This window comes from Callorhinchus milii, unplaced genomic scaffold (assembly GCF_018977255.1).
Source record: "Callorhinchus milii isolate IMCB2004 unplaced genomic scaffold, IMCB_Cmil_1.0 Scaffold6, whole genome shotgun sequence".
Classification (NCBI taxonomy): domain Eukaryota; kingdom Metazoa; phylum Chordata; class Chondrichthyes; order Chimaeriformes; family Callorhinchidae; genus Callorhinchus; species Callorhinchus milii.
In genome coordinates, this window is record NW_024704747.1 from 10,022,433 (window position 1) to 10,094,521 (window position 72,089).

A 72,089-nucleotide genomic window follows, 5' to 3' on the forward strand; every position below is an offset into this window, starting at 1 on the left:
AGGTAGTATATTACCTTTACCTGGTGATCCTGTGCCATTCTAGTTCCTAATTATATCTGTACTTTTGCAGCAGTGTCCCGATGAAACCAGTGTGTCTTTCTCCTCACACATGTTAGGGATGCAAATCGGAGTTTCCAGATAATCATTTTGGGTGAATTGTAAATGATAGCTATACCAACATATAGCTGGGAATGATAGGATGCTTGCTGTTTTTAAGCTGAAATGCATTTTATCGCACTTGTACATTGTTATAAGAATTTGAAGCAAAATGTACTTCAAATGTGATATGGGTTGCATTTTCTCCTTATCAGATGATTTATGGACTTCTTATAATGTGTTTTTCCTATTATAAGTTTATAAAACTGAATTTAGTGAATTTTCCAATGGGGAACTTCATACATAATATTTTATTTATGAGTATTAATACTTTTATCATAATTAAATACAATATGATTAAATATGTAGTTTTGCAATTTTTCTATGAACATCTTTTGAGCTTTAAAATGCCAGTCGTCCAGAAAACCTCCAGGATCCCTGGTTTGGCCATTTTAAAAAAAAGGTTCAGGTTCGCAGTGTATTGCTGACCCTGTAATCTGTAACTACTGTAATCAAACCCTCATTTTATATCAATAAACCCAGCCAATGTCATAAATGCATTATTATATTATTTGAGACGTCTCAATGATGTGATAAGGCGCTATATCAAATGGAAGGATTATTATAATACTGTCAATGGTATTACTACTATAATTTAAGAATAATATACAGAGTTAGTGCTTTGGCAGTAAATTGGTGGTAGCATTATTGATTTACTGCCTAACTGCATCTAACACATGGCAAGTGGATAATCTGGTCCATTTCTACTATGGTAAGGACTCAGAAAGATGTTCATCCCACTACACCAACAGCAGTCCATGTAAAACGAAACAATCCACAGTCTTAAGTAGAAGTTTGGTACTGTATATTGCATATTAATCCATTTTAATAAGCATAACAATTTTTTTTAACATAAACATCACATTTTTTTCTAATTATTACTATGAGCCGTACAGAACTATTGGGAGTGCGCTATAATAATTATGGTGTTTTCATACAGTTTAAAATATCTTTTCCTTTTTCATATCACAGTACATCTAAAAAGAGATTTTAATTTGGTAAGGAGGTTTGCACTGTTTTCCAATGTAAAATACATACACTTTTCTCCCCTTAAATCTCTGTTAGTTTAAAGTAGCAATGTGATGCAACAAATTCCCTAACTCAGAACAACCAACAACCAGAGACAGATGGTTGTTTTCAATAATGGCACCCAAATGGGAAAGCTTCCATTGAAGATGCAGGGAAGCAGCCAGCAAGTTCTCCAGCCAGCATGGAGGAAGCAATGCTGTACATTGTCACAAACTTGGCAGGGGTTCATAGAAACAACTGTTCCAACAACAACAACAAAATTATATTTATATAGGGCCTTTCACATCGGAAGGACTTCCAAAAAATTTTAAAATTTAATTTTAATTTTATTTATTTAATATAAAATAAATATATGAAACAAAAGTTCCCCTTAAATACAAGCTGGCCAAGAATAGAAACTGATTCAAATGACCCACCTGCTCATTGCTAACTTCTCTTCAATTTGAGTTACAACCGGGATCACAGTTCAACGACTTGAAAAATTCTTGGACATTACTATGACTCTGGTGGAAAGGTTGCGTGACCTTAAAAGATCACCACTCGGTTGTTTGTGAGGAGAAATAAGCTTTATCGCTGAAAAACCAATCTTGTGTTCAAAACCATTCACTCCCTGGCACCTCCCTACCTCCCTGAGCTCCTCACTCCCCAATCCACCACCCGGCATCTCTGCACGACCAGCACCGGCCTCCTGCTCATCCCTCTGCCCCACCATCGGAGGTTGCGCTTTCAGCCATTACTCCCCAAAACTCTGGAACATTCTCCCTCAATCCCTCTGCCTTGCCCTTTTCCCTCTTTCAAGTCCCACCTGAAAATTTTCCTTTTCGATCGTGCTTAAGGCCACCTCCCCCTGGCCCGGAGTCAGGCTCCATCACTGTTAAAGTGCTCTGAGATGCTACCCTGCGTAGAGGGTGCTATATAAGTGCAAGTTGTTTTTGTTAAACTACTTTAGATTAAGAGCACATTATTGTAAGAGACTGATGGTGTCACAAAAATGATTGTCAAAAGGCTACCATTTTTCCTATTTTTTCTCTAAGTGCTTTACAACACTTGAAGTACAGTGACTATATAGTTGGGAGTGGGATTGACATAGTCTGGGACAAGATTACCTCTCTCTGATTGCATAATATGCAAAGATTCTAAAGTGGTGGAAAAAGCATGCAGATATTTTGGGGGCAGAGTTACGGGAAAGAAAGTACATATATTTAAGTAAGAAAAAAGGTTGGCTAAAGCTGTTTTATTATATTGTTCTGAAAAATAATTCATTTTGTATTTGATACACATTAGCCACTATATCATTAATAGATGTTTTTTTTCACCCCAAATTGTTCCCAGATGCTGTTTAAATTTGATATAAGAGTAACAATAAATTGTAATGTCAGTTTTCGATTTGCAATTCCTTCTCTTCTTTTAGATTATCAATTACCACTGAATTTATCAGATCTATTTGATTCCATGGCTGTTGGATAAAGATAATTTTGAGAATAAAGTAAAATTAATAATCAATAAAGTAAAAGGAAAATCTGCAATAAATTTTCACTTGTTGGTTAATTTTCCAAGAAATGTTGCAGAAGGCATTTGAAAATGAGCATTTAATGTATTGAATAAGTAGAATATCAGACTGTTGACGATGCATTACGAGACTTTTTAATGTGTGGTGTAGACCATCATAACTCACAAATTGCTGCAGCATTTGTGAGTTATGGGCCTTTCACACTCATGAAGAACTCCCATAACACACCGTCACCATATCCTGTATATAATCAAACAAATCTTCCAACGTTCTCGTAATAAAAAAACGCTGACTTTATCCAGCAGCTGGGAGTAAAAACTATTATCCAGTCATCAGCCCAGGTACCGGCCCTGAGCAGAATGGCCAAACACAGTATCACAGTTTCAGAACTCTCAGATTATCCACAGAAATGTTAGTCAGTGGATCAGTGTGAAACCAAAAAAAATTACAGCCCATAGAGAACCAGAAATTGATTCTGGATGAAATTCAGAATGACAGATTTTCTCCAGACTGTAGAATACAGTTAAAGAAATGAAGTGTCTGTATTACAAGAGATAGACAGTCTATTAATAGGAAGGGCTCACATAATGGACTGAATCAGTTCAGATAATAGAGATGACAAAATGCAGAATGACTGCAAAGCGTTACTGGATTCCATTAGAAATCGCTTTTTTATATCAGTTATTTTGGTGTCTAATACCCTGCTATTTCTCCCATGACCTAGTCAGAATGCAATTATTGCAGTGCAATATAAGTACCTCTGATTCAAGTGACATACCAATCCCATTCCATACAAATCCCATTCCACACCAATCCCATTCTGTACCAATCCCATTCCATACAAATCCCATTCCACACCAAACCCATTCCACGCCAATCCCATTCCACGCCAAGTAACATTCCACACCAATCCCATTCCACACCAAGTAACATTCCACACCAATTCCATTCCACACCAAGTAACATTCCACACCAATCCCACTCCATACCAATCCCATTCCACGCCAATCCCATTCCACACCAATCCCATTCCACACCAAGTAACATTCCACACCAATCCCACTCCATACCAATCCCATTCCACGCCAATCCCATTCCACACCAATCCCATTCCAAACCAATCCCATTCCACACCAAGTAACATTCCAAACCAATCCCATTCCACACCAATCCCACTCCAAACCAATCCCATTCCACACCAATCCCATTCCACACCAATCCCATTCGACACCAAGTAACATTCCACACCAATTATATTCCATGCCAAGTAACATTTCTAAAGGATTATAATGGATTCTATTAATGTAGTCAAAATATCAAAATCATCCTTTTATATGGATTGTAAGAGCTAATACATTTTTTTATTGTCATTGAGATGAGGATTATAAAGTAAATATTACATTTTTAAATTTTGTTGTAGTCTGCAGTCTCATCCTGCCTATAACATTGGATGACATGAGGTAGCTAGAATAGAATATTTTTATAACCCACACATTTATGCCAATTTACCAATGCCAACTATGGCAACTGGATACAATGATCCTATTCACATGGTATTGAATGTCTAATAGTGTATTCACTTTATAATCATAAACCAATCAAAATTAGTAACAACCTGCAGAACAGGGTCATCCTTTAACTCAATCTTACCATTTTGTATCAATGGGGGGAGGGTTGGTATCCATTAATCTTAGAATAGTTTCAATACACTAATTCTTCACCACACAAAGTTCCCAATCTCATTTGAGCTGTTGAGGCAGGTGGCCATGGAAGTATGATACTTCCACTGAAGAGAGTGGGAGAGACATCAGAGGGGTGAATCAACTCATCTTCTAGCAGCTGGTTAGAGATGAGAATCACAACACACTGGCAAAGACTGTTGGGCTGCACTTATGGCACATTACAGTGGCAGCGTGGAAAGGGAGTAAAACATGCTGGAGGGTGGAGGAGGGGAAGAGACTGAGCCTTAACTCCACCATAATTTGTTTTGACCGACAATAAAGAAGCTTCAATCATTGACCTTTGCATAAACTAGACAAAAAACAATTTCAAGTTTAATAATCCACTGTTAATTTCTGTGGGTATGATTCTAAAACATTTCCTAATGCTCCACATTTATGTTAATGAAATGACATCTGTTTTTTGTTTGAGCTTATTCCCTCAGACATTATTGTCTTCCTTTATCAGGCTGTCCTCACATCTGTGTCCCTGATTCTCCTTTAGAATCTCCACCTCTTTCTGTCCCAGTGTTCCTTGCTCTGCTTATTCTGCTGCACAGACACAGATTGGGATCTGAGCTCAGTCTCCAGAAGACCTCTGTCACTCAGTTATATCGGCAGCTGGCAAGAACAGGTGTACAATGAATTCACTGCATCATTAATTTAGCCCAACATCAAACACAAAACTGGAAATCTGTTTGAGTTTGTGCTCAATCTGGTAGCTGCATAGCAAGTAAAGGATTTGCAAGCAGCATTTGACTTGAATATTTAGGTAGACATTGCATCTCTCAGATATGGAAATGATTAAGAAACTCACAGGAGATAAATCAAAACTGAATCACTTAGGCTTTGCTCATGAGGGACAAACTGTGGTAAGCCACTCTTATTTATGTGAGGATAAAAACTAATAATATTGAAAAATCAGCCTCCACTGAGAGCAGTAATGACGAAAATTGAATACAAAAATTATGAATGTTCTCATTAATTGTCATTTCTGTAATCTACTTTAAATTAGGGCATTCAGTATATTCTCACATGGAATCAGTGCTTCATGTATGTTCAAATTATATTCACAATTATTTATCGATTACATATACTCTAAAGTGATGTGATTGTGTGTGTTTGTGGGTGAATACGGCAGCCAATTTGTATACATCAATGACCCACAAATAGCCATGGAGTGTGCAACCGATTTTATTTGGGGGACTGTTGGCCAGCACATCGTGAGAAACTCCCTTCAAATAATAACTTCAATAAAATACTGTGCTGTATATGGACAGCGTCACTGATGCTCTTCATATTTCTTGCCACCTTTTCTCTGAACAATTGCTGGATTGGAGATCATGTTACATTTCAAGGTTCCAATTCATAAAGCGACACAGTATTAGTTAAGTGATTTTATTGATTCAAGAGATTTTGATAAAGTAAAAAGGAATGCACAAGTTATAGATTGAAAAAGTGGTTGAAAATGATAGCTAATACCTCATTAATTGCGTAAATTGAACAGTCTACAAAACGAATAAAGTTATATATATTATATATTACTGTTTTAATATTATTTGCTCTCTCCCCTCTTTGAATCTCTCCATGCTAGTATTGAGAGTTCAAGAAAGCAAACTGTACCCAGGGTTCTGCTGCTTAAATCAGCCCAATAGGCATGTTCCTGAGTTGCTTGGCCTCTGATGTCCCCCACCCACAAGGAAAGTCCTAGCTGCTGCTTGCTACATCCCACCATGTTATTGTTGAGATCCAGAACTCACTATAGAGAGGAATCAATGGCACAGACATGTGTCCTATCAACAACAACAACAACAAGATTCCATTTATAAAGCGCCTTTCACGTCAGGAGGACGTCCCAAGGCGCTGCTATCAGTTTGTGTACAACCTTTCTAAGCGCCACTTTATTTTCTTTTTTATAAAAATACTTAACTGAATGAGTTGTACCATTCACGAACTCTCTCAATAATTGAATATTTTGTATTTTAAATCACAATGTATTGATCAATCACACAGATTACACAGATTATACCCCAGACGTTGTCTGAGGTAAGTTGTCTTGTTTTCTCTTTTCGTCCACAAAATATGCAGGTAATTCACTCAATAGTATATTCTGTGAAGCGCTCCGAGATGTCTCAATGACGTGATAAGGCACTATATCAAATGCAAGGATATTTATTATTATTAGTTTGCTCTTTGTTGCTCAAGATTCAATATTCACATTTTTTTTACATTTTAAAAAAAGTACATTCAGAGCATGTGAAAGAAATTGCATTAGTAATGCACACACAAAGAGTTCTAATGTTCAAAAAGATGCCTGCCACTTGAATCTTGATAAATGGAAAAGTAATTTGCCAAGAAGTGTTATGCTTGGATGAGGATTACACTTGGATCAGGATTCACAAAATGGGATTGAATGGGAACAGTACATTGGAATTCTATGCTTAGATCTTGTAGGCATTTTTCAGTTTTTCTGCCCGTCTGAAATTTCATGCATTTCCCATGTGCAAACCTTTAATAAAAAATGAATTGGTGCACAATCAGAACTTCAAGGGTGGTTTAATACTTAGAGGTTTTTAGGATTTTTTTTGTTAAGACACAGATAGAAATGCATTATCCTTCAATAATGCAACTTGTTGAAAAAAAACTGATTTTACATGTTTAGCTCTGAAACACTTTTGTTAGAATGATGAAAGCATGAACTGTAAAGTTCTTATATACAATTCAGTTTATATGTCTCTAGAATGATGGTTTAAAATGAAAATTATTTCCTATTCTCCAAATTGTCATTGTTCAAATGATCTCACAAGCAAAAAAAATGCTCTATGGAGATAACTGTTGTCCATTTGCTTGTACTGCATAGTGCATTCATATGATTTATTTATATGCATACCCACTCTGCTCTCATTCCTCAAACACCCTTTCATGTGAATCAGTTGTGAAAATTCTGGGGCTTAAGCCTTGAACATTGAGCCATAACATTTTAGACATAATTTATGTGCACACATGCCATACAGCAACTGCTACTACACCATCATGTATATTCACATATTGCAGCTACACATTTATGTGGGAATATTTTGAGATTTAAGTCCATTCTTTCTTGGTCAAACATTCTTCGATGAATTTTCTTCCATCTTTTTAGTCCCCACCTCGCCCACAACAGATCAAACAAGAGAGCTAGAAAGTGATCTCCTGGCCTTAGTGTATGTTGCTAAGTAACTCGGTGCAAGAATGAACATTCATTCCAGTCCTTCTCTCTCCATTTGTAGAAGAACTTTGTTTCCATTTATGCTACCCCTCCTGGATGAGATAAGATTTCATATTACAGAGCATAAAAGCCATAAATCTGTGGCCCTGTAGCTCATTGTGCAGTACTTTTGTCTATTGAGGTGCATTTATTTCCAGGTTATGTGATGAAAATATTTGAATAGTATGAATGAACTAGTTGTTGACCCATGAATATCTGAAAAAGTAGTACCTCAACTATTACAATAACAGCCTGTTAATACTGTAGTGCAGCACTTCATACTGCAATATTAGTGCAACTATATATGTAAATATTTTGTGTCAGGGTAACTCAATTGGTACCAGATAGTTGTGGGTTTAAGCCCCATCTTGATGTCATGGTGCAGTTGACACTCAAATGTGGTGCTGGAGAGTGTCCCTGGTGTCCTGATCACAAATTCTTTGATTAAATTTATCATTCTCTTCAACACTGTGTGGAACATTGTTGTGCACAAATTGATGCTGCATTTGCCTACAAATTACTCAGTTGCAATGCTTGGCAGCAATTTCCTGTGAAGATATTTTGATGTTATGGGTGGTATAACAAACACAGGTATTATTATTTTGTAGCAATGTTCACATTTGTTTCATCTTATTGTAATATCTAACATTTGGTGAAACCAAAAGAACCAACAGGAACTACAAATTTGTCTGTTTACTGTTTGACACAGTATTGCCAAAAATATTAATGGAAAATGATCAAAATTACTCTTAGAATAACAACTGGATAAACAGGAACCTGGATTACTACATGTGATTTTTTGTGGATTAGCTATTTGATAAGATCTAAAATTTATGAAAAAATTGTAACAATCATAATCCTTTCCGTTTTTCCTCATATTCGTGATGAAAATGACATATTGGTTGTCATGTGAGGATTCTAAGGTAAATGATGATATAGAGAAATGTGGCAGCTAAGCAATCATGACTACAAATTTAGTTAACTACAGATTTGATGTATCATTAGTTCAGTATTTAAATAATCATGCTATTACTGAATTATAACTTCAAAGCGTAGACATTTAGTCAGTTGCTCGTAATGAAAGAGATAATGCATTAGTGAGTCAGAATTAAGCACACTACAAATTAAGCAGCATTTATAGCAGTGATATGTGGGAAAGGCAAATTGTAAAACCTTCCCCGTACCCTCCCATTTACACATCACAGTGCACTGAGCAGCAGGATCCTTGCATGATAGAGTATCTGTTTCTATATTTTTAGAATGAAGCTCTCTAATCTTACAATGACAGGTGTAAGATTAACTTTGTTAAGCATCTACTCATTCATGCAAGCTAAATTAAATTAATGGAACAAATTTATTCCATAATTAAGATAAAAATTCATGTCAGCTGTAACCTTGCTGTACACTAATTATGTAGAAATGATTTATCATCTGTTCCAATCTGAATATTAAAACTCACCTCATTGATAACTGCATCTCACTTTAAAAAGATGGAACCTGATCAGCAGTGACAGAATATGCTGCCAGCATACTGAGTGCCTGTAAAGGTAATGGAACCTGTAAGGCTTCATTAGGGTTCCATATATCAGTCAGGCAGTTTGACATAGAAGTGTAATAATTTTTTCCCCAATCCATCAGATTTTACAAAACGGCTTTGATTAATCTTTTCAGAATAAAAAAAAGCAATAAAAAATATTGAATTTGCATGACATAATAGAGAAACTTTGCTTTGTATGCTTATGCAAATGAAGCACTGTGTTTCACCTTACAACCGTTGCCAACAGCAAAAATCACACAATACAGTAACATCTCTTGAATAAAATTACCTAACCTACTACAGTATTTATGAATCACATCCTGGATACAGAATATCTATTGATAGAGCCAAAGAAGACATTTGTTATGCTTCTTTTTATTTGTTTTCTCAACAATTTTGCTTCCCTCTCCATCACTCTTGTTTTCCTTCTATTGGGGGTATAATTCCATGGGGGGTAGTTGCCCAAGTGGCCATTATCCATGTGGTAGTCTTGCAATGAGTGCCAAGCTACTTGTAGGCAGCATAGTTGAGCCTGATTCCTATCCTCACCCAGGATCCACACACACCTCCAGGGTTGCTGGCCATCAATCAAGAGGGTAAAACTTTAGTTAGTTTCCCTTTTGTACTCTAACCCATTAAGGTCAATTGTACTATTTTTACTGTCACCTAAGATAAGATCAGCACTAACATATATTAATCTCACAGAGTAAAATAGCAGGATTTCAAAATTGTCCTTATTTAATGCTGAATAGGATAGGTATAGCAATGTTTTGATAAACTATGTGTTGCGGCAAATAGGTGCTTTACTATCTTTACCTAATAAAATGATTATAATTTCTTGTATACTAAAGCATGTTTAAAATTTAATCAAGAAATACAAATCTTATTATTATTCTAAATTATTTCATCATACAACAAAACAACTAGAGAGACCTAGATTTAAATGATGTTTTATAAAACAAAGTGACCAAACAGTTATTCCTTGTAAAGAAATTGAGGTACACAATCTATTTCCTGAATAGAGTTCAGACGGGTCAATGCAAATTGTTAAAGAATCCTATTAAGAAATACCATAAATTTGAGTCAATTGAGTTACTGATCTCAATTGTGTTGCTAGTTGGAGGGCAGATGTGGAGAAAAAGTGTTTCCTTGTAAAGCTGGAGTGATATTCAGTAACAGCCACTCCAAACCACTTTCACTCACATCCTAATGCTTTGACAGCAGGAGGTGTCCAGACTATCTTAGTTTCGGAAGATTCTTGGCATGGTGGCACCATGATGGGAGAAAGGAAGAAAATTACATGACAGTACTTACCAAAAAACATAGTTGATATAGATGAAACATGTGATCTATAATGCTCTTTGGTACCTTAATGCATTGTAGATGAATGCAAACAATCAATTATATTTTTATAAAATATATATGTACTAAATTACACTCCTGGAATACTTAGGTGAACAGTTTCTCTTGAACACAACACAGGGAAAATTCTGACTTGTTACTTCTCACTGTTGAAGGCTGCTCTGAAGAGTTAACAGAAGTGATCAATGGTGTATTACATTGTCAGAAGCCCAAGAATAATAGCTTTACTTCACATTAGAGGTCACTGGAAAAATCAGAGGAAAAACATTCTGGAAATGACATTTTGTTTAAATGTTTTTTCTAAATAAAACCAAATAATTTGCCTTTCAATTTAGCAAAATTCTATTACAAATAATAATTTTGCTCATGCAGTTAGGTGAACTTTTATCAAACTATATCAATCTAAGCAGCTGAATATGTAAGTCTTTCTTTGGTATAAATGGGTTTAGCACAGAACCTAACCAAGCTGAGTACATACCTTGAAGATTCTCTTGGGAGCTGGAGTAAATGAACCTATTACTCACATTTCTCGGTTAATTTCTATTCTGTCTCCTATCCTTTAGTGCCTCAATTCTGGCAGATGCATACCACAAAACAGCAGATGTTCAGCTATGTTACTGAACCTGTCACAGTTGAAGGCAGAACTATTATCTGACCTAGATTCGCAGTAAGAAATAAAAAAAAGTTTATATAAAGAAGTATGATACATTGAGACATATTGCAAGTAGTTGTTGGTAATGGAATAATGAACAATGAATGGATTGTGACAGAATGATTCCCAAAGTTCATAAGGACCACATTCAATAATACAATCTTGTAAAAAAATAAAGACTCTGTAATAAGACTGCTATGAATAAGGCCAATTTTCATCAGATGAAGAATAAGTGGTAAAACATTTTCCTGAAATAATAATGTAAATCAATTGCCTAGCAAAAGAGTGTATGTTACTTTTATTTAGTTTTAGACTGACTGAATTATTCAAGCATAAATATAATACAATACATTAACAAATACAATGGATTTTATACTCTGTTGCATGTTTTTAATAAAAAAGAAACTGAATATCCCACTGAATATGTGTGATTCTGTTTGCTGTACTTTAAATAGGAAGTTGATACAACATATTATTTGGATTTCATTAACTAGATACATTTGATCTGACAAATAAAATCCTTGTAACGGATCCACACACTATAATGCACAATTTGACTCAGTCAGTGACTGCATGTAGCAGGGCAAAAGGTTAATTACAGGCATCCAGAGGTCACGTAGTGATTATTTCAGTTCACAGGCACTAATGGGACAACAACATTGGCTCTACCAGGGCCTTTGACAGAAGATTTATACCGAGGGTAATGACATTGGTACAAATAGTGCTGATAAAAGGACCCTTATATTGGACTAAACAGAATGATGAATGGGTTACATGTCCACTCACACATCTCGTTATTAGCTGTTCGACTCTCTGTGGCACTGAGTTGCAGGTTACAGTCCACTTAAAGTACATCAGACATATCGTTTATATATGTAAACTATTTTCTTTTAGACATACAGAACATGAGCAATACAAACGAGTATTAAGAGATAAACAATAAATAAACAGACAAAAAGTTAGCATAACATCTTTGAAAAGATTGTACGTGTGACCTACCAACCCACTGAATTCAATTCAAGGATTAGGATAAAGGTAGATAACACAAATGTCTCTGATATGTGTTAAAGCGATCCTGGACGCTACCCCAAATGAATGGCTCTATATAAATGCAAGTTGTTGTTGTAAAGAACTCCAATATCACACAGATAATGTATCACAAAATAATTAATGTTGCATACTTTGTGATAGACTGAGAAAATCAAATGTTAAGCAATCAACCTTATTATATTGCATTTCAAATTTCAAATGTTTTCCAAATTCTGATGAGGTCTCTTGACTTCAAAGCTTCGCTACTATAAAATCTATAGTGTTTATTGTAAATAAAGCTATTTACAAGCATACTAAAAATCTGATTAGCATCTCTATCGAGGTTTACAAAGAAATGGGGAACCGTTCATCATTGGTCCAAGATTAGAGTAATAAATTCATAGTTGAAATAATATGGACATACTACACATGCAAAGCTTATGAAGAAAAATCAAATCTGTTAATACACCTATATAATGTCTCGGTTATAATATGAAGAAAATATTTGCTGTTTAACTTATGTTTGAATTAACTGAGGGTCTATCAGAATATAAATATATACAGAATCCCCCCAACAGAATCAGACAAAAATAAAATAAAGCTTGCATTTTATAGTGCCTCATATGTTGATAATCTCAAAGCATTCCACAGTAATTATTCTTAAGTGTAGTAAATAATTCTTTTTTTTTAGAAATTCCTATGAGTGGCTTACAGTTATCTAGTTATTCAAGTTTAATTTTGTGTTATGCAGCAATTCTGCATGTTGACAAGTCTGAATCACAGATTATGCAATAACAAGTACATGTTCTTTAATTTGCATTCAGAACCACAACAACTTAAACAACAAGAACTGACATAGATAGTGTACAAGTATTTTGGTTAAAATTGATTTGGCAGATTTTTGTCACATTGCCCGAGGCGGTTTAGTAGTACAGTTTAGCAGTAGCAAGGGCTTTGCAGTTTATTGTGCAAACGTTATTTAAAGACATAAGTCCTCTGCTGACTGCAGTGAAAAAGACCAACAAGGTACAGGATAACATTAGCAGACCAGTGGAACACAAAATAAAAGAGGTGACATTGTCACAGTATGTTGGTATTCGTTAGATCCTCATATGTTCTACTATTGTACTAGCTAAATTGCTGCCAATTTGCCTCTTTATACAAGGGCAAATTGTCAACTATTTTATTCTTAAGTATATATTTGAAATATTTATGAATACTCTTTTATTTGTTATACTTTTGGATAATCATAAGCAAAGCGGTGGTTTTAGATATTTGCTAGCTGGGTGGTTTTCAACAAAATTTTAATAGATTATCATCAACTCAGTGTTTTGAATATGCTACAGGCACATCATTCAGTAATATTTGTGTAATTACATTGAAATGTGACAGCTAAAAAGGGACCACTAGGTGGCAATATTTTCATGGTAATACACAACCTATAGTTGAAGCCAGATGGAAGGAGGAAACTATATTCCACATATTCTTCTTGGCTACAAACTGTGCTTTGCACCTTTGTAGTGATATCTGAAGGGAGTGCATTTCGGTTGTGGAATACAATCTCACAGAACATAATTGGGTTACAGAGTAAACTATATTTAAGTGCCATGTCAGAAATTAGATATTTTCCAAACTGTGGTGCACATTTCTGACACGCTCATTCCATCCTGGTACCTGATAAGGGTAATTGAAATTTATGTGTAGTATTTTATGGGCTGCTTCAGTAAGAAACTGCACAATATCATTTAAAAAGTTACTAATCGATTACATGTGGCTTTCACTTTTACATTTAAAATATTTGAAGGAAGTAGCATCTGGTGTATATTTTTGTGTAAGTAATTCATCTGCCAGAGGCTGCATACTTGTTCATTTTCGTAGAATATAAACATATATGTCATGTGCAAAATTTTTTCAAAATCTCAGGTGGTACTAGATGGAGCAATAGTTTCCATATGCAAATAAGTGCATATCTAAATACTGAACATATATAGATATGCATATATACATAATTATACATGTATATTTACGTGAGCTACATTGTGCATGGGATGAGAGATGCCTGACAGTAGACGGCCATACAGTCAGTAATCCAATCAAGTAGTTCTGATGCTGAAAACATGAAAGTATAGTTTAAGCAGTTCATAAAATCAGAGCTAACATTTCCCATGGCCTCAAAGTCATGCTCTTAAAATCTAAGATTATGCTGAATTTTGGGAAATTCTTAAATTCAGTCAATTTGGAAGTTCGTTTCCTGCAGTTATTTTTAAACTGAATTAATTTCCCAAACATAACTCCGGACTTTGTTTTACTATTTGTGTAATGTGCAGTTTATTTTAAATGTGTTCATACTACAATTCCAGCGATATGGTGCAAATGAATGGACAACTAAGTTGGTAATAGTACAATAGTTGAAACTGCAGAGCATCATGTGAGCATTGATATAATAATATGGGTCAGTAGAACAAAAGGAACTGTACCACAGTCTATATAGTATATATCTATATACTGTGGAATCCTGTAGCTCAGTGGTTAGAGCACTTGCTTTGCAAGCGAGAAACCTGAGTTCGATTCACGGCAAGGTGAAACCTTCGGCAAGTTTCCTTACTCCACACGCCTGATAATAATCCCTCAAAAAAAACAATAATAAATTGTTCATTTCAATCCACGACTGTTTGTGGGACACTGCTGTGCACAATTGGCTGCCGCGTTTCGCCCACAAATATACAGTCAATTCACTTTATAGTCTATTCTGTGAAGCGCTTTGAGACGTGTAGAAGACGTGAGAAGTGCTATATCAAATGCAAGGATTATTATTTATTATTATTATGAGTAATTTATTGTAACAGCCAAATACAAAAATGACAAAATAAGACCAGAAGTTAATTGATAATATGTTAGTTGTCTATGCAGTATTAGGATAACAGTAATCACTCTTATATACTGAAAGGATGACTTCCCATTTAAGATCTGTCTCATTCATATTCTGGCTGTTTTTATTAATGATGTAATTCATTATTAATGTTTTAGAAATTGTCAAAATATTGGGCAGCTAGTTTAGAAAACTGAAAGCATTAAATATGTCCTGTTAACACAAGTATAATGATCTATTTCACATTGTGTCAAGGTTATTCATTTGATTGTGGAGAGCAGGATATCTGAGAGAAAAAAAAAGGTCTCTTGAGTCTGTACCAGTAGTCTGTGTCAATCTCTTGCTTCTCTCTAAGGAAACTATTTTCACTGTAGTGGATGGGTTTGGAAGCAGGGCAGGCAGTTTTATTACTTTGGTCAGCTGCACACTTTCTGCAGAAAAGATAATTACATCCAGTAATAACAGAGTAATTTGCTGCTAATTAGAGTCAACAGCATAGCAACCCTCAGTAAACAAGTGACTTACGATAATCATGTGATTCACCATGAAAATGCAATGAGATTGAGATTTGATCATGATTAACATGACAAATGAAATGAAATTGCAAGTTTTCATTCATTTGTGCTGGATGTGAGTAAACATGATTGATTTGATATCATTGTTTTAAAAATTAAAACACTGATTAGACCTCAGCTAGAGTACTGTGTTCAGTTCTGGGCACCACACTTTATGAAGAATGTCAAGACATTTGAGATGGAGATTTACCAGGATGGTACCAGGAATGAGGGACTTCAGTTATCAGGAGAGGCTAGAGAGCTAGGATTATTCTCCTTGGAGCAGAGAAGGTTAAGAAGAAACTTAATAGAAGTTTTCAAAATTATAAGAGGATTTGCTGGAGTGAACAAGGAGAAACTATTTCCATTGGCAGGTAACCTGATAACCCGGGGACACCGATTTAAAATAGTTGTTAAAAGAAAAGAGGGGAAGTGCGGAGAAATTTTTCCACATAGTGATTTGTTCGGAATGCATTGCCTGAAAGGTTGGTGGAAGCCGATTCAATAACAACTTTTAAGAGAGAAGTAGATAATTATTTGGGGAGGACATGTTTGCAGGGCTATGGGGAGAGCGCGGGGGACTTGGGATTGATTTGGATAGTTCTTTTCATAGAGCCGGCACAAACACGATGGGCCAAATGGCCTCCTTTTGTGCTGTATAATTCTATGATTCTATGTATTATCAATGCCAGGATTCTGAAAATGCGTTTTTAATAATTCTTCCATAAGTTGTAGGAGAAAAGCAGAATAAAAAAATCATAATATGTAAAAGACCAAATGAAATACAGTATATTTAATGCTGTACACGACATGTTAAATATTAGTGTGAAACACTTCTTTTGTTAAGAGAGCAGTAGTTCAATGTAAAATATATAGCTACGCAACAAGATAGTAACCTTTTAGATAACATACCAACATTTGGTTTTAGCTTGATGAAGCCATTATTTTGAATCAATTCTTTTAAGAATGAATGAATGTTAAGAATTAATTGACATAACAAAGTTATGCCTATATATTATTCTCACTGACTTCATTAAGAAAGACAGTTGAACCCTGAATTCTCACTCCTCTTCTTGAAACTGCTGGCTCACACTGGTATATGGTTCCACATGGTAGATCCATAAAATCCTAAACCGCACCACAATGGCGTGCAATTGTGGAGTCCTGTTGCTCAGTGGTTAGAGCACTCGCCTTGCAAGCGAGAGATCTGGATTCAATTCCAGGCAGGGCGAAACCTTGGGCAAGTTTTTTTACTCCACACACCGAATAATAATCCCTCCCCCAAAAAACAATAATAAATTGGTCATTTTCAATCCATGACTGTTTGTGAGACACTGCTGGGCGCAATTGGCTGCCACATTTCGCCCACAAATATACAGTCAATTCACTTTACAGTCTATTCTGTGAAGCGCTTTGAGACATCTGGAAGACATGAAAAGCGCTATATCAAATGCAAGGATTATTATTATAATAGTAGTTGGATTCAAGTATGGAAACAACTCACATGAAGTTCCTTGGGTGAGATACATTACAACTCCATTAACCTGTGCTTCTTTATAGAATGAAGTTAGTAATAACACGGTTGCAGTGTGAATCCCATTTACTATGCATGTGTGTTACTGGCCTGCCCACTTCCTGAACGCCAGCCAGCTCACATTCTAAAATGGCTGACTTTCAGGTCAATAGATTACAAAGATTTACAATTTTTTATTAATTTACATTAAATTATATTTATTTTTATATTATGTTAAATTATATATAAATAAATTAAATAATATATTAAATAGCTTACCACCATTATCACTTCCTGTACCATGAATACACAGCACACAGGAAATGATGCTGGCAGAGTATTGATGACTCATGTTTAGCCATTTTAGCTTGCTGCTCTAAAAGAAGTGGCCAACTTCTGGCTAATTAGATTGTCACCGATGTTATTTCCTGTTTTTCAAATGTGCAGTACAACATGTAGTGATGCCATGGAAATCAGTCATTTTTTGCACAGGAATAAGCCGTGTGCAAACTCTGGTTGTGAAAGGCAATTTCAGCAGATGCCAGCAACTATTTCTTTGCACAGAGGGTAATCAATGGCTGTATTGGGTTTTGAGGAAACATTGATGAAGCCAGGGTACTGGTCTAGTTTAAGAAACAACTTGATGCTGCAATGGGGAAGCTGGTAGGGTAGGTAGTCTGAAACATACTTTCATTGGTAGGGAAGTATAAATGGAAAGTTTCTTATCCTTGTTTATGATATGGGAGGAGGGAGTTATGTCAGGATTAATTATCTCACCATGGGATAAGAGAGAAAATTAGAAACCAAGGGCAGCTCGTATGCACCCCATAGTAGAGAGATCAATAGCTTTGACGGACACCTATGAACAGGGTACAAGAGCTCTGTAGAATGTATATTAACTTTGCCTCATTATACAAGGCACCTCATCTTTGCTCAGTACCTACTCTGATGACCCATTTGAGATTAGTTGATAAACATATGGGGAAATCAAGAGTGCAGATCTAAGCATATAGGCTGTAACCTAGGCTAAGATTTGAAATAAATTGTAAGACGCAAGCAATCCAAGCCAGGAAGCTGCAATAATAACAATAATTCCTCCATATTCAATATTAGAGACATAGAGTTCCACCCCTACTCTATGTCAATCATTGGCTTAATTGAATGGTTGCTACTTTTAACAATATATAACCATCCATTTAAATGCTTCAACTTACAGTGTTTTTTTTTGCTTTGGGCTCAGGTATGATGACTGATGCCATCAATTAAATGATCTAACAGATGCATAGGGCCATGTGATCCTTTTTGTGCTAACGTTTGTCATGAACTATTATAGAACAGGAATGCAATGCTTTCTTTTTTCCTTCAGTCCTATCTTACCTCATTCTGCAGCCTCAGTTCATTGTTACTGACCTAACTCAGTTTTTGAAAACATTGCTTGAACTTGTGCAGCCCATTGCAAACTTTCACTCACGACCACACAGTAAATGGATGAATTGCCCTCACCTACTGTCTGAAGCTTGTAATGGATTTTGTAGCAGTAAATGAATGTTTCTTAGAATGAAAAAATAGTGAAGAACTGATTAAAAAGCACAGAAAAAAAATACAAGAGATAAAAATGATGTACACTGCCGTATCTGCTTGCTTTGTCAATAAGATACAATAAAGAATGGGAAGAAAGGAGTTAAACCAAGATCAACCACTTTACCACAGGAACATCCCCGAGGGTACAAATTGTGTTTGAAGGCATATCCTTCCTGGGAGTTAGGTTGTATAGGTGATAAATCAAAGGTATCTATTTCTATTTCAACACAGGTTCCATTGAATTATTAAAGTTCTACGACAATTCATTAGCGTGATCAAGTGAGCAAAATAAAGTGGAGAGAAAGAGTATTTATAAAAGAATGTGCAAGAGTAGGTAATGTATGTTAAGTCTATTATCAAAGATAATATGCATTATTCCCCATATCAGACAGGCAACCTATTTTGGACCTTTTTTTTAAGTCACTTTGAGCAGCCTGGTTAGGATATGATTATTTTTTCTCTCTTTGCAATCCCTTTGTGTCTCTGTCTGATCATTTCTATTCTCCCTTGAGCCCTCTCTCTGCTCACTTTATCTCTTCCTTTTTGCTCTTTCATTGTTGAGTATTGTTCTCAGTCTGTACTGCTTTTTCTATCATTCATTTTTCTCTTCTCATTGTTGCTCTCCCTAAACCATATTTCTCTCTCCCTCTATCTCTACTTACTTATTTCTTACTTATTTCCCACATCTGTGCCATGACCCCCTCTGCCTTCCCCCACTCCGCAACATTGCCCGTCTCCGCCACTGTCTCACTGTCTCACACCGCAGGCCGCCAAAACCCTCATACGTGGTTTCATTACATTAAGGCTCGACTATACAAACTCATTTCTTGTCGGCCTCCCCAACTCCTCCCGCTGTAGGCTGCAGATCATCCAGAACTCTCCCGCACTATGCTCCATGACCCTATCACCCCCTATCCTCGCCCGACTCCACTGGTTTCCCATCACACAGAGGATACAGTTCAAGATCCCGATCCTCACCTTCAAAGCCCCCCATGGTCTTGCTCCCCCCTACCTCTGTGACCTCCTAACTCCCTACCATCCTACTCGCTCCCTCCGCTCAGCGGACTCTGGCCTGCTTCACATCCCCTGCCTCGCTTGCCCCACTATTGGTGGGCGGGCCTCCTCCACACTATCCCCACCCTCTGGAACTCCATCCCTCAGGTCCTCCACCTTGTCCCCTCTCTTGCCACCTTCAAGACCCATCTGAAGACCATGCTTTCGATCTCCCTGCTTCACCGCCTGCCTTCACCCTCCCGACCCCGACTCCCAGCTTGGGTCCGTAACTCTGTCTGTCCAGCACCTTGGGACATCCTCCCGATGTGAATTACAAGTGTATTTTTTTTATTGTTCTCTTTTTGTTTAAAATACAAGTAATCATGTACATAGTGTTCACAAGGCAGGTTTAGGTGATAAAAGCTCTCCCTCCAACTCATTTGATTTCATATTGACTAATAACCTGCACTTTGACTTGATCTCAGAGGGTGTGAAAAATATTAAAAATATTATTTTCTGGAAATTTCTATTTGTGGCTACCAACCTTCCTCAGAAGATTAAATGCATTGGATGGAGTTTCATGGAGTCCGCAACTAGGCAAATTCTGCTTGACCTTTGGAAGGAGCAAGTTTGATAGACCAAATGGTTATTTTAGATCCATTAATTTTATTGTCCATCTGGGTCAGTTGGTAGCAATCTCTCCTCTGAGTCAGCAGGTTCAACAACACCAACTTACATTTATATAGCACCCTTCATGTAGGATAGCATCTCTAAGTCAGCCCCATGTCAGACTTTGAACTTATATAGTCTAGGAGGCTGACACTCCAATGCAATGCTGGGTGGGATACGTTTCATTGTTGGAGGTGCCGTCTTTCGGGTGTTAAACCAAAGTTCACATCAACCTGTTAACGTGAAAAATCCAGAGTGCAACAGTATTCAAATAGAGAAGGGAGGTTGTTCTAGGGTACTGGAATGTGGCCTGCTCACATATACCTTTCAAAATACTATTTTCTAGCCAGTCATTTTAGGTGTATGAGAGTTGCTTAAGTGACTCACTCTGTGATTTGCTGCAGATCCTATGGGGAAGAACTTAACTCTTTACATCTCTCTAGTAACATCTCTGCAATCTCTGACCTATGTTTCTATGATACAGTGCATTATTAAACCATCACTTTCCACTGTCAGGTTTTCAAAAGTCAAAAGGGATCACAATCATTGGATAAAATGAAAAACTCCAGAAGTCTACATATGGACCATTAAAAATTCCAACTCATCTGCAAAATTTGTAACAGAAATGACAGAATTTTTAAGTGATCTAATCCTAATTCAGCAAAATGCCAAAATTAACTATATGTATCACCCCAATATTCACTGACATGCACAAGGCACATTAGACCTTATTTCAATCAAAAGTCAGTGCTATACAGTAATCACTTCAGTGCTCAAGACATTAAAAGATTGAATTTGTGGCTCTCTTTATAACAATTTCAATAATTTGAATATTTATTAACTGCAGGCATTAAATACATTCCCTTTTTTCTAGATCAGATTTATATTAAAAAAGGTCCCAAAATATAATTGCCATATGTATAAATTCTTTAGTATATATACACTTTTTGGTTGCTCATAACGTGAGTAATCCACTATTAGATTCCTAACCAAAAAGTGGTAAGATTGTAATACTAGCTCTGACTGATGTTCAGACTCATCTGTCATTGGTGAATTTTGCCAGCTTGGTTTGTAAGATTTCTGCTACTCTGGAAAAGTAAAGTATTTTATCTTGGGGGGAAGGGGATGAAAAGCAGACAGGACCAGTCCTGTCCCTGTGTTACAGAATAACAGTGATAGCAGGCTTCAAGATGTATATTTCCCAGACTGGAGCCGTAGGGAAATCTTTTGGCAATTTTTTAGTACTTTTTTTAAATCCAAATTTGTGTGATAACAGTTTGAACCACACTTTTATAAATACAGTAGTGGTCATAAAAAGGATTTGATTTCAGCACCAAAAAAATATAAATTGTAAAGTGTATTAAATAAATATTTTAAAACCGCAGTCTAAAAAATCCATAGATGCAGGCTTGGTTTTATTATTTATTTTGCATTTTTTAAATATATTTTACTTCTATTTTTTATGTTCCTCTTTTATCCTTTCTCTTCTTGTTTTGATTTCTTTTCAATTGTTATTTTGGATTTTTATCTATTTCATCCTTTCATTGAAGGTATGGATTTTTCTTTCTCTTCTCAGTAGAGGTATGAGAGACATTATTTGGCTTTTAATTGAACAAAATGTTTTCTGCTGGTGACAGACTTTCTCGTCAATTCATTGACCCTCCCCCCACCCCAAAAATGAAATTGCTGCTGAAAAACCGATGAGCTGCTCTTTCCAACCTGTTTACGGGGAAGTAATGAATGTGTCTGCTAAAAAGCTGAGTGATGTTTTGTGAGTCAATATTGCACAAAGTCTGAATCAACTAAAAGCATTGTTGAATGATTTGATTTGTAGTTTAATAGTAGATGAGATTGATAGAGGCACAGTAACAAAAAATAGACTAATAGATTTTTTAGGAACAATGATCTCCTATAGAATGGTGTCTTAAAACAGTTCAATATTTAACTGCCTGTGTTAATTGGGCAGTTAAATAGAATACTGTGTTAAGAGTTATTGAAATAAACTGCAAAAATATTTTAAATGAATGAGGAGAAACTTAGATTTTATAGAAATTATGCATTAAATAAATAAAGATTGGTTTCAAATAATGTATATTAACTCACTGTATTATGATGGACTGAAGATCAGGTAAACTGGTCCAAACATGTTACATAATGATTTTTTAAGACCACAGTTAATGCAGTAGTATCAACTTAGTAAAGCACAAAACTCATGAGATATCAATAAAAAGGCTATGATAAAATAAATAGCATTGAATAATATTGTGATGAGTGCAGACTGAGATGAACAAATGACACACAGGACATAATAGTTTCTGAGCTTGGGTAGGGGGGGAGAGAGTGAGAGAAAAAAATCTTGATTGTGAACATCTATTTTCAATTTGTCCTGGAATTTGCCCCAATAGCGTGGGTGGGATGGAGCCCACAGAGGTACATAATTTGCTTAATCTCTAGAATTGAAATAAATAACAAGTATCAGCCTGGCTCAGTTGGTAGCACTCTTGCCTCTGTGTCAGAAGGGTTTTGGTTGAAGTCACATGTCAGGACTTTGAATTCGCAAGTCTGGGCGACAGTGCTGCATTGTTGGAGATACTGTCCTTCTGATGGATCATTAAACCAAGCACCCAGCTTCCTGTTCGTGTAGACATTAAACGTATCATGGCACTATTCGAAAACAGAAGGGAGTTTATTCTGGTGTCCTGACAAACAATCTACTAAAACAAATGAAGGTTATTCACTTTATGGCTGTTTGTAGGACATAAATGGGTATAAATTGGCTGCCTTGTTTGCCTAAAAGTACAGTTACAACACTTTACAGGATACCATGTGAAGCATTTTAGATGTCCTTCCAACGTGAAAGGCGCAATATCAATGCAAGGATCACAATAACCAAGGGCCATTGGCGTGTGCATTGGTATACTGCTAAATGTTTAACATCTTAGAGATAATAATAATCCTTGCATTTAATATAGCGCCTTATCCATCCCAAACGCCCAGCAGGCAGAGTGAGGGTGGGAGTAGAGAGAGTACCAGCAAAGAGATAATTTTATTAGCGGGCTTTTACCGAGAAGTGGGTGAAGTGGAGGGAATATAGGGAGGAATATAGGAAGGGATTTTGCATTGCAGAAATTAAAATACGTTTGTAGCCCAAAGTTAACCAAATACTAGCCCAAAAGTAGCCCAACATATAGTATGTGTTGCCTCCTGTGCGTACAGAACTTTTGAAACTGTGTGAGAAAAGGTCTTCAATGGGGGGAGGGGACGTTTTGCAGGTTTACATTTTTTAAAAAAAATTAGGCACCCACCCAAAGCCGTTTTAGCAACAGAAACAGTGCTGAACCCGCCCACACGCTGATCACAGGCTGCGTTACAGACAACTTCGCTCCCTGGGCGGCGGGGGCGCGCGCGCAAGGCTCTGGTTGGGCTGGGGCGGCGGGGGCGCGCACGCACGCACGCACGCAGGCTGTGTTGTTGTTGTGCCGGGGCCGGGCCCGACCCGCTTGTTGGTTGTAAACGGCGGCGGCGCTTGAAGGAGGAGCGGCTCGACCCTGACCCCGGCCACGGGCTTCACTGGTGTCCGGGCCCTGCCCTGCCCTGCCCTCTGCCGGCCTCGGCTCCGGTAAGAGTCTGGTTGAAGTTGTTCGGGTCGCGGGGGTTAGAGGGAGGGAGAGCCGAGGCCTACAGTCCAGGTCAATGTTTGGGGGGAAACTAATGGCCCAGGAGCTGGACTGAAGCCGAGCCTTTCCAGGGGGAGTAACTATATTTATATATAATATAATATCAAAATATATTCACACAAATATGTCACACGCGGCATCTTAACACTCAAAATGTTCCTGATACCCAGAGGATGCGAAGTGCCCGGGACTTCCTATCTCTGACCAGAGCCCACAGTGTGGGGGTGGGGTGGGGGGTGGGGGGAAGGCTGTATAACACCCCCCATCACAGGCACAGACATTGTCTGAGGTCCTTCGGATGAATTGCATCTGCATCACTGGGACTCTACCCTGCGAGAGGGGCGATGTATAAATGCAAGTTGTTGTTGCTAGTTTAGATGTGCGTTACAACAACAACAACAACAAGATTCCATTTATAGAGCGCCTTTCACGTCAGGAGGACGTCCCAAGGCGCTGCACAGTTGGGTCATGACATCACATGGGATTATTTGGAAGTAGAAGGGGACTTTCTTTCAGGATATTGGCCAAAAACATAACATTGGTCATTCATATCATGCGTGTGAGGGACATTCCTGTGCACATATTGCCTGCCTGCTGGGTTTGCCTACAAAATACAGTTACTGCACTTCACGTTAAAATCCCATGAAGTGCTTTGAGGTGAAGTAATTTAAAGTGCAATTTCAAATGCAAGGGTTATTATAATCTAATACCCAGCCCACACTTGTAATTATATTCTGAGAGACCGAGGGCTTCCTGCTTGGCTCCCATCAGCGCCTCCATTACCTCGGACGCAGACAGCATCACCCTTCATGGATGCACTCACTCTACACCTCACAAAGCCAACATGGAACTTCAGCATCCTGTTCAGCCGTCCTTCATTCCCCACATCCGTGCCATGCCCACTCTGCCTTACCCCACCTCCGCAATATTGCCCGTCTCTGCCACTGTCTCTCACCGCATGTTACTGAGATCCTCATCCACATATTCATTACATCCAGGCTTGACTGTACAAACTCCCTGCTTATCAGCCACCCCAACTCCTTCCACAGGCTGCAGAGCATCCAGAACTCTGCAGTCCGCGCCCTCTCCTGCAACAGGTTCTTCAACCCTATCACCCCCATCCTCCCCCAGATCCACTGACTAGAGGATATAGTTCAAGAACCTGATCCTTACTTTCAAAGCCCTCCAATGCCTTGCTCCTCCATACCTCTGTGACCTCCTAACCCCCTACCAACCGGTCCATTCCCGCTGCTCTGTGGGCTCTGGCCTGCTTCATTTCCCCCGCCTTGCCCGCCCCACCATTGGGGGGCGCGAGCCTTCAGCCTCTCTGCCCCCACTCTCTGGAACTCCATCCCACAGTCCCTCCGCCTCGCCCCCTCCCTTGCCTCCTTCAAGACCCGTCTTCTCAGGACTCTCCTCTTCGACCATGCCTTCTGCCACCTTCCTCCTTCTACCCTCCCTATCCCCCACCCCTCCCTACCCTCCGCCTCTCCTGATCCCAACCCCCTGCTTGGGTCCAAATCGCTGATCTGTCCAGTGCCTTGGGACATCCTCCCGGCTTGAAAGGTGCATTTCATCTGGCCTACCTTCTGCTCCCACCATAACCTGTAAATGTTATGTTTCTGGAAGAATATTACAAAAATATTGCTAATGCGGCCCGCAGATGTTTCTCAAATAGGGCATCCAGCTCTCAGTAGCCAAAAGGTTGGACCACCCTGAGCAGACCATAGTGATATGAATCTTTTCTTACAGCTTGTTACATATACAACTTTACAACTTTTTAGTGTGAACTTTCTTACCTGAGTTGTGATTTGAATCTTAGGTTACTATTCCACTGTTAATAGTAGCAACAGTTTGAATAGATTTCAGTCAACAAGGTAATTTGTTTTAAAATTATACAATTGCGATTCCACTCTATGGAAATAAGTCATACAGATTTATAACTTATTTCCATACAGTGGAACACAAGCCAATTCAGTGTGACTTGACAGATCAGCCAGCCTGCCCCAACTGCAGTATGAACGTTTTGAAATGGTATCTTGCAAGTATCGACTAGCAGAATCAAGTGGGATCTTTCCCAATTATTGACTTTATCAATATTGAGGTCAGAGGAATTGCGGTGAACAAAAACTTTTGCTTTGACACTGCCCTTCAGGATCAGGCATTCTGGTCGACCTCGTCTCTTTTCAATAATAACAAAGTTAAAGTAGGTTATGCTCTTAGCATACAAGATGTGCGTCCAACAGTTCTCCTTCATGGTACTTAGCTCCTGCAGCAGAGGAGTTTTCTTTGGCCTATTTGCTCAAGCCAGAACCAAACAATGGGGTGGATTTATTGTAAAAAGAGAGAAGAGTCTGCAGAGATGCAGGGCTTTGCTCTACACTGGATTGTTGCTGAGCATCCTGGAGGCAGAGACTGCTTCATGATGGACCCATCCATTGACAGCATATTCTGTGAAGCGCTTTGAGACATCTAGAAGACGTAAAATGCAAATGCAAGGATTATTATTATTATTTGCTAGATAGTGCCTCACACAAGGATCTGGATTAAGCAGCTGGTGGGCAGGAAGCCTGGTATGTAGCATTGGATTTGGACATCAAGAACATCAAGGTGGCTGGTTCATTACAAGCCGTCTTGTATAGGTTCTTCCAGCATCCTGAAAGCAGATGTCTGTCGAATAGCTGATGAGAAACTCAGGCCTAGGACGACAGCTGCTTCCTGAATCTGGAATCCAGATTCAGGAAGACACTTTGGCATCTACAGTGTAGCCCATTTATAACATGGTGTTTGGAATCCATAAAATCCCAATCCACATTATAATGAAACACAATGTCAGATTTGTGAGTTCAGATTGATACGATAGGTGCAACTTTCATTTTGAACTTTTGAGTTTGTCCTGTACTGTATCTGTGCCATTAGAAATTATGGCTAGTTTACATGCTTTCCAGATCCCAGTGGAAAGACACCATTAAGTTAATGTTTTCTAACTTCCCTCCTCTACAATAAAACTCGCATAAGTCTTATCTTTATAAATCTATAGTAGCCTAAATTATACATACACTGTGTTGAATTACTCATGCGCAATGCAGATTATTAATAAATTGGTCATTTTCAATCCACGACTGTTTGTGGGACACTGCTGTGCGTAATTGGCTGCCACGTTCTCCCACAAATATACAGTCAATTCACTTTACAGTATATTCTGTGAAGCGCTTTGAGACGTCTAGAAGACGTGAAAAGCGCTATATCAAATACAAGTATTATTATTGTTTAAATCGCATTTTGTGCAAGTTTGCATGTTACTCAGACTTCATGCAAGTCATATTCATTGTTATGGTCCTGACTGTGAGATTGACTGTATACGCATTCTTTATAGGATGCTTTATAGGAGTTCCATTCAGTTTCCTATCAAAACCACTTAGATTTATTTGTATTAGTCGTATTAATCATCCTCTAACTTTCTCTTTGACCGAGCCTTCAGCTCCCCTCTCGACTCTCTTCCCCCTCCTCGATCCCTCCCTTCCCTCCCCTCACCCTGACCATTTCCCCCCTCCTCGCTCCCTCCCCTCAGAATAATAATCCTTGCATTTGATACAGAGCCTTATCATGTCATTGAGACACCTCAAAGTACTGTAAAGTGTAGTGACGATGTATTTTGTGGGCGAAATGCGGCAACCAATTGCGCACAACAGTGTCCCACAAACAGTCGTAGATTGAGTGACCAAATTATTATTATTTATTTTAAGGGTTATTACCCCCAGAAAGTAATCCGCCAATCGACTAATAAGCAGGTTCCTACTTAATGCTAGGTAAAAGGAGGCGTGTATTTGGAGTAAGGAAACTTGGCTAAAGTTTCGCCCTGCCCGGGAATTGAATCGAACCCGCTACGGGACTCTTAGTGGTTGCTTAGAGACAAAATGGGGGCTATGAGTTTTGGCGAAGGAGCGAACCGTTTCATTAGGGAGCTGATGAGAGAGAGACACCATCTAGGAATTATTTAGCGACTTGTACAAAATCAATATAAAAATCAACATCTAATCTATACGGAGTGAGCAGGACGTGTTTTGGGGGGAAAGAGTGAGAAAAAGGGATGTTATGGGTGGGAGTGAGAGGTTGTGTTTAACCTCCATTTCCCCCTTCCCCCCCCCCCCCACCTACCCAAGGTGGCCATTTTGGATTCAAAATAAATTTGCTCCAGCACACAAATCCACTTTTTTGGGATGCAGGGGAGGGGAGAGAAGGGGAGATGTATATGCTTGCCCCCTCCCCCACCATCGCATCCAGCCGAGAAACAAGACCATTCCGCCTCCATTCCGTCGTTCACCCCCCCCCCCCCCCCGCCATGGATTTAGACTTAAGATGTCAGGCATGTTTGGGGCATCGATCTCTGGGCTAATTCCCCCCCCCCTCCGGCTCTCCCCTACCCTCATGATTACAGTGATAACAGTTCCACAACAAGAAAACTAAACATTTACATTTTGTGGTGGACAGTATAAAATAATAATAATCATAATAATCCTTGTATTTGATACAGTGCCCTATCACGTCGTTAAGATGTCGCAAAGGGCTTCTCAGTATACACCGCAAAGTATAGTGACTGTATGCTCTAATTGATAATGACCCATGTGAGTTTTACTGTATAAGCATTCTTTATAGAATTCTTTTTTGAAAAAAAACTTTCATGCTATAGATGTCTACAGTTGAGCGAATCTTGTTGTTGCTAAGAACACGAAATAAAGCCAATAGCACAAAGGTCTCAGTAGCTTATACCATCATGTGCTCAGTATTATATTAAAACCAGATTTTCAGATGCGGCATGCTGAGATATTATATAATTATTTTACTGCAAACTAAAATGTTTTCAAAGAATTTTTCACAGAAGTCATTTTTTTAAAATGGAAATGATGTTGAGAAATTAAATTTTAATTATAGATTACTATAAAGTGACTACCTGCCAAGAATTCAGTGTATATCATTCCTGTAAACACACTGAATCATCTATAATATGGAGTTTGCATCATTCTTGATCAGCTGTGGCCTGGATTCTAACAATCTGGAATACATAATAATGTTTGAAATATTAATCATTGCATTTAATAATTACACATAATATAATAATCCTTGCATTTGGTATAGCACCTTATCACGTCTTTGAGACGTCTCAAAGTGCTTTACAGAATATAAAGTTAATTGACTGTATTTTGTGGGTGAAACGCGGCAGCAATTGTGCACAGCAGTGTCCCACAAACAGTCATGGATTTAAGTGACCAATTTATAATTTTATTTCTTTGAAGGAATTATTACCCCGGAGAAGCATTCTGCTAATCGACTAGCAACCGGGTTCTACTTACTACTAGGTAAACAGGGGTGTGTAGAGTAAGAAAACTTGTCCAACATTTCGCCCTATCAATCCCAGGTCTCTTGTTTCTGAGGCAAGTGCTCCAACCATATTAACATAACATAACATGTAGGAGCAAGAGTAGGCCATCAGCCCTTCGAGCCTGCCCCGCCATTCAATCATGGCTGATCTTGTAATCTAACTCCAGCTAATAACATAACCCTGCCTTATCCCCATATCCCTTAATCCCTTTTGCAATAAGAAATATATCTATCTTAGTCTTGAATATGTTCAAGGACTGAGCGTCAACAGCCCTTTGGGGTAGTGAGTTCCTTACATTCACCACCCTTTAAGTGAAGAAGTTCTTCCTCAACTCAGTGCGAAAGGGCTGGCCTCTAATGTTAAGGTTGTGACCCCTGTTTTTAGTTTCTCCAACCAGGGGAAACAATCTCCCACTATCTACTCTATCATGCCCTTTGATGATCTTATAGGTTTCTATAAGATCCCCTCTAATTCTTCTATATTCTAAAGAATATAGGCCCAAATTGGTCAGCCTATCCTCGTAACTCATCCCTTTCATCCCTGGCACTAGCCTAGTAAATCTACGCTGCACCCCCTCCAAGGCAAGTACATCCTTCCTTAAATAAGGAGACCAAAACTGCACACAGTATTCCAGGTGGGGTCTCATCAGGGCCCTATAAAGTTGCAGCAAGACTTCCCTACTCTTATACTCTAATCCTTTCATAATGAATGCTAACATACCGTTCGCCTTCCTAATTGTTTGCTGTACCTGCAGACTAACTTTCTGTGATTGGTGTACAAGGACACCCAAGTCCCTCTGGACGCTAACACATTCCAATCTCTCCCCTTCTAAAAAATAACCCGCTCTACTGTTTTTGCTACCCAGGTGGATGACTTTGCACTTCCCTACATCATACTTCATCTGCCACCTACCTGCCCAATCACCTATCTATGTCGCGCTGCATTTTTTTAATGTCGTCCTCTGTGTTGACATTTCCTCCTAATTTTGTGTCATCCGCGAATTTAGATATATTAACCTCGATGTCCTCATCTAGATCGTTGATGTAGATGGTAAATAGCTGAGACCCAAGGACTGGTCCTTGTGGCACTCCACTAGTCACATCCCGCCAATCTGAAAAGGACCCGTTTATCCCTACTCTTTGTTTCCTACCTGTTAACCATTCCTGAATCCATGTTAATATGCTCCCCCCAATTCCATGGGCCCCTATCTTTTGGATTAACATTTTATGCGGCACCTTATCGAATGCCTCCTGGAAGTCCAATAGACCACATCCACTGATTCACCCTTATCTAATTTACTCGAAATATCCTCAAAAAATTCTATGAGATTTGTCAAACATGACTTCCCTTTCGTAAAGCCATGTTGACTTGACCTAATTATATCATGCTCCCCTAAATACCGCACTACCACATCCTTAATCAATTCACTTTACAGTATATTCTGTGAAGCGCTTTGGGACATCTAGAAGACGAGAAAAGCGCTATATCAAATGCAAGGATTATTATTATTAATCATTAATAATAATCTCACTCCCCTCGGTCCCACCCCAACTCTGGTGCCCATCCAGCACTTTTAAGTGCCTTGGGAAGCCCTCCCAACATGAGAGACATTATATAAATGTAAATTTGTATTGTATTGAATTTGTTGTAATGCCTATAATGTCAAACATCTCAAAAGCACAAAAATATGAAAGTGTGAAACAATGAGTTCATGTAATTGCAATGCCGAGCAATGCAATTGCTGAATAAATCCTAACTTTTTGAGGATATTTTTGAGCCAATATGTGCTCAGTAATTAAAGCTGAAAAGACGATGTAGCCTTTCTTCATTTCGACATGATCATTAATGTTTATTAAAAAAAGTGAATAATAAAATTGACGTGCATTATTCCTTGCATTTATTTGGAAAGTATTTTTAACTTGCTGAGAACAGCTGGTTTACAACAAAGCTCTGTCAGAATAATCAAGGCAGACATGATTGGTACTTGGTTAAATGAAACCTAACTGATTCAATAAAATATTACCAATAGAAATGGATGAGGGCCCTGAGCATTTTTGTGATTTTAGAACAGGATGAAAGCTACCATAAGTGACAAACTAGTTCTGATTGCAGGCATATTTCAGCCACATGTAACCCTTTTGAATACCGATGAGGTTGTTTGGTATCAGTGGGCAGTGAGTTACAGAAGCTGGCAGTAAAGGCAAAGGTTGACTTTCCATAATTGTTTAGGGGGAAAAAGGAATAAAGGCCAAGATAAACAAAATGAGCTTGTTTTCAAGGCAATACTAGTTTTTGGAACAACTTCTAATTTAAATCTAGGGTGGAATTAAAATCGACTTTAATTTACTCTAATTTAAATCAACTTATTTCTGAATGATCTTGTTTAAACTTCTAGCAATTCATGTTTTGTTTTAAATTGATTAAGTTGCCTGTGGAAAATACTTCAGTTGTTGGGTAAATTTCTTTAATTGCGGTGCCATAATATAAGAAAATATTTGAACTGCATGGAGTAATGACTAAAGGGGATACAAACACATGGCAAACACATTGCAGATGAATTTCAATGTGGAGAAATGCGAAGTAATGCATTTTGGTAGATAGAATGAGGGGAGGCAATATAGGCTGGTAATACAATAAGGGGGGGTGAAAGAACAGAGAGACCTGGGGGTTCAGGTAGATGAATCTTTGAAGGTGTCAGCTGTAAAGCTGTAAAAAGGGCATATGGGATACTAGGCTTTATAAATAGGGCCATAAGGTTCAAGAGTCAGGAGGTTATGATTAACCTGTATAAAACACTGGTTAGGCCTCAGTTAGACTACTGCGCCCAGTTCTGGGCACCACACTATAGGAAGGATGTTAAGGCATTGGAAAGGGTGCAGAGGAGATTTACGAGGATGGTACCAGGAATGAGGGACATTGATTATGAGGAAAGGCTAGTGAGGCTGGGATTATTCTCATTGGAGCAGAGAAGGTTACGATGAGACCTAATAGAGGTCTTCAAAATCATGAGGGGATTTGATAGGTTAGAAAGGGAAAAACTGTTTCCACTGGTGGGTGTGTTGGTAACTCGAGGTCACAGATTTAAAATAGTATCTAAAAGAAGCAGAGGGGAGGTGAGATTAAATTTTTTCACGAAGCGAGTTGTTCGAATCTGGAACGCATTGCCTGAAAGGGTGGTGGAGGCCGATTCGATAGCTACTTTTAAAAACGTGGTGAACGGGTATTGAGGATGATGGGTTTGCAGGGTTATGGGGAAAGGGCTGGGGAGTGGGATTGACATTACATTGCTCTTTTCAAAGAGTCGGCACAGACTCGATGGGCCGAATGGCCTCTTTTTGTGCTGTATGATTCTATGAAATAAACCAAAAATGCTTTTTATTAAGTGACATTGTTCATTTTAATTCCTGAGGCTAGTTTATTGTTAGCAGTACTAAAACCTGTTAATAGTAGTACTAAGACGTGTTAATTTTCCAATACAACAAATCCATGATTGAGGAATTTGTAGAGATAATGTAAACTGAATGGTTGTTTCTAGGACATGTATATACAATTTTAAATGGGTTATTGTAAACTATAAAGAATATTTCTTGATATATTTATATTATTGTTTCAGTTGTACTGGCTCAAAATAAGTAAATGGCCAAAATGAGAGTGAGAGAAAAAGACTGAGGAACTGAAGATGAGAAGTAATGTATCAACTACCAATGATTTGTGGAAGATCAGCTTAAATTAAATTAAAGATATTTAGTGAGAAGAAATTCCTCAGGTGGCTAATGTTAGCTAGTAGGTTGTGGTACAAAAACATATGCAATTTTAGTAATTGTCCTAATGACAAATTCATTTTTGTACTGATATTCAACCTCTGTAAAAACAACACAAAAAAATTCATGGCAAATTTCCAAAGGCCTGTCCATTTGCCTTGTTAAGGAGGCGATTAAAAAAAGGTGGATCTGAGAAGCCATATGGTTGAGAATTTTACTAAGAATTCATAAAATAGGAAAAGAAGTGTTGAGACAGTTTTGAGTTATCTTTTGCTCCTGTTAAATTAGCTTTTTTGTACATTTTATAAAGAGGATTGCTGAACTATAATTGACCGTTTAGGTAGCGCTATTTTAGGCAATAGATACAGACAAGCTGAATCTGAATTATTGGTTTTGTTTGACAGAGATTTTCTTATTAAATAAAATCTTTGTACCATGGAATCTGCTTTAGACAAATGCCGGGTAAGTTGAACAAATCGCCCGGCCCAGATTCATTTGTATTCTTACTGTTTTAAATACCTGTTTTTAATCACCTCAGCTCTGACACTAATGGACCCTATCCTGTCCCATGGGAATGGCAATGGGAGGGAGGAAGCACCAACACCTCTCCTCTGCTCGGACACCTCTTAAACCAGGCACCCCCAGTATCCGGTTTAACAGGCTTCCACTGTAATAATAATGATCCTTGCATTTGATACAGCGCTTTTCACGTCTTCTAGACATCTCAAAGATCTTCACAGGATATACTGTAAAGTGAATTGACTGTATATGGACGAAACGCAGCAGCCAATTGCGCACAGCAGTGTCCCACAAGCAGTCATGGATGTGGTAATTATTATTTTTTTAGGCATTATTATTATCCCCGGAAAAGCGATCCACCACCACCGACAACAAAATTACATTTATAGAGCGCCTTTCACGTCGGGAGGACGTCCCAAAGTGCTGATCGACTAACAACCGGGTTCCTACTTCCAGGCGTGTGGAGTAAGGAAACTTGCCCAACATTTTGCCCTGCCGGGAATAGAACCCAGGTCTCTCGCTTGCGAGGTGATGCTCTAACCACTGAGCTACAGGACTCCACTACTTCAAAAACCGCCTTTCATTTTGGGAAGACCTTTCAAAATGCTTAACAGGATTTATTGTCAAGTGTAGTGACTGTTTTGTAGGTGAATGTGGTAGCTAATTTACTCAGCCATGAAGTGAATGACCAATTTTATCTGGGGGATTGGTGACTAATACGCTGGGAGAAACTCCCTTTACTATACCAAGAAATACTCCCTTCACCTCACAGCAGGCTACTTAATCAGATTCATGCTATTAATCAGATTCATGCTTTTCAGAAGATGAGGAATTTGTCATCCTTAGACTTAATTTATAGACCAAATGTGAGGATGAATCAATTACCATCATTACCAAAGGGACAGGAATTGGACCAGAGTTTTTTTTGCACTACTGTATTTATCAATTTAATCTCATCAGATTAAGAAGGTTGTGTGTCTTTATTTTGCTATCCTTGTTTTGGAATTAATGCTAAAAGAAAATGATTTACACTGACTACAAAATATTTTAATAGAATATTATGAAGACTGGCAGTTACATTTTCTAATTTCTTTTAATTACATTCAACATAATTTAAAATAATGGAATGCAGGATTTTGATTTTTTTCAGCAAAAATAACAAAAAAGGGAATTTCCAAAGAATGAAAGGGGGTGGACAGCTTTCCTACATAATTTTTTTAAAAAAGAAAGGACTGCCGTTTCCATTCAAATCACACTGATCAGATGGGATTTCCTAAGGATTTTAGTTTCTTCTCAGAAGAGTTCTTTCCATGTGAAGAAAGGCTGACGATGAAAACGTGGTGACACAGTATGTTAGAATTATAACATCCTTCACTGCATAGTGGTAGGATGCTGGACCCCAATGATTCCCTGCATGGTGAGTCTCCAATCTTAACTGTGGGAGAATTGCACAGAATCCACAGGGATCAAGGAAATGTACCCAAGTACAACTCAAGTCTCATGTATCTCACACTGGGTCAGAAGCAGTTTTTGTGTTCAACCTGACCTTTCAGCTGGGGAAGCTGCATAGCATAGAAAGATTTAAAGGTGGAAATGGAAGGGGGGAATAAAAACTGTCGAATGTGTTCAAATCTAATACTGAAACCATATTATTTTAGTAATACATTTTCATTGTCAAAATTTGAAAGGGGGATTGTATTCAATGTTGCTAATAATCTTTTATTCTTTGAACTGTTACTATGTTGTATGATCTTTCAAATTGCTGTGCTTATTGTAATTAGGTCTGTAACTTTATTGTTGAATTGTTTAATGTGATGTTTTGAATAACTACTCTATGTAGAAGTTATCATTTATCTTTTTGAGATCCAAGTGACCTGGAGTGATATATCTGTAACCCTATGTTATTCCTCAAAATGTGGCTAGAAATATTTTTTGGAATATTACATATGGACATTTAGTGAAACTATTTAGGCATGCACTTCTGTGTAACTCAATATATACCTTAATTCTGATCAATTTTTCTTTTATAATTCAACGGAGCAGAGGCTTTAAAAAAGTGCTTAAAATCCAAAATATTTTTCATTTTTGCATCTTTGATGTGATATTTAAAATAAAAATAGAAATGCTGAAAATCTACAAAATGATTGACCTGTTGTGAATTTCCAGCATTTTTATTTGAATTTGAATTTTCCATGTTTTTCTTTTTATATCTATAATAATACAATCTTTGCATTTCATGGAGCTCCTTCTCACATCTTTGAGTCGTCTCAAAGCATTTCACAAGATTTATTGTAGAGTGTAGTGACTTTATTTTTGTAGGCTAATGTGGCAGCCAATTTTTACACAATAAAATCCCACAAATAGCCATGAAGTGACTGACCAATTTTAATAATAATAATAATAATCCTTGCATTTGATATAGCACTTTTCACGTCAGGAGGACGTCCCAAAGCGCTTCACAGAACACACTGTAAACTGAATTGATTGTATATTTGTGGGAGCCAATTGCGGCAGCCAATTGCGCACAACAATGTCCCACAAACAGTCGTAGATTGAAAATGACCAATTTATTTTTGGTTTTGGAGGGATTATTATTAGGAGTGTGGAGTAAGGAAACTTGCCCAAGGTTTCGCCCTGACTGGAATTGAACTCGGGTATCTCGCTTGCATAGCGAGTGCTCTAACCACTGAGCTACAGGACTCCATTTTATCTGAAATATGTTGGCCAGGACCCTGAAGAAAATCCCTTCTCTTAACAAATAGTGCTATAGGATCTTTAATTACCACCAGAAAAGGAAGACGGTATTTTGGTTTAATATCTCATCCAAAGATTGACATTTCTGCCAATGCAATGATCCCCAGCACTGCACTGGAATATCTTAGGCTACTAGTCTCAATGTTCCGATGTGGAGCTTGAACCATCAAACTTCTGATTCAAGTGAAAGAGCCAGTAGCTGAGCCAGGCTGATACAATTACTGATCAGTAATCTAATTACTGCAATGTCACTTTAAGTGTTTCAGAACCCAGATACAATGAGAAAAGAGTACTTGTTTCTGATATGCATAGTCAATTATGTGGTAATGATGCTCATTTCATGTGATCTATAATAAATGTATTCAAGTTTACGTTTCATAGATAAATCTAATATGCTGTGAATCTATTCTCTGTAGGTATTACTGGTAATGTGCATTAAAGACTGAAGATAGCTGCTGATTAGAGTTAACACTTGAAAGTGGACATAGTACTCAAGTACCTTCGTATAAATGGCAGAGGAGGAAAGAAAGAAAACTGCAACTATGCAAATCAGACCTGGCCTGTATGTTTCTATGATCACTAATCAGAACATGAACTTGCTGATTCGAGGAGTGGTTCTATTTTCTATCGGTGTGTTCCTAGCACTTGTATTGAACTTACTGCAGATTCAAAGAAATGTTACACTTTTTCCTCCTGATGTGATTGCCAGCATTTTCTCTTCTGCCTGGTGGGTTCCACCATGCTGTGGTTCAGCTTCAGGTAAGTAACAAATTAATTTGTCTGTGTATGTGATATTGTACTGTAGGGAACAAATACATTTGCTAATAGTGAAAAGTGTATGGACAAAGCATTTTGCTTCACTGAATTCATTAGTTACTAAAATGCATTATCAGTAATTTGATACCATTATTACTCTGTTTTTTACCATTATGCCTAAGAAGGTGGTAAAAGCTAATATAATGGCTCCCTCTGTGAATACAGTAGTGCCCAATATTCGCTTATCTTCAACAGCGATTAAATCAAAAGGCTGGGTGAATCTTGCTGAGAATCTTGTTGGACTTCCTGCTCCTCTGTGAAGGGGAGAAATGTTATTTGTTGAAAGCCAAATGAGATGAAGAATAAAATAGAAGCTTGTTCCAGGTCAGAAATACTTTTGCTGAAATATTGTTATCAAAAGAGGAATAGAACTTCAGGGCAGGTTTACATGAGAGAGAATGGCCTAGCAAAGATAATACTGAAAGCCTGAAATTAAACAGAAATTGCCTCAACCCACACAGGTCAATCAGTATGTGAAACAAAAAAGTTGGGTTAATGATCCTTCTGTTTTTCTTATTTTTGTGTGTGACTCTGCTTTTGTTTGGATAGTGCTATTGAACTAAAATAACCCGAGGCCTTGGACAGTGTAAATTGTTATTTTAGGTCATATTAATCAATGCTGTTTTTCTTTTCCTGCAGCTGTGATTGGCTTGCTATACCCATGCATTGACAGCCGTCTGGGAGAACCACACAAATTCAAGAGGGAATGGTCCAGCGTAATGCGTTGTGTGGCAGTCTTTGTCGGCATAAACCATGCCAGTGCTGTATCCAATCATTAAATACACTTTTTCTGTTTTAAATAATTTCACAGGATGACCTGGCATTCATTGCTAACAAACTTATAACTGGTGTGTTAAAGAAGCTGAGCAAATTAGTGACTGAAGAGAATATAATTTAGGTCCTAAAAATAATTATCTAAAAATGATAATTAAAATGGAGCCACATAGAAAATTACAAATTGGTGTAATTCTTTATGGAATTTCTGTTATTGAAAACGAACAATATACAGGAAAAAAAGTTATTTTTTTGAAGGAAGCCTTCTTTACCTGTTATTGCATCTGTAGTTTGTCAGCTTTCTATGTGGCTCCATTTTAATTATTATTTTTAGGTAATTATTTTTAGGACCTAAATGATATTTGCTAGGGGAAATATATTTTAGGTTCATATGTTCTTAAGAACTGTAGACAGTTAAATGCTGTTATCTTTAAATTGAGACTATTCCTTAACAGGTTCCTCACAGAAGGTTGACTTTGCTAACAATACGCAGCTCTCCCTCACATTAGCAGCACTTTCCATTGGTCTCTGGTGGACATTTGATCGATCTCGAAGTGGCTTTGGGCTTGGAATAGGAATTGCCTTTATTGCCACTTTGGTCACCCAGCTCCTTGTCTACAATGGCGTTTACCAGTAAGTATGAAACAGAACATTTATTTTATTGAACCCATTTCAATTGCTAAAAGTTAAGTTTGGTTAAGGTTTAAAAAACAAATGCAAAGGCTGGAAATCTGAAATAAAACCAGAAAGCCTGAATCTTATCCTGTTTTCTTCAGGTGGTAATTGACCTTGTATGAATTTGAGGCAATTTCAGTTTTTATTTCAAATTTACTGAGATGTCTCAGTTCCTTCAGTTTTATGTGTGATTTGGAATAACACTGCATCCTGTAGTAGAGTTCGATGATTCTTGGTCTTGCATCCTGATAGATCTTCTCAACCCTTCAGCCTTTGAGGCTGATAAAATAAGTAAAAACATCCTCCTTATGGGACAGGGTTAACTATGATCTCACTAGTACTGAACTGGCTTTGAGAAGACATGCCTCACAAAGCCAGACAGGTAGGTATGCAGCAATCAAAAGACAGATTTGGAGATGTAGACATGTCCTCAGACATATAAAGCGAAGTCCTAAAGGAGTAGCTGGACAGTGGTATATTGTTACTACTATTTCTTTTGGATAAAAGTTTTTTCTACTGGTACAGGAATATGTAAGTTAGATATTAAAATACCTGGCCAAAAATGTTGCCAAGTGCAACATTTTTTTTCAGTGTGCTAACTGCTGCAAGAAAATAATCCAATCATCAATGTCGCCAGTATTTTTACACAACTGTCCTTACTTCCCCAAATCTGGTCCCTAACCAGGACTGCCTTCCTCCACCTCTGCCACATTGCCAGCCTCCGACTGTACCTTACCCCAGACGCAGCTGAAACATTCATCCATGCGTTCGTCACTTCCCGACTCAACTTCTCAAATGCCCTCTTTGCTGGTCTCCCCAGCTCCACCATGCACAGGATCCAGCTAATCCCAAACTCCACTGTCCGCATACTCACCTGTACTAAACTCTGCATCCCCAGGCTCCACTGGCTCCTTATTGCCAAATGGATCGATTTCAAGATCCTCACACTCGTTTTCAAATCCCTTCATGCCCTGGCACCTCCCTGCCTCTCTGAGTTGCTTACTCCCTTATCCACTGCCTCCAACCAACTGGCTGCAGCTTCCTGCATGCCCCTCGACCCTTTAGTTCCACCATCGGTGGCCGTGCTTTCAACCACTAGACCCCAAACTCTGGAACACTTCCTCTATCCCTCCACCAGGCCCCATCTTCAGGTTGCTCCTGAAGACCTTCCTCTTTGACTGTGCCTATGGTCACCACCCCCGGCTTGGCGTCATGTTCTACTACTGTCAAGAGCTCCGGGACGCTTCTCTGAAGCAGATTAGAACTAGCTGGATTCTGTTGTATACTTTGCTGGTGCAGACTTCTCTTGGTTTTGGGCACATCCCTATCATCATACAAACCAATTTAAAGCTCCTATTCCTGGTTTAACCTACAAACAACAACAACTACTACTTGGATTTATATAGCGCCCTCCACGCTGGACGGCGTCTCAGAGCGCTTCACAGTAACGGATCCCGGGGCCGAGCCAGGGGGAGGGGGAGGAAGGTGACCAAAGGCGTGGTCGAAGAGAAAGGTCTTTAGTAGGGACCTGAAAATAGGAAGAGAGGAAGCGAGTTGAAGGGAGTGAGGAAGGGAATTCCAGAGCCTCAGGGCATAATGGCTGAAGGCATGGCTGCCGAGGGTGGAGCGGGGGATGAGGAGGAAGCCAGACCCGCGGAACGAAGGCAACGGATACTGTTTTGAGGAGAGAGGAGGTCAGAGAGGTAGGGGGGTGCAGAGGAGTGGCGGGATTTGAATACAAGGGTGAGGATCTTGAAGTCGATCCTTTCTAGGACAGGCAGCCAGTGCAGTCTGGCAAGGACTGGGGTAATCAGGGAGCGGAGTTTGGTGTGGGTGAGAATGCGGGCGGCAGAGTTTTGAATGATTTCGATTTTGTGGATGGTAGTGGATGGGCGAACAGCGAGGAGGGTGTTAGAATAGTCCAGCCGAGAGGTGACAAAGGCATGGACTAGGGTTTCAGCGGCTTTCGGAGAGAGGTATTGGCGGAGACGGGTGATGTGTCAGAGCTGGAAGAAGGCGGTGCTGGTGAGGGACTGAATGTGGAGGAGGAAGGATATTTAGTGGTCGAACCTGACGCTGAGGTTGTGTACGGGTTCGGAGAGTTTTGGGGGGAGGTTGGGTAGGTGGAGGAGGTGAGAGCCATGAGATTTTAGACGTTGACGAGAGCCAAAGAGTATGCCTTCTGTCTTGTCAACGTTCAGCTGAAGGAAATTTGCTCTCATCCAGCCCATGAGGTCTGACAGGCAGGCTGACAGAACATCAGAGGACTGGGGGTCGCAAAGAGAGGTGGAAAAATAGAGTTGGGTGTCGTCCGCATACATGTGGAAATGTACCTCATGTCTGCAGTTGACATCCCCAATAGGGAGCATGTAGATCAGAAAGAGGAGGGGGCCAAGGATGGATCCTTGGGATACCCCGCAGGTAACCGAGTGAGAGCGGGAGGAGAAGCTGTTGTACGAGATGTACTGCTGGTGGTTTGTGAGGTAGGACTCGAACCAGGCGAGTGCAGTCCCACTGAGGTGGATGACGGAGGAAAGGCAGTGGAGGAGGATAGCGTGATCGACTGTGTTGAATGCGGCGGAAAGGTCCAGGAGGACAAGGAGACAGAGGGAGCCCTGGTCACAGATAGAGCGGATGTCGTTTGTGACTTTCACAAGTGCAGTCTCTGTACTGTGGGCAGGGCGGAAACCAGATTGGAGGGGTTCGAAGAGGGAGTGGGAAGAGAGGTGTGTGCGGAGTTGATTGGCAACAACTCGTTCTAGGACTTTTGCGAGGAAGGGCAGGTTAGAAATGGGGTGGTAGTGGCTGGGGTTTGAGGGATCTAGGGAAGGTTTTTTCAGGAGGGGTGTGATGACAGCAGTTTTGAGGGGGCCAGGGACTGATCCGGAGGAGAAGGACTGGTTGATGAGGTCAGCCAGTAGTGGGCAGAGGAGGGGGAGCTGGGTGACCAGCAAGTTGGTGGGGAGGGGGTCGAGGCAGCAGGTGGTGGGTTTCATGGAGGTGATGGTGGGTGAGAGGGAGGAGGAAGAGATGGGGAGGAAGGAATGTTGGATGGGGGTGGTGGTAGGAGCAGATGATGGGGAGGGTGAGGGGGACAGAGAGGGCATGGTGGTGGGTGACAATAGGCAGGTGGATGAGGCTGCCTAGCGGATGTTGTGAATTTTAGATGAAAAAAAGTCCATGACCTCCTCGCACTTGACAAAGCATCTATAATCCATGTCAAACATAGTTGACCTGCAGTGTGATCTGGTATGATAGAAGACTTGTAGTAGTTTTCAATGGAGGGAAATATATTAATAACCCTAATGGTCTGTTTTCCTGGGTAGGATACATTTTTGCTTCATTTTAAAATGTTGTAATTTTTAAATGTTGTAAATAGAGAATACTTTTATACGGAAAGTACTTCTGTGTTGTCCTCTTTCAAAACATACAGAATAACCAAATGATAAATAAATTTAGTTCAGTATTCAATCAGGAGCTCTGCTGACATTCACATGCTGCTCAAGCTTTGCTGTCACAATTTGTGGAATAATTCATATGAATCTATGAATCACTGCCTCAAACAGCTGCCAAAAATCCTCAATATATACCTATACATAATTTTGCAAAGGATTTTGAGGCTCTTTTGTTTCACGGGTGAGATTCTGAAGTATATCAGTGATCATTTTTCTTTTCATCATAAGTACTCCAGTCATTAACTGGTTTCTGTCCGGAACCTGATTATGAGAATGTTTGGGGGTCTTTTGTATGACTGTGTTTGATAAATAACAATGGTGCTGTCAAATGCCTTGAATGAATAATTAGCGAGATGGAAACAGGGATGTCTTTTTGATTGATTTCCTAGTTTTATGACTAAACTGTTGAAACTACCACATAGTAGATTTCTACAAAAACCTCATCTGGTTTGTCCAAACTAACATTTTAAATATTAATTTAGTATGTTTTCTTGATCTATTTTAGAATGGTAATGACTGAATATAGTTATACGATCTGGGGTGAGATTTTCAAACTAGTCTCAGAAATGCTTTCAAGCATTTGTTTTGCACTCCAGCTTCCTCCAAACTGTTCTAGAGTAACAGTTTAAAAAAAATGTCTTGGAAATGTGTGCACCAGTGTCAAAAAATTTGGGATTTGTTTTATGTATTTGCCTTTTGAAAGATTTTAAAATGTATTTATAACCACAATTGAGGATCTGTTGGTAGCCATCCATAATTGTAGAGTTTCCACAAAAGTACTTATTTGCTCCTCTCACCCCCTTCCCAAAAGGATATTGTAGTTTATTTCCACCCCTCCACTGTTCTTTGTGTTCTTGTGAAGATATGACTACCTTAGATTATTCCTTGGATTGCTGCCAATCACAAGGTTCGTTTTTAATCTGTGCAAAAGTACAATTTAAAAAGGCTTAGTTCTACATTTCCTTACTGTGGGGCATTGTAGCTTTGTCATCACAGGTACTTCTGATAGTCTAATTGCTTCATTATTTTCCTAATAATGAATAACAGAGCTTAGAAGCTTTGAAGTTTTGTTACAGCAGAAGAGTGCAACTTCAAAGCTCTGGCTGCCACTTTCAATCAAAATTCTGCCCACTGGAAAAGGAGGGCAGAGGTTACTGGCCCACAAGCTCTGTTATAAAAAGTATTATATTAATTTTCTTAAAATTCTTAACTTTTCAAACCAAAAATCTGTATGGAAAATAATTCATTCTTAGGTTTAGATGAAAAATGAAAATGTAATATAAATTATTTGACCTGAGGCCAGTTTTAGTTTTTTCATTGACTGTTCTGTATAGTCTTTTATACATTTGAAATGACAACACTAAGGTAGCAATTATTTGTAAGGATCAGTGTAAAAATAATGCTTGCATTTGAAATGCTGCTGTGTAACTTTGAAATGTCTCAAGACATTTCACAGAGAATTTATTTAAAGTTTAGTGACCATAGTAGGGGAGTGCAGCAACCAATTTGCGCAAAGCTATGTCCCAGAAACACTAAAAATAAATGACCGGAAGAAACACAATTTATCTTGTGGACAAAGTTATTTATTTAAGGCTGTTACGTTAATTTATATCATGAATATATTCATACTGTTAGCAAGATTGAGAAAGATGTTTTAATGCCTAAAATACAGTCACTATATTTCACAGTAAAATCAAAAACCTGCAACCGCTCTGTATTGGCCTGAACTAATGGTGCAATAGAGTGCATTTGGGTGTCTATTCTGTCCATTGTTCTTTCGGGGGGATCAATTGTAGGGTGGATGGTCTTTTTGTCTTATCTTGAGAATTCACTTACTGCCAGATAAATCAAATTTGTTGAAGCATCCATTCCTTATTTTTCCTTTTTCTTTTGGCAATTTTCTCCCCTCCTCTCCTGAGGCATTTGGCTTCTATTGAGTCACTGGCGCTAATTACCTTCCAGTATCTCATACAAATGGCCATTATTCATATGTGAGCCTTGACAGTGAGTGTCAACAGGTGATCTTGAGGAACATATATGAACAACTTCCATCAGTGGTCTCTGAACAATAATTTGGAGCAGGAATCCAGTCCGTGTTTTCCTCCCCTCTAATCCGAAGGGTTAAGGCCAGTTGTTCTGTCCAAACTGCTGCGTCAGCTGAAATTAGCTAACTCAACACAGACTAACTTGCAACCTTATCGCCTGGGCCAATAGAAAAGTGTGGAAATATTTGCCCAAAGTTGCAGGGAGATTGAACATTTTGTGGGAAAATGCAGGGGATTGAAAACGTTTGCAGAAAATGGCAGGGAGTTGGTACATCTTGCTGCCAACCTACATTTTTTCACTTTATTGATAAAACTAAACATGAGGAAATAACACATCTTATTAGATTTAGAAAAATATATAAATTGCTTCTTTAACAAAATCTGTGTGGGGCGGGAGGGGGGACATCAGCGAGGCTACAGGAGCTCTTAGGGCCAGCATCGCACCCAGACACAGAGGAAGACACGCACACAGACATCGAGGAAGACACGCACACAGACACCGAGGAAGACACGCACACAGACACCGAGGAAGACACGCACACAGACACCGAGGAAGACACGCACACAGACACCGAGGAAGACACGCACACAGACACCGAGGAAGACACGCACACAGACACCGAGGAAGACACGCACACAGACACCGAGGAAGACACGCACACAGACACCGAGGAAGACACGCACACAGATACCGAGGAAGACACACGCACACAGACACCGAGGAAGACACGCACACAGACACAGAGGAAGACACGCACACAGACACAGAGGAAGACACACGCACACAGACACAGAGGAAGACACACGCACACAGACACAGAGGAAGACACACGCACACAGACACAGGAAGGCACACGCACACAGACACAGGAAGGCACACAGACACAGAGAGACACAGGCTTACAGACACAGAGAGACACAGGCTTACAGACAACAACAAGATTTCATTTATAGAGCGCCTTTCACGTCGGGAGGACGTCCCAAGGCGCTGGACAGTTGGGTCAGGACCCGAGCAGGGGGGAAATGGTTAGGGTGAGGGGAGGGAAGGGAGGGAGCGAGGAGGGGGTAGAGAGTCGAGAGGGGAGCTGAAGGCTCGGTCAAAGAGAAGGTCTTGAGACCGGCTTTGAAGGAGGAAAGGGAGGAAGCGGCAAAGGCACTGGGGGATGGAGTTCCAGAGCCTCGGGGCTGAGAGGCTGAAGGCCCGACCACCGATGGTAGGGCGGTTGGGGCGGGGGATGTGGAGCAGACCGGAGCCAGAGGAACGGAGGGTACGGGCAGGTATGTAAGGGTATAGTAGGTCGGAGCGGTAGGAGGGAGCGAGGCCGTGAATGGCCTCGTAGGTGAGGATGAGGATCTTGAATTCGATCCTCTGGGGGATGGGGAGCCAGTGGAGGCGAGCGAGGGTGGGAGTGATGTGGTCGCGAAGCCCGGTGCGGGACAGTACACGAGCTGCAGAGTTCTGAATGACCTGCAGCTTGTGGAGGGAGGTGGCGGGAAGGCCGATGAGGAGAGAGTTCCCATAGTCCAGCCTTGAGGTGATAAAGGCGTGTACCAGAGTTTCAGCCGCGTGAGGGGTGAGGTAGTGCCGTAGTCTGGCGATGTTTCGGAGGTGATGGAAGGCGGTGCCAGTTGTGGCGCGGATATGAGGAAGAAAGGACAGCTCAGGGTCGAACAGAACGCCGAGGTTCCTGACTGCTTTGAGAGGGGGAGAGTGCAGCCTTGGATGCTGATTCTGTCAGCGCCTGAGGTGCGGAGGCGCTGACGCGAGCCAATCAGGAGGGCCTCATAGAGAGATAGCGAGACACAGGCTTACAGACACAGAGAGACAGACCCAGGTTTACAGACACAGAGAGACACAGGCTTACAGACACAGAGAGACAGACACAGGCTTACAGACATAGAGAGACAGACACAGGCTTACAGACACAGAGAGACAGACACAGGCTTACAGACACAGAGAGAGTCACAGGTTTACAGACATAGAGAGAGACACATGCTTACAGACATAGAGACGCTTACAGACATAGAGACACACACTTAGACACAGCGAGAGACACACTTACAGACACAGAGAGAGACACACTTACAGACACAGAGAGAGACACACTTACAGACACAGAGAGAGATACACACACTCAGACAAAGAGAGAGAGACACACAGACACAAAGACACAGAGAGATACATACATACAGAGAGACTCCCACTCACAGACACAGAGAGAGACACATTCTCAGAGAGAGACGCACACTCACATAGAGACACTCACAAACACATAGACACACACGGCACACTCACAAACACATATAGGAGAGGGTAACACAGACATTCACAAACCGAGAGAGAGACACACACAGACACTCACAAATGCATCTAGAGAGACATACACACACACTCACATATACAAGCGCACAGAGTTTCACAACAGCGGAGCCTCCAAATGAAGCCCATTTGCAGCTTGCGCTGCACCGCGCATGCATGTCCAGATCCGCCCCGGCACAGTGACGTCAGGTAAAACAGCCATGGGCCAGAAACTACGTTTGTAGTGGATTCCGTGGGAAAAGTGCGGCCACACCTTTCTATTGGCCCAGCTTATTGCCTACATAGTTTAGTGAGTACAGCAAGTACCATGAAACTTGAAAATTGCTGCAGCAGTGCTCTTTTGATGTGAACAGAGCTGAGCTTTGAGTACTCAGTTAGCTTTCCAATTTTTTTTTATGCTAATACCGTTTCATTATGTAGACAAGTTTAGAGTTTCTGTCGCTTATATGTGTCTTCCATTTTCCCATCTACATAGGTTTTTAACGTGTTTTGTTTTTCAAATTGTTTTCTGTAATAATAATCCTTGCATTTGATATAGCGCTTTTCACGTCTTCTAGACGTCTCAAAGCACTTCACAGAATATACTGTAAAGTGAATTGACTGTATATTTGTGGGCGAAACGCGGCAGCCAATTGCGCACAGCAGTGTCCCACAAACAGTCATGGATTGAAGTGATCAAAGTATTATTTGTTTTTCTTGAGGGATTATTATCAGGCGTGTGGAGTAAGGAAACTTGCCCAAGGTTTCACCCTGCTGGGAATCAAGCCAAGTCTCTCACTTGCAAGTCGAGTGCTCTAACCACTGAGCTACAGGACTCAACTATTGTTTACGATTAATATTTTTATAATATGTACAGTACACTGCTGTTTTAGTAGCTTTTTTCTTATATTTTTCAGCACCTGTGTGTGAGCTGAAAACAAACAAATGGTTAACCCAGAGATAGAATAATTTTAAGAGTTAATTAACCCAGTTTACTTCCCTGAAGTTTTACTTTACTGATTCTAAAAGTATTGTTTTTATATTTTTCAGATATACATCTCCAGACTTCCTTTATGTTCGGTCTTGGTTACCTTGTATATTTTTTGCTGGTGGAATAACAATGGGAAATATAGGCCGCCAATTAGCAATGGTAAGATGATAGACATAAGGAATATAAGAAGGCAAGGAGTGAGAAGAGCTCATTTGACCAATCATGGTTGTTCCTTTTCCAGTCTACACATAATTTATTGTGGGTCTCATCTTACCTATTTGATCATCTGAGATCAAAAATCCTGCATGCTTTCCATTACCTAAATGTTTTCTTGGAGAATGTCAGAATTTTCAATCATATCCACATTTCCATTGTTCATTGTGATCTGCTGCCTCTCCCAAGACATATGTAGACAACATTCTCTATAAAGCATAGTATCAACACATTCTATAAGTAACAATTAATGATGCAAGCAGTAGGGGGACCCAGAGTTGATTGTTACAGAACTCTTTATCAGCTAACTGACTCTTTCTCCCAGAACCACATTCTGTTTCCTATTGTAGAGCCAGTTTTCACTTCAGTTTAGCTAATTTTCGACTAAAAGACTATTGTCTTTTGTTTTAAATACAATGTTAACGGAAGCATCATCCACTGCAGACGTTAGAATAACTAGTCTGTAATTTCCAAGTTCTTGTCTTATTCAATATTTACTTTAGGATCTAAGGTACAACCCATCTGGCCAAGTCATGTTGTATCCATTTGAGTTTCTTTATAACACTTGTTTTACTGATGTCTGCTTTCGTTCTGGATCCATGAGCCAAAATGTCTGCATTTTGACCACTTTCATAAATTGCAAAAAGTGATGTGAAGAATCTATTTAACATACCTGACATTTCCTGATTCCCTGTAGTCTCTGTTCCCAATTTATCCCTTGAAGGATCAATTTGTTCTTTCAGATGCCATCTATTACAAACAGCTTAAAAAACTTATTCGGATCTTTTGTGATTGTCTGCCATCTGCCCTTCTATAGCCGTTTACCTCTTCTATTAATCATTTTTGCTATCCTCAACCGACGATCAGGACTATTTGGACCACTATTATTTGTTTACTAGTATTTGCAAAATAATTGTTTATCATATTTAAGTACATTTTGACCTATTTAACTATTTTGACTTGTTGTATCTCATATTCCCTAAAATGGTCTTTAAAAATTCAATTTTCTACTGTTTTACTTGCTCTCCAAAAGTTGTATTCCTTCAATAGGTGATTTCAGTCTTGGCCTTGAATGTAGTATTAAATCTAACTGCAATAATCACTGGTGTTCGCCCATCTACTGGTTACTAATCAATTTTTGTTAAATGCTAAATCTAATATAGCATCTACTCCACTACTGTTTTTCATGCCAATGATTACCAATGTGACGTTGCTCGTGTCTTCTACATTTCTCTCCAACAACTTTACTTCTAGGACATTGATATTCCCTTTGATAATCACATTCTGATTTCTTGCAGTCTTTTATACTTGTCTAAACTACTTTCTGTCTACTTGTTCAGTTAAACTGGTAGTCAATAGCTACTATTTTGTTGCCATTATTGTTGCTAATTTCTACCAGATTGTTTCTGCCATCCCCCTACTGCCTTTTTACCTGCTGTTTCAAATTTTTTGCTTTATTTGGTAACATAAAAATGTATTCTCAACAACCTCCTCACCATAGCATTTCCCCGGGTAGCGAAACACTTGTTTGTCAAAATCTGGTATTAGGCATTACTTGTCCTAAAGCGTTGCAACACTACAGCTATCTCTTCACTCAAGCCCGATCATTCATCTGTTGCCAGAAGGCATCTGGTTGACAACCTGTTTTTTTAAGAGGCAAAGACTGTTGAATTAGGGATCCTCACTGGTAATAGTAGATATACTTTTGGTGGCCTGGAAATCATCCACATAGTGTATAGTTTGAAGTGGAAAATTGTTCAGTGGTCCTTTGTTATGAACTTCTAAGGCAAAGGAGATTTTACTTCCATTTTAATCATTCAAGGAATTGCATATGTGATTGCTGTTTGTGATATATGGGTGAGAAGTACACATGAAGCCTTATTATTCCACAATGTATTTTTTTGAAAGAAATCTCTAGAATACCTGTATCTACCACCTACTTTGCCTTCATTCATATCAGCTGAGTGACAAATATAACAGTGAGCCTATTCTACCTCTCATTGCTATTAGACATAGACTATGACAGACTATGAAACCTGATTTGAAAGTTCTCTGAGAGAGGAAATCTCTAAATCTTAGTCTGGAGAGTACAGGCATTGTCTGGTTTATGACTAAGCTATCTATACAGGGTAAAATATTGAATGTACTGATTCCAGTTGATTTCAGTAATGCGAATACCACCATTGGCCTTGGTTCTCCTTGGCCAGAGAGGAACAAAATCAGACAAGATTCTTATTTAGTGATGTCTCCTGCAAAGTGTGCGTGAAAATTCCCATCCAGTTGTAGCCTGTGAGACCATTTTATCTGAAAATGGGAAATCATGCAGAATTGTTTGTATAGTTAGTCCATGACAAAATGGAATTTTGGGTCTGCTGACGAGAAGAGAATCAGGCTTGGCTGTGGTACCCGCAGAGCCTTGCTTCACATATGATGGATTGCTAATTGGGCAAAGGTACCACAACAATCGGCACCAAGAGGAAAGGGGAGAAAATTGACAAAAAGTATGAGTGCCAACAAGAGAGCTTTTAATTCTTAATATCCTTTTTCCCATCTAACAATTCATTTCATTTTAAATTATGAAGTAATTAACTTAATCTATACAGATTTAATATTTATAATTAGACATTTTGAATGTATTAAAATCGATGAATCAATCTCATATAATCTTTGTTTTGATTACAGTATGAATGCAAAGTTATTCCAGAGAAACCCCATCAAGACTGAAGTAATATGGAGGAAATTTTAAAAGGTTTTAAATGGACAATTGGATATTAAAGATATGCCAAATGAATGTACAAAACTAAGGATTCTCAACATGAAATTGCAGAAACTGCAATTTTGTTTTGCTCTCCTATGCAAAATGCAATCTGTGATTGCTAATGGTAAAAAGAGGTTTTATGAGAACATTATTGTGTAGATAATGTACACACAAACCCGTACCTCTATGTGTAACTGGATTCAAGTTTTAATACTTTGAGAATATGCAGTAAAAATGATTAGGAAAGTTTCGGAATATATTCATGGGGTGTGTGGTGCCAAACAAGATAGGTACTTTTGCTATTAGTTTTAATCTAGATGAACAAAAGGTTCAGATTATACTTCTTTAAGTTTGAGACACAGGACACTGACCTGTAACTATTCAGTTGGGTTGTTTTTAAAATGTTATGTGGACGCTGTACTATGTTCTCAAAAAATAAGTGAGTCAATGTTTTGGGTCCAAGATCCTTTGTCATAACGGACGAAGAACAGGCGGACTGATTTTGTCTGTCTCTGGCCTAGGAGAATGAAGGCCAGTTCTGACGAAGGGTTGTGGACCTGAAATGTTGACTCACTTTCCTTTCTCCATAGTTGCTGCCTGACCTGCTGAGTGTTCCCAGCGACTTCTGTTTTTGTTTCAGATTTCCAGCATCTGCAGTATTTTGTGTTTTGTTTCTCAGAAAATAACCTAGTTTGCACTTTTTTCATATAGTTTACAATATCTAACTAGGCATTGAGTTGTGCTATTTGTGCAAAGTTAGTATTCTGGATTTGGAAAAAGTTATTCTATTCTTATTCCTTTGCCTTAAAGCAAATAAAAAATCCTATTCCATTGCCTTAAAGCAAATATAAAATCTTAGTTTGTCTCATCCACATTTAAAAAGGTTCTTTCCATAGCTGTGCAATTTGGGGATAAACATAGTTATAGATGCATGAAATAGCTTTTACAAATCTATAAAAATCTTCACAAATATTTAAAGTTGTTGAAGCAGTTTGTTCTCTACTGATATTTCAAAACATTGTAAAGCCTAAGATTAACTGTTGGAGAAGAACATTGCACATCTTCTTCAGTATATATGAAATTAATCTCTGCTTTCGAAATTGAAAGATGTATCTCTTTGACCTTGCCTTTGGGCATCTCCTAAATTTTGTGCAATTTTTTGTGCTTTTTCTATTCCCATTATTCTGTGCTTAGATTTTTTTAATGCAAATTGTTGTTGTGGTAATCTAATAATCACAAATACAGTATGTTTGTTGTGACAATTTCACCAATATTAAAGGGTATCTTTTTCTTCAAAGTACTCCCACTTAAAGGAAAACCAATACCATTCTAAAGTAGTAATATTATTCCATAACAAGAAATGGCATTAGCAATTCTACCTTAAAGGTGAAGATTCCTCCTGCACTTGGCTGGTCTGGTGACTCATGGTATGGGAGGAGCCAGATTGATTCCATTGAGAGGCTGGAACTTTGGACTATCGTGGAAGCTGTTTCAACACCGCTTGATGCTGGGAAAGTTTAGTACTGGCTACATATTGTATATTTACTGGCTCTAAACAAATTACCTCTCTTACTCTTACTCTGGGATGGAACCACTCTGGAGTCACGCATTGCAGGTGCAGATAGTGTTAGTAAGGATTCCTCATTACAATAAAAGGTATTAATCAATGTTTCTCTATTTTTAGAATGAATACTTTGAAAGAAAAAAATTTCTTCCAAACTTTAGAATTGAATTAAAATCTAAGTTAACACGACCACATTAAACAAAATAATTTTTTTATTATTTATCAAGATTTTTTTCCCCCCAATACACTTCTACCCTTTTCCAAACATCCAGATAGATGTTTTTGGGGTGAAGTAATTTGACCTTTTGAATATTTTAAACCAATTATTACTTTGTCGATTATGTAAATATGTGTTTTGTTTAGTATAACTGTTCCTTCTTTGACAAACCAACATATTTTAATGTTTTGTGGAAACATTCTTCTAGTCACGCAGGACAAACCTCAAAGCCTTAATAGTAATTGGCAATTATTTCAGATTGAAGTCTAATAGCAAAATTCAAATGGAAGTGAGGTAGAAGTTCTATAAAATAACTTGGCTAGGAGAGTTGCACGCTGTTAACTTTTTTTCTTCAAGTGGTATTCCACAAAATAAAGGTAGTAATTTGGATATTACTTGGTTATATATATATATATATACACACACACACCAAATAATCACTTTGTGGCAATTTTTAAAAATTTAAACACAACCTAAATGTTACTCAATGGATTTCTGGATAGCAGTCATCTACACACATACGTTGAATCCAATGCAGCATTTTTCATACTTTAAGATTAAGTAATTGGCTGACAGAGACATTCAATATTTCTCCCATGCTGTTTAAGGTTTTCATCTCCCAAAGTAATGTTGCTTTTAACAACAATCTGTCCAATGTCCAAACGTTCTGCTAAAATCATTGTGATCCGTAACTTACATTGATACCTGAAAGTTTTTTTCCCCTTTAATTTAGGGAGAATAAATGTTAAAGCATTTCATATTTTTTCCCCTTTGAGTGGGATAATAAATATCAAATGCTTAAATATGTGGTAGTCAGTTTTTATTATAAGCAAATCTTGCTTTTACAGTACAAGTTTGTTTTCGGGTTTTATTTTCATTTACTGATATGGGAAATCAGCAACTACACTTAGCAGTGTAAAATATCAGAGTGGCTATGCAAATAGTGAGGGAATCTGTGTGATATTTAAAAGTAATGTAATTTTTCATGCAATAAAAATTTATACTGTTATAAGTGCAGAGATTGTTTTCTTTTGTGAAACGTGTTTCACGGTGGGGCACCAGCTTTATTAATAATATGGTGCTTAGTTGATCTATCTGATTTTAAAAAAAAGGGCAGAAATGAGACTTCAATCCCTTGTGTTTACTAATGGGATGTTTGGTGCGGAAACTGAAAAAAAAACTGCCTGGTGCTGTGGGCATAGACAGATGAAGTCTTATGAACATTATTGGGGCAGAATAAAGGTTTGTAGACTACAGATGCAATACATGGAATTCACCAGAATGATACCAGGGTGAAAAGGGTTAAATTACGAGGGCAAGTTGCATAAATGTGCTCTCTATCCCCTTGGGTTTAGAAAGCTTAGGGGTGATCTGATTGAGATTTTTAAAATAATAAAGGGATTTGGTAGGGTAGATACAGAGAAACTACTTCCTCTGGTAGGGGAATCTAGAACAAGGGGCCATAATCTTAAAATTGGAGCTAGGCAAGGGAGATTGGAGAAATTAGGAGTGAAATTATGAGGCAGTTTTTCACCCAAAGGGTAGTGGAAATCTGGAACTCTCCCCAAAGACTGCGAATGCTGGATCCATTCACATCTTCAAGATTGAGGTGGATAGATATTTGTTAGGTCAGGATGATAAGGTATTCGGGGCAAAGGTGGGTAATTGGACTTGAGGTACAGATCAGCCAGGGTCTTACAGAATGGCAGAACGTGCTCGAGGGGCTGAATGGCCTACTCCTGTTTCTATGCAAGTTTTTAGATGCAACAACAGCAGCAACAACTTGCACTTATATAAGCACCCTCCACATAGGGTAGAGTCTCAGGGCGCTTAACAGTGGGGGAGCCTGACTCCGAGCTGGTGGCCGTAAGCATGGTCGAGCAGGAAAGTTTTTCAGGCAGCATTTGAAAGATGGGAGTGGGGGCAAGGCGGAGGAAATTGAGGGAGCTTTCCAGAGTTTTGGGGCGAGTGGCTGAAAACATGACCTCCGATGGTGGGGCAGAGGGTGTGAGCGACGAGCAGGAGGTTGGTGCCAGTCGAGCGGAGGCGCTGGGTGATGGAGTGGGGAGTGAGGAGGTCGAAGAGGTAGGGAGGTGCCAGGGAATGAATGGATTTGAAACATTTTACAACCTGAATGTACAAAGAGAGTGTACCAGGCTGATGGTTAATTTGAGTTGAAAAATTCTAACCTTTTCCTTTCTCCAAAATAGATTCTATTTCCATCAATTTATGTTCACTTCTCATGAAGATTTTGCAATGTGGTTTTCCTTCATCGGGGGGGACGATTCCACGGTTGCTGATTTTGCCCAGATGGCCATTATTCATGTGTGAGCATCGTCAATGTTGGAAGGATTTTCAACTCTGAGAGGCATCAAAATCAAACCCAATCCTGTCCATCTGACATCCACACTTTCTGGCAGGGGGTCGAAACCCAGGAAGCTGAGGCCAATTTTAGCTCCCCCAACTGCTGACTAGGTCGAAATCAGCAAATTCAGTACATAGTAGTTTTGAACCTGTGAATTTATGATCTGTATGATATAATATATTGGTCCACTAAACCATTGGTTTAAATAGATTTAATGAACTAGTTAACCTAAATAGAAACGTTCTCTTGGAAGAGAAAAATGTATTTAATTATGTACCAGTTTGCAAACATTAATAATTTCAGGAATTACATTATTCATATATCACTGGAGTATATTTAACCAACCTTTTGTTTCCTCAAGTTTGTTTTATGAATAAGACTTAAAGTGTTGGGTAGGACCAGTCCTTTGGATTACAGATAGCATGTGAATAATACAGTTGGCTCTGAACTAAATTAGATAATTCATTTCTGTAAGGCAATCTTGCAGAAAAAGACGCAAATCAATAAATACCATTAACATCCCTGCAACAGCTATTTAGCAATAGATCCCAGCATTGACATTTAGTTTTTCTAGCTGATATCAAAAAGATTTCCTTCATGGAAGTATAATTGTATTTCAGGTTATTAAAAATTCTGGATAATTGGTGCTTTGTAGTTTGGTTCATACAGCTGATCTAGTTATGATGATAAATTCTGATAATTAATTCAATTACTTTTTACACTTCATACCTTGACTCCAAAGACGTGTGAATGATATATTCATTTGTCTCAGTAAGTCCAGAAGAAATCAGGTTTTGGTTAGCCACAAACCATTACGGACAGTTGAAAGTTGCGCCGTGTAAGCAATGTTTTTTTTGGTCAGCTGGATGTCTGACACATGCAGAAACCCATTACGATGCTTAATAGTATCTAAATCAAACTGAGATTTCCATGCATCTCACCTACACATGGAAATCCCAGAGATGGATTGTTTGAATGGAATTCGGTCTCTCCATGAAGGGACGCATTCAGGCTTACCTAATTCCGGAAAGTATAAGGTGCAGGTTGGCACGAGCCAAGGCTTGGGACCCGAAAGTGTGTGTTGGGGTATCTGCTGGAGGCTAACCAACTAAAACCGCATAGCTTGCCATTCATATTGCTGTCTGGCAAGCCTTCCCACTGCTTGTCCAGCTAGGACCATTAGGGCTTTGGCTTGACTTGCAGGGTTGACAGGAGCTGAGTGGGATGACTCCCTGCCCCCAATGACTAGTCTGCCCTTCCAGATCCTGCCGATGAGCCTGTGCTGTCATCAGCAACGCCCTGCAATACTGCGGACCTGCCTAGCTCAGGAACCAGACTACCGAGAACGCCACAGAGGGCTGGCTCGATTCCGACATTCTGTTGCCAGACATGTAACCTTGGAGCCAGTTCAACTCCAACGAAACCCCGTTTACCTCCCTCTACCCCTCCCACAGCAGGATAGGGGTAAGCAATGTACATCAGTAAAAGTGTCAAATCATTAATATTCAGATACAAACTGCTCCATTTTTAAAAGAAAGGAACAATGTTTGGTTCTTAGTTGCCCTCCACCACAAATCAGATATTATTTGTATTAAAAGGACTGTAAAGATTACTTGCGATTAAATAATATATAGGATATAATAATCCTTGCATTTGATATAGCGGCTTATGTCATCTTCGAGAGTCTCAAAGCGCTTCACAGAATATACTGTAAAGTGAATCGACTATATTTTGTGAGCTAACATAAATCTATAATGTGGAGTCCTGTAGCTCAGTGGTTAGAGCACTCGCTTTGCAAGTGAGAGACCTGAGTTCAATTCCAGTCAGGGCGAAACCTTGGGCAAGTTTCCTTACTCCACACAGAGCCTAATAATAATCCCTCCAAAAAACCAAAACAATAATAAAAATTGGTCATTTTCAATCCACGACTGTTTGTGGGACATTGCTATGCGCAATTGGCTGCCGCTTTCGCCCACAAATATACAGTCAATTCACTTTACAGTATATTCTGTAAAGCGCTTTGGGACGTCTAGAAGACATGAAAAGCGCTATATCAAATGCAAGGACTATTATTATTATAAAGCATATAATATACTCCATAGCATATTAGATACAGGTTGTCTGACAGTAGATAACCAGGCAGGTTGAGTTCCAGCATTGAAGGGAAAAAAAATTACTGCCCCTATTTCTTTCCATGTTTGCTGGTTTACAGCTGTGGTGTAAGATCTCACAGGATCACAGGGTGTGCTGCTGGTTTTCTTAAGTTACTGGATGAATGTGGATGGTGAATTACAAAAGATTTCCCGGTATATTGAAACTTCAAGGGTATTGACTGAACTATAGTTATATAAGTTGCCTTTTTGTAAGACTGTTTTTAGGATCTACTTAAGCACATTGAAGGTATTAGATGTTTTTTATTATTAAGAGTGGGGTGTGTTTTAACAGAATGTGGTAATTTCAAGTGCTACACATTTAAATTTATCTTCATTTGCTTTATTCCACATTAAAAGCTGGCAAATTTATTTAAATGTATTTCATTACTTATACCAGCTATCTTCACATGAAAGAATATGTTTTTAAATGAAAGCATCAGCTATGGATTCAGAGACTCTGGGCAATGTTTTAAAATGTACTTTAAAATGTGGAAACCTCAGAAATCTGACACAAAAAAATCTTCAGTGGGATAGATTTATTGTGCTCATTAAGATGGGGAATGAAAGTTCTAGAAAATTGAACTTTCTCTGATTTTTATTTCTATCTGGTGGCAACAGCAGATATAGGAAGGTCTGGGCTCCATCTAACAATCCATTGCAAGCATTACCACAGACTGCTTGGCTTGGTATTTCCATTTATTGCTTTTTACTGCCTCTGCTAATTTGGGGGAGGTTTCATGCTGAGCACAAGTTCCCACTGGGAACTGGGTGGAGAATGATAAAACACATTTCACTTAGAACCCTTAACAACCTTCAGACAGAAAAGACCTTCATCCCTAATGTGGAATTAACTTGGATCTCCAGGGGAGAAAGGACATAATAAACAATTATGGCCATTTTGAAGACATGACAAAATGATTAATACAGACCAGATTCCACAAAACATGCTTGTTTTAATATGTGCAAGAGGAGACAATGCTGCTGTTTGATAGCATTCTACCAATTTTATTATATCACACTAGACCAGGAAGCTAAACATTGCTATTTAATAATTTCATGGCTTAACTGCAAAGCATTTTAACGTGCTCACAATTTGCATGAATACAGTTGTGCAGCTCTTAATTTGGGTGCAAGACACTGGTACATAGTGATAAGCAGGAAACTCAACATGCACCCAGTTTAAAAAAAGGGTTAAACATAATGTTTGTATATAAAAAGGAAGGCAGATTTACATACAGTTCTTCACACTGTCTGCATATGTCATGCTGTGAGTAGTTACAGAAGCATGTTTGTCCTATCTTTACAAAATTTTCACAGTCTGTAGGACACAAAATTTCTATAAGTGACTTATTGGAATAGGACAGGGTTTGTAAAATCGTTTCTTTCATATGAACTGTGAAGAAATGTTCTGCTAAATGAAATCAGGAAGGAACGAGACAGAATCTTGTTTAATGACATGACAAAATGAATCACAACTATTCCAGACATCCATCATGGCTAAATGGTGACCACAAATGATCTGTAAACCACTATATATTGATTACTCATGTACTACAAGTGTCGGATTTAATGTTCACACTCCAAAGAAAGGCAGCAGGGACAGCTGGTGCCTTAACTCTTCTCTGATAGATTTTAATGGTGAAATATTGATTTCTATCTGGCCAAGGTCTGCTTTTAGAGGCCAAAGTCATTTGTTGGGAGATACTGGACATCCAACCCACTAGTCACAATCAATCATTTTTGGCAACAAGGCAAAAATATAAAAGACTGAGTCTTGCATTCTGGATTGCACCACAGGTTATCAGACAAACCTCAGTGAATTCCCTATCTGGAAAAATTATTAATGATAAGACATGTTTATTGAGTAGAGAGCCATAGCAAATCGCACTTGACATGAAATAGTCTGAGCAGTGCAGCAAGAAAATGAGCATCTTGGAAAGGGTCTATATTTTATTTAAACATCCATCTAGGGCTGAAAACTCAGGTAATCTGTTGTGTTACAAGCCACTGGCTGTTCTTTCCATCCAGAGAGATAACACTGAGAAACTAATAGGAACACATCAATCACAATCAGACTGTAATTCCACCGGTGTCTTCTCTTCCCAGTTACTGTTTAAGCTTCCTAATAATGGTGATAACATAGTTCTACAGCTCAGATACTGCTGCTCCCCTTTGAGGGTCATATTCATAAACTGACTGAGTGGCTGCAAAGTCAGCATCTTACTCTGTGGAAATAAATGTGAGCTTGTGACAGTCTCTGTTTTACCCACCTGGATGGAATGGAATCTTTGGAGATTAGAAATTTGTCAGGGTGTAGCATACACAGATGTGCTCCCGATAATGGTTGATTCTTTTAGATTATCTTGCTTACCTAATGATTCGTGCATCACTGCGCAGCTCAGTTGTGTTCATTTGGATGGCATTCTATTAGAATGTCAAGGTACATTGAATTGTTATCAAGGAGTGTATAAATTCAAGGAATGTGAGAAAATCTTTAGAAGCAAATAGATTTTTAAGAACCAGCAACATACTGAACAGGGGAGGGGCGGTGGTGGTGGTGGGGCAGGGTGTGTGAAATGTCTCTATTACTGATCAATGGCCAGTATGATTATTAAAATAATCAGCAATAATGCAGTATTGGCAAATGGCCCTTAAAGTAAATACACAATTCACAAACTATGTGTGCACATTACTTTGGGTTTGTAAAGCAAATGATTTGATATTTGGCAGCTATTTGCCATATTATTTACAGGGAGTTGGTTATTCAATTATTCAACCTGGAACAATGGTGCCCAAACAACGTATAAAACCTGCTGCTTATGTTTGGTGTGAAGCAGTGGAAAAAATAATTATCCTGGAATGAGTTAGATATTACGTGGAGTCCTGTAGCTCAGTGGTTAGAGCACTCGACTCGCAAAGTGAGAGACCTGGGTTCAATTCCTGGCAAGGCGAAATGTTGGGCAAGTTTCCTTACTTCATTCGCGTTTGTTTACCCAGCAGTAAGTAGGAATCCAGTTGTTATTCGATTTGCGGATTGCTTTTCCAAGGGTATTAATTGCTTAACAAAAAAAAATTGGTCACTCAATCCACCCCTGTTTGTGGGACACTGCTGTGCACAATTGGCTGCTACATTTTGCCCACAAAATATAGTCAATTAAATTTACAGTATATTCTGTGAAGTGCTTTGAGACCTCTCAAAGACATGATAAGGCGCTTCAATTGCAAGGAATATTATACCACTTCAGTTCTAATGGCAAATTACAATATAGAATTATTGTAATAATTAATATAGAACATTATAGCACAAAAAATTGTTGTTCAACCTAATTAGTCCATGCCAGTATTTTTATGTCATACAAGCCTCCATCCCACCTGTTCTCTTCTAGACTTCTCTATTCCCCTCTCCCTCCTATATTCATCATGCTTCCTCTTAAGTATGTGGATGCTTTTTGCTTCATCACAATTTCCGTCAGTAAGTTCCACATTTTCACCATCCTCTGTGCAAAGAAGTTCCTCCTAAACCCCCTTTTAGATCTGCTACTGACTATCTTATATTTATGCCTCTTTAATTTTGAACACTCCTGTCCAAAATAAGTCTCGCAATATCATGCTGCTGACTATCACTGTCTCGGGTTAGTTTGGGTGATTTACCAATTATGATTCGGGTCATTTACCAATTAATTAAACAGAAATTACAGAATGGAAGGAGGCTGTTTTGTCCATTAAGCCTAAAATAGTGCTAGCTCATCCACGGGAGTCAACTACTCTACTGAATTCGAAGGAGTCCTGTAGCTCAGTGGTTAGAGCACTCGCTTTGCAAGCGAGAGATCTGGCTTCGATTCCCGGCAGGGTGAAGCCTTGGGCAAGTTTCCTTACTCCACACGCCTGATACTAATTCCTCAAGAAAAAAACAATAATAAATTGGGTCACTTCATTCCATGACTGTTTGTGGGACACTGCTGTGCGCAATTGGCTGCCGCGTTCGTCCACAAATATACAGTCAATTCACTTTACAGTGTGTTCTGTGAAGCGCTTTGGGACGTCCTCCCGACGTGAAAAGCGCTATATCAAATGCAAGGACTATTATTATTATTATTCCATAACTGTTTGTGGGCACTGCTGTGCGCAATTGGCTGCTGCGTTTCACCCACAAATATACAGTCAATTCACTTTGCAGCATATTCTGTGAAGCGCTTTGAGACGTCTAGAAGATGTGAAAAGCGCTATATCAAATGCAAGGATTACTATTATTTATTTATCCCATTTTTTAAAAAGTATGGTCTCCACCTGTGACAAAGCAAGGTATGTGTTGTGTATAGGTTGTAGAATATGCAAAATATACAGGAATATGTTTAAAGAATGTAACACAATCTCAGAACTGAGGCAATATGGATAAATCACTTAAGCTTCACTCGCACAGTTCATGGCATCACTTCAACCTCTCAGTGATGTTAAACTCTTAATTCATTCCTAGGTATTTGTTATTCCATATAGCATCTGTGTGCAATAGGCAAGGAGGTGAAGCACTATGATTATATTTACAGTGGGTTGAATCAACAAATCCCCAGAAATCTTGCTGAAGCTGTGCAGTGTTCTGGTCAACTTGCAGCTACCGTATAGTTCTGGTGCCTGCAGTGTTCAGGCCTCATAGGCGATACAGAAAAGAGCTACAATGCTTATCCTCTCAGTTAAAGGAATTAACTATGGGGAATCACTTAGGTTAGAGTTCGAAAACTAAACATTTCAGAAGGGATTTTATAGATGTATACAAATATGTAAGCAGGATAGAGAGAGTAAATCCAAAACAATGCCTTAAATGCCACAATGCCATCAAAGAGCAGAACAAGAGGACATAGGGTTGGGTTATGACGAGACTTCAAGAACTATACAGAGAGCAATCAACAAGTGAAGGAGGGTTGAGGCCAGGACATCATTTATGAAACTACAAAATGTTTCAATGGAAGGATTGGTATTCTGGTAGAAGATCAAATGAGCCTTCTTCATTGAATGTTTCTTGTGAAGTTAATTTGTTCTCCCCTTACTCTTCAGATAATTTATAAATCTGAAAAAAGAAGCTATTTCGCTTAACAAAAAATCAGATAAAGGGGACAATAGCTATTCTCATTCAAAGTCAAGGTGGGAATAAAAGCAAGAACAAATTTGATCCTTTGGAAGCTTACCTCCCTTTCATTTTCATCTGTCAATTTTTTAACATGATTTCATTTCAGTGGCTGCAAAATAAAAGATCTAGTCACTAAAGAAATATCTCAAAATATGTCAATTAACTAATTTCTGTAAACTGAGAAGAAGCTGTGGAACACTCAATGGCATGTAGGGATACATGTCTACAGTTTAAGTACTGCAGGGAACAATCAAACTTCAAAGGTATATTTCTATCATGCTATTTAAGGGAGGACATCACTCTTGATGTCCTCCCTTAAATTGCTGTGCGCAATTGGCTGCCGCGTTCGCCCACAAATATACAGTCAATTCACTTTACAGTGTATTCTGTGAAGTGCTTTGGGACGTCCTCTTGACGTGAAAAGCGCTATATCAAATGCAAGGATTATTATTATTATTATTGATACTTCTAATGCACAGTCGCAATCCTCTTATTTCCAAAGCAAACTATTTATCTCAGAATATTTGAAGGTTACAGCTGCAGAGCAATCATTTGGGGATGATGTCACTCTGATTATGTCATTGTGCAGAATGTCTATTGGGACAATGTTGTCTAGCACACTAATTCAAAAAAATCTATACTATCTGGGAACTACGAATAACTTTGGAAGACAATCCTGGGTGAGTTTTATAACACTCTCCTTCCAGTATGTTAACATTTTGCTTAGTAAAGCATTCCCACAATGTGTTTCAATTAGCCTGCGGTAACCCTCAGGTATTAACCAAAAATGATGAATGGCTTGCTTCCTTTTTCTACATTATTATTATTAGTATTATGCTGTACTCAGTCTTCCAAACAATAATCAAACAAGATTTTTTCTTGTGGGGGAGGGGGAGAAGAAAAGTGATGAGATCAAATGAATCTTGAAAGTGCCAAGGAAACAAAAGTTGTAATCATGGGTAGTGCCAGACGTGGTGAAGACTTCTTTAAATAGAAATACTCAAGGCACAAAGGAATTGGAAAGAAAGGAGCTGAATAAGTGAAGTTAATGCTACACACATCAGAAGGGCTGTTGCTGCTGAAGCTGTATGATACTATGGGTTGACGACTGCACAGACAGAGGGTAAGTGAAAGAATTCAAGGAAGGAGAGGAAGGGAAACAGAAATCTGGAGTCCAGCCCATAGGACACTTAATAAACTGGCTTACAAGAACTTACTAAAAGATTTACAGAATTGTGCAAGAAAATATAGAAGCGGGGGAGCCAGCAGAAATTATGATTGAAAGGTGATAATTAAGTCATTTAGAAAAGAAATGAGCAAAAGATATTCAAATTTAAAGGAGCAGATGTTCTGTCTTACAAAAGGGGAAGAGATGGGAGCAGCGGAGAATGACAGCAGATGGACCCTTGAAAGCTTTCAATCAATGGCTATTTAATCTAACTGGTATCTTTGGGATTCAAATGCTCGGTAAGTTATGTCATGATATCCTGCCTGCAACGTCTTTTACTGCAGAATTGAAAATGCTGCTTTGAAAATCTTAAAACTCTGTTCCTGCTCATCTCATTTTAATCCATCTGAAGCATCTCAAACCAAACTGCTGAATATAGTGGAAGCTGTTTTAACTGACAGCGATTGAACTTGGATGCCGGGTAAATTGGACAGCGGACTCCAGCCATTCACAAGTGTCTGGAGTTAGGCTGTCAATCAGTGGGGGGGTGGTGGGGAGTGGGGGGGGAGAGGGAGGGTGGAGGAACATGGAAGAGGAACAGGGAAGGAATGGGAGGAATCGCGATTGATTGACAGCTGGAGTCACTTGTGTAAAGGTGGAGCCTACCAATTCACTGGCAGCACCAGGCTGTCAATCACCTCAGAGCAGCCACTAATTGGTCCCCTTCCTGTCCAATGGGAACGGCAATGGGGGGCAAGAAGCCGAAGCTCCTATGCTGGGCAGGAAGTTGTCACAGTATTTTTGTTAACCTTGGACACTTAAGCCAGACAAAGTGGCCGGCCCCAATGTGTCTGGCTTAACCAGCTTCCACTGTATTGAACAGACATTTTATTTCTATTTTGCTTTCCTGTCCCTTAACAAAGCCGTGAATCTTCCTTTCTGCCAATCTTCCATTCTCTGATCTGCAATGGACATTTTGCATTACCTTTATTGGTAAAGCAACTCCAAGGAGCTGGATATGCTGCTTTATCTAGGGAAACTCTTCCTGCATCTCTCTTGCATTGTTGGGAAGGACATCGGATCCTTCTCTCACCACTGGCCTTCATCCTCTACCTTCATCACATCCTTTCCTATCTCTATTTTATTGAAACTTTCAATAAAATAAAGATAACTCCAAACTTTCCTCTCAAGCTTCAAATGTGTAATTCTGAATACTCTTCTCCTCCGTGCATCTTCATTGTGTTGACAAAACGTATTACACTGTCTCTGTGTTGAATTGGTTTCTAATTTCTTATTGTTCTCTATGGAAAAGCACCAAATGTCCAAGATCAGCAACTCAAAATTGTGGATACAAAACTAGTCTCCTACCACTCAGGGAAACAGTACTCGATACATTACCAGACTGCATTTTTGAGTGATTGATGGAAATATGGAAACGTTTACACTGGCGCCACTTCCCCTCTTCTATGGTTTCCCATTTAACACATGGAAACCAAAAATGTAAAGCCTAAACTACTTAAAACAGCTGGACAGCCATTTGACGTGGTTGCAGATTTCTCCAAGACTTCAGTACTGCAGCTGCCAATACCAGAATACTTTGCAACAGTTTAGTAGAGCTGAAATATAAGCAACCACTTTGAGGCTTAGCTAATTGAATCGTGTATGTACTGAATAACATGGGCAATAATTTTGCAATAGAAATTGAGAGTAAACTAAACAGACAGTAAATCTAATGCCATTGAAACTATTATATAATTTCAATAAATGGACCCAACATTTAAAGCTATTGCTGCAAATTTACACCTTATCATATTTAATAAACAACATGTATTAATCATAATTCCCCCCCACACAATTAATAATAAATAATAATAATCCTTGCATTTGATATAGCACTTTTTACGTCTTTGAGACGTCTCAAAGCGCTTCACAGGATATACTGTAAAGTGAAGTGACTGTATATTTGTGGGTGAAACAAGGTAGTCAATTGCGCACAGCAGTGTCCCACAAACAGTCGTGGATTGAGTCTCCAAATTATTATTGTTTTTTTCTTGAAGGATTATTACCAGGCATGTGTGTGTAGTAAGGAAACTTGCCCAAGGTTCTGCCCTGCCGGGAATCGAACCCAGGAATCTCGCTTGCGAGACGAGTGCTCTAACCACTGAGCTACATCCTTCTTTCCTCATGATTAGTTGCTCCACTCTCTCTTCTCTGATATAACTCCAAAAATCTCTGGTATATTACACCTCTTTGGCACTTCACACAAGAATGAGAGCAATTTTCTGTTCCTGTGTTTAAAAACACCTTGCTGGTCCAATGTAATATATATTGCTTTCAGATAAGAACACAAGCATTTGCTAGGCGAAAGAAGACCAAAGTCCATCTAGTTCATCTTACACCATCCTGGCAGTCGCTTGACATGCCATGTCTCAAACTTTATACTGTATCCCAAGATTTGTTTTGTTAGCCGAAATCCTAATTTGTTCTTGAAACAAACAACATTTTCTACTTTCACTGTCTCCCTAAGAAACCTGTTCCATGGTTTACTATTCGCACACTGAAGTAGTGTTTCTGCAGATTTGTTCTGAATTTACCCCCCTTCAATCACAGGCCATGTTCTCTGGTTCTACTGTTGAGAACAGGATAAAACAGCTTATCATGGTCTACATTATCTGTTCCCTTCAGAATCTTAATCTTCTTCATAATGGTACTTTTGAAATACAGCAATGTAATTCATAACAAATGATTAACTTTGAAAATCTGGTGCAAAGCATAAAAGAAAATTCAATACTTTTTCTAAATAAAACATGGAGTCTGGTGCTTGACGCCCATGAGCAAGTAACTGAATTTCCCTTGGCTTCTTATGGTAACTTTTTCAAAAATATGTTTTGTTCTTTTTTTGAGTTTATTGTGTTTCTAACCTAACTAGAAATGAACAATATTTTACCTTAAGTTTCTTTTGATTGTTATATGTGAATGTTGAGTACTAGACCCAGAAATCTGTTACAAATAGTGAAATGTAGAATTTTTATTTCTATTACTGAAACCAGAATAAGATCCTTTTGAAACAAACAAGATATGAGAATAATATGGAAAAGTCCAAGATCTTTTGCTTAAGTTCTTGATTTCTTTTTACCTGTTTTTTTTTAGCACCCCCAGTAGCTCAGCTGGTAAAGCCAATGTCTAGAATGAAACAGAGTCAGGTATATTGTACCTGGAAGTTCCCAATACTGATTCATGCATTTGCTGAGTTATCTGATCTTCTGCAGCACAGCTGTCGGCTTCTACAATTGGCCTCAATGACCTTAACTCAAGGGGAAAGAAAAATAAGTCTCCGTCAACCATTCCTTATTGCTATCCATTGACCCCTGTATGAATATTGAGTGAGGATGGGATTGGGTTTGGTGCCAAATGGCCAAATAGCCTGCACGATCACAGCTCAGAAATGAAGTAGCTACTTGGGTGAAATATGGAGGACATGCGTAGAAGTACAAACCAGGATGCTTTCAGGAAAGCAAGACAAAAAATTAGGAGACCAGAAAAAGAAATTTGCTTTACTCTGATACAAGATTTAAGAATATTTTTCAAATGCAGTATTACAGGTTCTTGTCAGGGCTGTTGTGTATAAATCAAGAAATGCAGAATCTCCTTCAACACTTTTGAAACATCTGACAATTTCCAATGGAGTAAGTGTCCAAATATGAATTCTGTACATTTCAACACTTTAATTACTAAAATTTCTATTGATTTCTTGGAAACTACAAAGAACATAAATGGAAACCATGTTTTAGTAAGCTGGTTTTCTTTCAACAATGAAAGGGCTCAAATAAAATGGTTGGACGGAAAAACAAATTCTAGCATATATTTGGACAACAATAATGGTTACCAGTAGGTGGTGCAAAACCACTGCAAAATTAACTGTGTTCCACCAATTATCTTCCATCATCATTTGATTTTACTGCTACCACTGTAAAGGAATGACATTTGTAATGAATACTTTTCATGCATCTTAAGCCTCATTTATACCTTAGCTATGAATTATCTTTTGTTGCACATTTTCAGCTGAATTACACTGCACGGTCAAGTAAGAACAGAGTGGTGTTATTTATTCAAATTGTTCTACAGAGTAAGAACCGCCATCATTCGAGATCAGAATTGTCCTGGGCTATGAAGCATAAGATTAGCATGAGGCCGTTATAAACACCTGATGCAAATCTTTTGGCCTGGTTCAATGGACAAGGAAAGCTCAGTCAGTCTGTCAGGTTGGATTTCAAACTGAAGTCGAGCAGACCTAGTTCTGAACCCTGGGAGGTTACGTTCAATTTGGGACATTCAAAATGCAGCCTCTCTTTTATACAACTACAGAGGAGATCAAAACAAAATCAGCTAATATGCCATTATGAAGAGTTTTGGACATCATGTGAGTGGGCTGCAAAGTTCTATGAGAGCCAAAATCTGAAACCTTCGCCTGTGTGAGCATCTTTAGACTGATGTTAATCTGAGTTTCTATGGGCCACCAAATTCAAAACAATAAAAAAGATATCCGGTGATTACCACCAACTGCAACCATCTTCCCGATTTCAGCTTTTAATATTAATTAGCATTCCTTTGAGAGAATCACCCAATTCAGTTCATTAGCAATATAGGTTTCTCATAATTTAACACGATTGTTTCACATCAGTGAAACATACAAGAAAACTCATCGAAGGATAAGTATGATAAACAGATAATTGAAACACACTCTCACAATCCTACTCTCCAACTGTTACCGTTGACACAATAAGACTCATTTGTCAGACATCCTCACCAGCAGAACACCAGGAACACAATTTCCCTCAGGAAATCCTAATTTTCCCCTCACCAGCAGTTTTGAATTAATTTAAATAATTTAATGTCTATCGAGCTGTCTTTTTGCACTGTGGTGGCCATTTTCTCTGACAGTCATAGGTGAACATTACAGCAATAATTCTGGCTATGGAGGTAAATAGTATCTCCCCCCCCAAAAAAGAATCTTTATAGTCAAACCCAAAATGTACAGGCTAGAGATCTGTTTTGTTCAAACAGGCCTTCACAGTCAGTTAGAGTGACCCAAGAAAGCATTCCCATTCAGAATTGGTGGAGATATAAGTGTCTATCTGGCATTAGTTCCATCACCGTTAACACTACAACAACAACAAGATTACATCTGTATAGCGTCTTTCACGTCGAGAGGATGTCCCAAGGCGCTGGACAGTGTACAGCATTTCAGACCCGAGCTGGGGTCGGGGAGGGAGAAGGGAGGGGAGGAGAAGGGGGGTGACCGATGGCATGGTCGAAGAGGCGGGTTTTGAGGCGGAACTTGAAGGAGGGGGCGAGGTGGAGTGATTGGGGGATGGAATTCCAGAGGTTGGGGGCAGAGTGGCTGAAGGCTCTCCCACCAATGATGGGGTGCGTGGGTCGGGGGATGTGGAGCAGACCAGAGTCGGCTGAGCGGAGGGAAGGGCAGGTTGGTAGGGGGTTAGTAGGTCGCCAAGGTAGGGTGGGCCGAGGCCATGGAGGGCTTTTAAGGTGAGGACCAGGAACTTGAACTGGATCCTCTGAAGGATAGGGAGCCAATGGAGTCGGACGAGAATGGGGAAGATGGAGTCACGGAGCTTGGCGCGGAAGAGAACATGGGCTGCAGAGTTCTGGATTGCCTGTGGAGGAAGAAGTTGGGAAGGCCGACAAGCAGGGTGTTTGCACAGTCAAGCCTGGAGGTGATGAAGGCATGAACAAGAGTTTCAGCGGCCTGAGGGGTGAGGTAGTGGCGGAGTCGGGCGATGTTACGAAGGTGAGGGAAGGCAGAGCGGATCATGGCTTGGGTGTGGGGAAGAAAAGACTCTTGAGGGTCAAACAATACACCTAGGTTCCTGACTGGCTTGGTGAGTTATAATAATATAATAATCCTTGCATTTAATATAATGCTTTTTACATCTTCTAGACGTCTCAAAGTGCTTCACAGAATATGCTGTAAAGTGAATTGACTGCATATTTGTGGACGAAACGAGTTGAAGTGTGCAACCATGGAGGTTGATGCTGCCAGAGCCTGAGGTACAGAGGTGCTGGTGCGAGCCAATCAGGAAGAAATCACTATCAATGAAAGAACAAAGTTAGGTAGAAGTTTTGCACTCGCAAGCTACCCCTCCTACTGTATTGGCAGGCACCCCACCTGCCTCAACAGCACTGATGCTCAGAGCTGGGTAAAATTAGAGGATTGCAGCAACAAAGGTTTCGACAGGCTAGATAGGGAAAAGCTGTTTCCGCTGGTAGGTGTGTCTGTGACTCGTGGTCTTAAGATATCTACCAAAAGAAGCAGAGGGGAGGTTAGAAGAAATGTTTTCACTCAGCGAGTTGTTAGAATTTGGAATGATCTGCCCGAATTCGATAACAGCTTTTAAGAGAGAACTGGATTGGTATCTGGAGAAGACAGGTTTGTAGGGTTATAGGGAGAAAGCTGGTGAGTGGGGTTAATAAAAGTCAGTTGCTCTGTCAAAGAGCCGGCACAGACTCGATGGGCCGAATGGTCTCCTTCTGTGTCGTAACATTCTATGATTCTATGAACAATAAAAGCAGTAGTATTTTACAGATTATTACTAATGGAGTAATGGTATCCCATGAAACTTCAATCATTTCAAAATGTTACCTACTGGGTCACCATACTTTTTAACTGAAGACATGGAAAATATCTTTCCAATCCCTATGGCTTGGATAGACTTGTCTTTGATAGTAATACATGCACTAATTAGGAACATGAGAAAACATTATTAATAATAATTACATTTCACATAGAAGGAAATGACTCACAGGATGCTTCACATGATTTACATGATTTACTATAGTGTAGTGACTGTATTTTATAGGCCAATAGGATAAGGAAACACACAGCAAACCTGCTTCTTCTATAGACGATAAATAAGTTCCTGAGCAAAGGTTCTATCAAGATACAATACTCTCTGACTGCCAAAAGCGATTAAGCAGAACTAAAAAAAATTCAGCCATCCACAAATCTTCACTTATTGCCCTTTTCCTCTGCAGTTAATTCCTCCCATTTCTTTAGATATGTAAAGTCCATCATATCCTTTGGAATATTAAATCTCTTCAGTCAGCAATAATCTCTAATGACTTCCAATAGGACTCGCAACCAAATTTATTTCCTTTTTCATGGGTCCAAGTCAAAAATCCTGCTTACATTTATAACTTTGGTGATTTAGAGATTTATAGCATCTCACCCCTCAATTTTCTCTTCTCCAATGAAAACAAATTCAGTTCTGTAAGCTTCTCCACAATGAGAGAACTAAATGCAAGTGTTTTTCCTATGAATCCTCTTTGATACATATATGAATATACTTTTGTTGGTCTGGCTTACAAAACTGCACACAATATTGTGCTTGCACAAATTGTAGTGTAATCTTATTCATTTTCTCCATTGATATTCTCCATTCACTGATTAATAATAACTAATTTCAACTGTTTTGAAAACACTTGGTGTAAATGAAACATTTTCTTGTAAATATAATTTCACGTTCCAATTCTATACCACTCTTTTCTTGTAATTTCTGTTTCAAGTGTTTCTAAACTTTCGCACTAAATTACTACCAAGATAACAATTGGCAAACTCAGCGCAGTATATAAAAACATAAGAAATGCTAGATGAAAAAAAGACAAAGTTCCTCCTTGTTTGCCTTCCACCTTCCTGGCGGTCGCATGCACATATGTCCCAAACTACCCATAATGTTATTTCCTAAAAGAAAACTATCTAATCTGCATTTGAAGGAACCAACTTTTCCTGCTTCAACTGTCTCCCTAGGGAGCCTGTTCCACAGGTTTACTCACTGGAATACTGTTTCCGTTGATTCTTTCTGAATTTACCCCCTTTCAATCACAGGCCGTGTCCTCTGGTTTTACTATTCTGAGCTAGTTGAAACAGCTTGTCATAATCTACATTGTCTATCCCCTTTAGAATGTTAAAGACAGCAATCATGTCACCTCTAAATCTTCTCTTTTCCAGAGTGAACATACCCAATTTACTTGCTCCTCATAGTCAAGTCCCTCCATTCCCTCAATCATTCTGGTTGCCCTCTTTTGTATCTTCCTGATTTCTCCTATATCCTTTTTGTACTGCGGCGACCAAAACTGTACACAGTGCTCTAAGTATGGTCTCACCAATGATTTATACAGTGGCAGGATTACCCCACTATTTTGGCTTGCTATTCATCTTTTGATACATCTCAGCATCTGGTTTGCTTTACTCACTGCCACAGAGCATTGTTGTGAGAGCTTCAATTTATTGTCAATCAGGACTCCCAGGTCCTTTTCATTTTCCATATATATTATTTTCCTTCTGTTCAAATAATAGACCTTTCCTGGATTTTTGGACCCATGTGAAGTACTTTACATTTGTCCACATTGAATTTCATCTGCCATCGATCTGCCTAATTCCCAAGTATATTCAAATCCTCCTGTAACCTATCTTGTTCTGCTTTGAAATCTATCACCTTCATTAGCTTTGTGTTATCTAGAAACTTAGCTACCGTGCTTGCAACTCCCAGTTTAAGATCATTTATAAAAGTATTAAACAGGGGACGTTTCCAAAACAGACCCTTGTGGAACTCCACTGGTAACATTTTCCCAGTCTGATGACATTCCCTGCACCACCACCTTCTGGATTCTTCCAGTCAACCAATTACATATCCATTGTAATATACTCCACTGATTCCTGCTTTCTTTACTTTCAGTACCAGCCTCTCAAGAGGAACTGTATCAAAGGTCTTACTGAAATCCAGATATACAATATCCACAGCCTTACACTTATCAAGCTCCCTTGTCACACCAGTAAATTTGATTGGCAAGACTTCCACTTCATGAACCCATTTTAACCTGTAACTTTCTGTCCTGAATTTCTTAATATCGCATTGGGCCTTTGCTCACCAGCCATTGGGACAGTTC

General features: G+C 39.0%; 1 protein-coding gene across 3 annotated transcripts; it reads left to right on the forward strand.

The window, feature by feature from the left end:
* The first annotated feature begins 23,851 nt into the window (after nucleotides 1-23,851).
* On the forward strand, nucleotides 23,852-53,326 carry insig2 (insulin induced gene 2). Of its 3 annotated transcripts, none has more exons than XM_007896171.2 (6): nucleotides 23,852-24,038; nucleotides 36,927-37,269; nucleotides 37,966-38,090; nucleotides 38,567-38,733; nucleotides 47,625-47,724; nucleotides 50,461-53,326. In XM_007896171.2, the coding sequence occupies exons 2-6, from the start codon at nucleotides 37,020-37,022 to the stop codon at nucleotides 50,500-50,502; spliced, it is 684 nt and encodes a 227-aa protein (XP_007894362.1). In that variant the 5' UTR covers nucleotides 23,852-24,038; nucleotides 36,927-37,019; the 3' UTR covers nucleotides 50,503-53,326. The 3 variants fall into 3 exon arrangements, with proteins under 3 accessions (XP_007894362.1, XP_042192328.1, XP_007894363.1); XM_007896172.2 differs by lacking the exon at nucleotides 23,852-24,038 and adding an exon at nucleotides 34,948-35,173; XM_042336394.1 differs by lacking the exon at nucleotides 37,966-38,090 and having other exon boundaries at nucleotides 38,556-38,733.
* The last annotated feature ends 18,763 nt before the right edge of the window (nucleotides 53,327-72,089 follow it).

Coding starts and splice junctions, on each gene's coding strand:
- insig2 (XM_007896171.2), top strand. CDS start 37,020: ATGGCAGAGGAGGAAAGAAAGAAAACTGCAACTATGCAAATCAGACCT. Junction 38,734..47,624: donor GTCTACAATGGCGTTTACCA/GTAAGTATGAAA, acceptor TATATTTTTCAG/ATATACATCTCCAGACTTCC. Junction 47,725..50,460: donor TAGGCCGCCAATTAGCAATG/GTAAGATGATAG, acceptor TTTTGATTACAG/TATGAATGCAAAGTTATTCC.